Genomic DNA, 72,089 nt, shown 5'->3' with positions numbered 1-72,089 from the left:
GTTTAGCAAATCAACAACAAAGCTATGAAAGTGAAACCAATTTTCTCAACTAAGGCAAGTGGGGTTTTTATGGGACACGTGGCAGCTTGAAAAGAGATATGAGATCAATAGTATACTACAAATGAGGAACCATTTTTCCAATAATGCAATATATGGCAAATGAAGAGATTTTGAGGATCAATCCAACTGAGTTTTTTCCCTAAACCATGCAAATAAATTCAAATTTGATTCCTAGGGGACATGTGGTGGCTTCAAGGAGCTTGATAGACCAGTCAAAGTCATAAAAGATATGCATTATCCATGTAGGTCAAAATCATACCTATTCTTGAGGGGTCAAGCTAAGGATCAATGACACATGTCATCAATAAAGGCCGTCACGTTTCTTGCAGTTGAGCAAAAATAGGGGCTTCCCCAACACTATACAAATAACTCTAAGTGCAATATTCAAAGGGTTCCTGATCAAAAAACTCAACTAACAGTCTTTCAATACATTTATCTTAGCTTAATAGCAGTAACTTAACTTCTTAGCTCAATATAGATCAATTAGATTAGTCGATTGTACTTCATTTGTCAATCAATGAAAATTCAATTCTAGTTTAGCCTATCTTTAGCACCTAGCAAATTTAGTAAAAGTCCTATTTATTGGAGCAAGATCTGAACCAACGGTGATTCCTCTAAGCCACACACAATGATTTTTCAGTTAGAAGTCAGAAATAGTCAAACATTCCTACACCTTGAACTAAGTTTACAAGTTCTGGCATGCCCATGTAAACGCAAGCCTAAACGTTTGCCCCGTAGGAATTTTTGATTGGTAAGCTAGAGTTTTTGAGGTGATAATCAGAATGCAAATTTATAATTAATTTAAATTAGAAAAGATTATTACACTCATCGTTGAATGATGGAATAAAATTTCTCCATTGCAAATATAAAATGTAGAGGATCACAACCCATCTAAATCACAATGTTGTGTATTTAACTTGTGCTCATATCGTAGTATGTAAATAACACTAATTTTTACAACATAAAATTTAGGGGTGGGCAACGGTTTATCTGAACCGCTCAAACCGCCCAATCCGCCCAACCCGCATATAAATGGGCGGTTTCGCAAACATAATGCGGGCGGATGCGGTTTGAAATATGACAAATTTGCGGGTTGCGGGCGGGTCGCGGTTTAAACCCGCAAAAACCGCTCGCACTTTAATTATTATTATTATTATTATTACTTTTTATATACCAACTTTGTAACTTTTACAGGAGCACCATTATATTATCTATGACACTATAGGATCCTTATTTTTAAGTATTTTTCAACTTTCTTAATGCCGTAGAATTATCAAGTCTAAACTTGGTTTCTTATATGATTTTCATTGGTGATTCATCCACTTTTTCCTAATAAAATTTTCCTTCTAATGGTTGATGGAACTTATAGTTTGATTATTGATTACTGAACTGGCAATTCTAATTGAGTACAACCTTTAATGCATTGATATACATTTTTTTCATGGTAAAAATGCTAGTGTAGGGTCTCTTTGTTTTAGGTACTTTCATTTAATGCATTGATATTCAACTTTTATTTGTAAACTCATCAAAAAATTGTTATCACAAATATATAAAATGAATTTGATGCCTAAATTCGCTGGAAAAAAAAAACTCGAAAATTAATTTTTAAAGAAAAAAACTGTAAACCGCAAATCGCCCGTAACCGCCCGCACATTTGCAAACCCTATCCGCACAAACCGCAAACCGCACTGCGGGCGGTTGCGGGTTGACTTTTTCCCAAACCGCATAGATGCGGGCGAGTCAAAATCGAACCGCAAACTGCACAAAACCGATCCGCGAACACCCCTAATAAAATTGCAAAAGATATATTAACTTTTTTGGATGTTCCTAAACAACCCGTCAATACTGTTAGAATTTTCTCCAATACTAAAGCAATATTATGCATCATAGTATATTGTGATATGATTTTAACGTTTCGTGATGTGACAATCATATTATAATATTGTATCATAATCTCAAATCACAATATATCATTAGACATATCGTGTTAATTTTTAATTTTTAGAAAAAAAAATGTAATTCAGTGTATATTTAGAAAAAAGTTACACATAAATGATAAATTTTATAAATATTAATAACCAAAATGCTAATTTTTTTTAATGTTTTTGTAAATATTTTTTTAAAATCCAACTAAATTGTAATTCTCCTTAATTTTTCATAAGAAAATTACAATTTAAGTGAAATTTCAAAAATAATTACGTAAATATGAAAAAATTATAATTTTAATAATTAAAATTTATAAATTTTATCATGAATTTGCAAAAAATTTTCAACCATCCACTTATGATTATTTTCCCTTTTTTTTTATTCATGATGGCAATTAGCAGCAACACGCGGGTCACGAGGATCATCCACTTATGGTATTTTCCATTTTTTATTCATGATAGCAATTGGCAGCAACACGGGGGTCACGAGGAACTCCAATTATAAATATCACCTCTACAGTAAGAGACAGAGAATCAAAAGGCCCAAGTGGAAAACAGTAGAGACAAATATTTGTTGGGTATACTTTCAGGTGATTTTATTTGTATTTAAAAAATTATTTAGTATGTTTAAATTTTTGGATAAAATATCAATAGGTCATAATAGTTAGATTTAATTCTCATCAAATTCTATTGAAAATAATCTTGGTAAAATTGTCATTGAAAATATTTTTTTTGTAACAATTTTTTATATACGTCGCTAAAAATTGTCAATTAGTGACTTTTTTTGTCATGATTTTTATAAATTGTCACTAAAACTTATAATTAGTGACTTTTTTTATTATAAATTTTTTCCATAAGACCTATTAGACAATAAATCTACTTATTAAGACTTGCACGTAAGTAACTCTTAATTTTTTAATACTTTCTATTAAATTATTTAAGATTATAATTTATTCACAATACACTATATTTTTTCATAAATTACCCTCCAAGATAAATTTATAATTGGCGGTACATCTAACTCTATTGATTTGTAGCTCAAAAGGATTGAATTTGAAGGGGTTGTACCTTTTGGAGTTCAAGAAAAGCATCCAATATAAATAGGGGTGTAAATTTGGCCCAGCCCATCTGTGCTAGGGCCGGCCAATGTCGGGCGTCGCAGGCTCTTGGCAAAATTCGGGCTAGGCCCAGACCAGGCCCGGCTAGCCCACGGGCTAGAAAATTTGGCCTAGGCCCAGGGGTATTCGGGTCTTGAGCAGGCCGGGCCTGTGGGGGCCTGGGCTTAGGCAGGGCTTGAACATTTTTTAAAAAAAAATTTCTTTTTTTTTACCAAAATTTTATTTTTTCCATTAAAAATAACATTGGGTCTCGAGCGGGCCGAGCCTCGAGTCGAGTTTTGAGTGGGCCTTGAACGGGTCAGACACACAGGCCGAGCTAGGCTTCTAAATAATGACCCAAGCCAAGGGTCTTGGGTTGGGCTTGGGTTCGAGCCTAAGCAAGTCAGGTCCACTCTGGACCGCAGGTTATTTTTACACTCCTAAAGTTGAATTTAATCCTTTAAAAAATTGGAATTCCAATGACCAAACACATGTGCTTGGAAGGGTGTGAATTGCACATTGGATTATAATAATCCAACTTTGGTGCCTGTTGATTTTGAATTCGATGAACCTTTATGAGATTTGTGAGGGTGATTTTCTAACCACACTGCCAAACAAGTACCCAGCTGAAGAGCACCGGCAAAATAGATTAAGCCCGAACGACCTGCAACAGAAAGAAGAGTTTTCGGCGGTGGCTCGTCCACCCGGGGGCACTCTGACGATCAAGTCAGTATTCAATATCTTTCAAAGATAACCAATAGTGCTTAACTCACTAGACAGAATATCAAAAGCATACCTTAGACCTATGAGGGTGCCTCCCTTTTATAACCAACACAATCCTAGTCCCAATAGAAGCCTAGCTCTAATGGACTTAAGATTACTGCTAATCTTGGACTCCTAGCAGAATTAGGATAAACTCTCTAAGAGTCTCATCTTTACTCAAACTGAAGTCGTCTCCTATTCTAGGACTCTTGTCCCTTATCCACTTATCTCGGATTCCAGTATTCTCGCAGATAACCTCGGCCTAGCCGAGATTACCTCGGCGTCATGACTAGGACACGTGGCACCTCGGCTGGCACTTCGGTGACACCTCGGCCATGTGTTGTCATTCGAAAATTATGTCCCCACAACTGCCCCCTAGGTTCTATTACCTCGGCATCCTGAGGTGATGGAACCTATACATAAACTCCTCCGGCTGAGTTCATGGCTTGTCGGCGCCAAGAATTTAGGACTCATATGTCCACTCATCAAGAATTAAGAATCAAGAATCATCATGTTCTTTCTCATCCAGGTTCAACATCTCAACAGAGATCACACCATCATCAGAGATCATCATCAAATTTGGAACATACCAATCATGCCCCCATTGTGTCGCAACAGTTCTGCCCCCCACCGTCTAACGCCAACACGGGTACGTCAGGATTTTTAATTCCAACGAAACCATTTCATTTCTATCTGTGTCCCTAGACTCTCTTTCTTTTTATTCTCCCAAATCTGCCATGTTTCAAGCTCTCAAGCTCTGCAACCACTTCCATTCTTCTCCTCCGGTGAAGTTTTTGCTGATCCTTTCCGATTGTTGCCGTCATCTGACTCCGGCATACTAAACACCGGCTTTATTTTCTTCAGTGAGTTATTCCTTTTTTCCCTTCTTTAGTTTCATACCTTGTTGTCTCTGCTTGTTTGCCATGTTTGAACATATCCATCTGCTCCTGTCCCTAAGGATTCTCCTCTCAAGAATGCTAGCAACCTCGTCCTGTCATTCCCTTCATCTCTAAGCCAGTCTGAAGACGAAGCTGAGTCCGAGGATCAGACTGAGGTCGAGAAGAAATGAAGAAGCTGATGAGGCCAAGTCTTCAACTCTGAATGAGCAAGTCTTCGACTTGACTCAGGATGAAGGGGATGTGGTCTCAAAGACGCTATCCTTGAGAAGACCACATCTGGCGCATCTATCGCCAAGAAGAGCATCGACCAGACTCTACAAGAGATCGACGCTGAGCTCGAGGCTGAGAAGGTTACCGGGAAGTCTTTCCAGCTGTCTTCTGGTGGTGAGGCATAGTCCGTTGCCAATGCTGAGTAGTTTCGTTTATGATTTTTTTTTCTTTGTACTTAGTACTCTTTTCTTACTTTTGAAACAATGTAAGCTTTAATTTGGCCGACGTGCCACTTTTGTAATCTGTACAATCAATCTTCAATGTTTAGGCCGAAGTGCCTTCTTTCCTTCTCTGAATGCATTCTATACTTAAAATAATTTGTATGTCTTCAAGGTACACCTTCTCCGTGTAATCTCTTTAGGGTAAAATACCTCGGACACAACTTCTATTCTTGTTTTTCTCGGCCTTGGCTTAACACTTAAAAACATTGTAACAAATGTTTTCTCAAGTGTTTGCTCAAAACTCGCCACTTTTTTATTTTTTAAGACTTCTATCTTCCATTATCTTCCAAGTCTTGGACACATGGTAATCGTGCATAGATACTTCTTTCACTTGTAATCCTGGCTTAATCTCAACTTGTAACTTTTCTCAAAATTTCAACAAGTGTTTAAACCAGTCTTCTTATAACATGACCTCGGCTTTAACTTTAACTTGTAAATTTTCTCAAAATTTCAACAAGCGTTAAACCAGTCTTCTTATAACATGACCTCAGCTTTAACTTCAACTTGTAAATTTTCTCAAAATTTCAACAAGTGTTGAACGTGATCTCGGTTTAACTTCAACTTGTAAATTTTTCTCAAGTTTCAACAAGTGTTAAACGTGATCTCGGTTTAACTTCAACTTGTAAACTTTTCTCAAGTTTCAACAAGTGTTGAACATAATCTCGGTTTAACTTCAACTTGCAAACTTTTCTCAAGTTTCAACAAGTGTTAAACATAATCTCGGTTTAACTTCAACTTGTAAATTTTTCTCAAGTTTTAACAAATGTTAAACATGACCTTGGCTTGAAAATTCTAACTCCCAAGCATCATTGTTCAGCCCTCTACATGGCTTCCACCTACTCCTTTGTGGAAAAAAGTCTTTAACTCGGGCTGTGCTTTTCTCTTCTTGGATTTAATCATCTGGGCCGAGATCTTGCCTTCTGGAATCTGGGATCTGCTCATTTTAGACTGAGCTCTTCTTTTCTCGGACCTAATCATCTAGGCTGAGATCTTGCCTTCTGGGCTTCTCCATGGCTGACCTCCCGCGAAGGTCGGTGAGAATGTCCCTTGGTCTCGCCATGCTGAGGGACTACAGGAATCGTTTTCTGTCCCCTTTTCTGGGTGTCTTTCTTGGCCGCTAGAATCGGCATATCTTGTAGCGAGAACAGTGGCTGCATAACGTTGTTCTGCATCAGGAAATTGACGACCATTTGCAGGTCCGCCAATTTGTTCGCCATTCCCTTTATCTCGTCGTCCCTCCACAGACATCTATCCTTCCATACCTGGAGGTCGTCCTCGTTGTAATACCCGCTCCGGTCTGTTTTCTTTAGTTCGTCGCTCTCCTAGCCGACGTCCTTTCCTTCATGATTCTTATCACGAGTCTCTTCGTTGTAGTTGACTTCTTTGACGTCAGAGTCAATATGTTTCCCATTCTTAGTAGGGGTGTTGTCCCCAACCTTCTCTTTCTGTTCGTCGTTGGCCATCTATTCTCCTTTCTTTCCCACAGACGGCGCCAAATTGTGTGGGTGATTTTCTGACCACACTGCCAAACAGGTACCCAGCTGGAGAGCACCGGCAAAATAGATTAAGCTCGAACGACCTGCAACAGAAAGAAGAGTTTCCGGCGGTGGCTCGTCCACCCGGGAGTACTCCGACGATCAAGTCAGTACTCAATATCTCTCAAAGATAGCCAATAGTGCTTAACTCATTAGACAGAATATCAAAAGCATACCTTAGACCAATGGGGGTGCCTCCCTTTTATAGCCAACACAATCCTAGTCCCAATAGAAGCCTAGCTCTAATGGACTTAAGATTACTGCTATACTTGGACTCCCAGTAGAATTAGCATAAACTCTCTAAGAGTCTCATCTTTACCCAAACTGAAGTCTTCTCCCATTCTAGGACTCTTGTCCCTTATCCGCTTATCTCGGATTCCGGTATTCTCGCAGATAACCTCGGCCTAGCCGAGATTACCTCGGCGTCATGACTAGGACACGTGGCACCTTGGCTGGCACTTCGGTGACACCTCGACCACGTGTTGTCATTCAAAAATTATGTCCCCACAGGATTCTAAGCCCTAGTACAGTTTGGTCAATCTTAACAATCGTGATGTTTCTTACAATGGGTTCACAGGAAATATTCCTAAGGAGGTTGGAAATTGCTTGAGGTTAGAAACTCTTTATTTGAACAATAATCAGAATATGGAGATTTGCTTTTGTATTAGAACAACCGCATTGGTAAAATTCCTGTTAAGATTGGGAACACCAAGATCTTGAAGAAGCCATACTTGTACATGAACGAGTTGATGATAATGGTGAGTTTCGGTGGAGTGGATTGAAATTTTAGAGCGAAGAAGATGGAGAGAAAATAATAAAAACTTGGGAAAGAAGATGAAGAAACTTGAATATAAAAAATATGTAAAAGTGGTTAGGGTTTAAGGTGTACCATAATAATAATAATAATAATAATAATAATAATAATAATAATAATAATTCTGGCTGAGAAATCCACTCATCCTGATTTCAAGTTTCATTGGAGGTGTGAGAAAACTAAGATTGTCAATCTACGTTTTGTAGATGACTTGATGACTTGATGATCTTTTGTAAGGAGGATGTGTTTACTGTTAAAGGCCATTAAAAATGGGCTAGATGAATTTCAAAGCCGTCTGGCTCGTCTCTTATCCTTAACAAAAGTCATATTTTTTTCTCTGGATGTGAGAAAAAACTGAGAGATGATATCACCAAGGTTGTACAGTTTAAGGAGGGTTTCTTACCTGTGAGGTACTTGGGGGTCCCACTGACCTCGACTAAATTGAGATCTAGTGATTGTGACCAGCTTGTGAATAAGATTACCAAGAGAATTAAGAGTTGGGCCAACAAATGTCTAACCATTGAAGTACCAAATATAATAATTGCATCATCTTAAAGTATCAAAATGCAATCTTTATGTCCATAAAAGATAGCTTATAAACAAGCTAGATACAAAATTTAACCATGTACAAGTCATAATATCTAACTCTTTAAAATATACAAATTATTCACCTACAAAACTTCTAATCTTCGGGCTTAGTTCCCCGATAAGTTTGGTCAACTCCACTTCCAAAAGCCAATAACTGCAAAACGATAATTAAATCTCTTAGTAGGCAGAATTAGTTTACAAAAGAAAGGGTTGATATCATTAAACAATTCATAAACAAAGCGATTTAACTCTTAAAAGAACAGAGAAAGAAAAAAAAAGAAAATTATGTGACAAAATAAAATATTCATACCTAGCGCTGCATGCAATATGTTGCCTAATCATGACCCAACTAAGGTTTATAAAAGACTAAAACCTTTAAACCAATAATAGTTGATATAATACAGAGGTCCTTCAACAAAATTCTATTCTAAGGTTTATAAGGCTTACAAGTTTCTCACATTATATAATTCAATTTTTTACTGCTAGCCCTTATTAGCATATAAGAAGGTGAAAGCACATGTGTGTGATCACATCATAGGAATTACTATCAACTCCCAAATAAATACAAATATATATATATATATATATCATCAAAATCACACTCAAAACAAAATCATAATGGAAGATAATATTATGTGCACTCTTAAAAGGTGCATATGATGTGATTTCATAAGAATACCATAAAGATTTATAATTTAAATTATAAAATGACATAACTTTTCTCACCACAAAGAGAATAATATTCACTACAAAAAGTATTGCTTTTACTTTAGAGTGCACATCATAAATTCGTTAGTCATAACTTTGACCACAAATTAGCATAAAACACCACAAATATTCATATAACTTTCACAACAAAAAATTGTAAATCTTCTTACAATATACCCTTTTTAGGGGTGCACACACGTTGTAGATTTCTCCTAGTAATTATTATATCCAATAGAAGTTGCTCAGAACAAATAAATGAATTCCCAAATTTCCTAAGCATAGACTGAGTTCAAAATCAAAGGTCTCAAGACTAATGAAAAGAACAACCTAAATCTATATCAAATAAAAGTTCTTAGAACAAATAAATGAAGACCCAATTTTCCTAAAGCATAGATCAGAGGTCAATCAAGGATCTCAAGACAAATAAAAAAAAATGACCTGATTCTATATCAAATACGTATAATAAATAAATGAAGACATAGATTTATGAGGAGCAAAGAAACTTACCTTCGTCAATGTAATCTATGTGGTGTATACATATATATAAAGAAAGTAACTGGATGAAAAAAGAAGAAGAAATGGATTGAGATAGTATCCACAAAACACAAACATTAAAAAAGAAAATATAAAGCTGATAATTTTTTTTAACTCCACAAACAAAGCACAGTGATTCATATATAATATTTATAAAAAAAAAAAATCAAGAAAATAAATCACAGAAGGCACATTCGACTTCAATCTGATCACATTCAGATATAAAACATGAAGAACAGAGGTAGTAAGTTTCAATAATTTTGGATGATTTTCTCTTTTTGGGGGTGGAAATAATTTTTGAAAATTCAAAATTATATTTTTTTGTGTTTTTTTATTTTTTATTTTTTTATCAAGCTACTCTGTTAATATGCTAAGTCCCTTGTTTGGTTACGGGATAGATGCATTTGTCCCAAGATGCAGGTTGCTGAATTTGTTCATAGCAGTGATAGATTTTCTTGTTGGAAATAAGCGCTCTGGCAAATTTGCAGCAACTCTTTCTTGCTAGAAATAAGCTTCATAGAGATTATAACAGATTGAGGACATTTCCAGTGCTTTCATAATCAAATTAAACATTTTCATTATTTAATTTGTGCCCACTGCCAAAGACTCTTTCATTAGCCACAAATGCTCACTATTATATTTCCAAACCTGTAATGATTTGCCTTGCTTACAATATAATACATATTGATGGGTTTTTGTTTTTTTTATCTATTTTTTTATTCATTATACTGATTTTGTGCTGTTATATTTTTGGTTATCTTTACCTTTTGGCTGAGCTAATGCTTTTTGGTTATCTTACCCTCAATGTTACATAAGCAAAATAACATAACACTCTACCATGCGAAGCTAAAGCATATTAAACAGACTAGCTTGGAAGACATGTTGAAACGATGAACAAGCTAATGGTTTGGTGAGAATATCACCCAACTGATCATTTGAACGAACATAAAGAATCACAATATGTTTCTGCAAGAATAAATCCCAAATAAAGTTAAAATCAATTTTAAGATGCTGCATGATTTCTAAAGACAAATAATGTTCACACTCCACTTTCAGCCTCTCACAATATCCTTGTGATAGGCTAAAAGACAAAAAAAGGGAGTGTGGATATCATTTTACTACACAATATGAAACTTTTGTTGTGAACTGAATTGTCTAAATAATTTTTCTTGTCTTCTGCTTCTTTATGCAATTGACATGATAAGCTGATGACAAATCAATTATTGTACAATCTGTAGCATAACCAAGGACCCAGCATTCAGATTCTTCTGATGTACAGGTAATCCGTTAATTTGTTGTTGTTACTTTCTCTGTTTTAAAATTTTGGAACTCTACTTGCATGTTTATTTTTAAGCCTAAAGTGAGCTTTTATATCCTGAGCAATATGTTGTCAACTATGCTGGTTATTGATTGAGTTTTCTGCGTGTTGTATATGCTTTGATATCAAATCCACTATGCAGTGAGGAGCTGTCACATATGCTTTATGCTGCAACAGGCATGGTATTAGTTCCTTCAATATATGAGCCATGTGGACTTGCTCAGATGATTGGAATGCATTATGGAGCGGTATATACTATCTTGTAAACTCACTCCTCTTCTCTTGTCTAGGTAATTAGTGATGACTATTTGACTTCACTGCTCAGTTATCACTGCATTTTTGTGTGTATGTGTATGTGTATGTGTATGTGTGTGTGCGTGTGTGTGTGTGTGTGTTTTTATTCTTGTACAATTTTGAAGAAATAATTTTGACCTTCATGGTTCAAAAAGTTATAGAAAAAGAAAATTCGACATTCCAGAGCTGCAAGTATATGATTGGTTTATCCTGCCAAGTAATATCGTAAGTTTCCAGTTATGCATCCATGTAATACCTATTTGTCTACATTTTGCCAAAGCCATTATAGGTGCAGTGTTAATACTCCTGACATGGCATCTAAAAGGAAGGTTGGATTAAAGAATTCAATTTTCATCATATGCCCATTTATCAAAATCATATGGCAAAAGAATTGTTCATCTGTAACAATCAAAAAGACTAGCTACATCATTTGTTTATTTATTTATTTTTGTTTAGAGAATATTCATATGTCCAACAGACTCAAGACCATTGGTTAACAGAAACGCATTGAGACAAGGCATACTTCTAAATTTTGATTATTTCAGGTCCTAATAGTTAGGAAGACTGGTGGTCTTGTTGATACAGCGTTTGATATGGATGATGAGTTACATGTTGAGATGGCTAATGGGTAACTTGTTTTTCTTGTTATGAAATTTTTAGTTACTACTGAAACTAAACAAAACTAATCCGCATTACTTATGTTGGCTGCAACCATTTTATTTTGTCACACTCTAGAACTTATAATAACAAATAAATCATATTTGACCATGTTGTTTCTCATAGTTACTTCATTTTCTTTTACACCTTTCCCATGGCAACTTATTATGTGCGTATTAAATATTATTATATTATATACTTGGGAAAAAAAAAAAACAACAACGCCCAATTAGTACACATTAATGTGTGTTTGGGAGGGAAAAAATTAGGTACACACCTAACCTTTGGAAATTTTCTAAAAATTAAATTTGGCATTTAATAACATTTGTGCATATCTGTGCCTTTGTATGTATCTATACAAGAATATTATTGTAGCAAGTTGTCTACGTACACGCTCTCAAGTGCATGTGTATCTACTGGGGGCATGTGTTGAAGTGTTGAGTTCACGAGGTCCAAGGAATACTAGACGTGGCTAATATTCATATTTCTGCATGATCTTTTACTTTTAAGGTAGGGGGATTTTCTTATGTAACATGGAGCATTAAGAATGAAACACTTCACTCAATTTTGAAGCAACCATGTTGCAAAGGCAATTTAACAAGGGAGTTCCTTGACAGCTGCCTATCGAACTAGATATGTCATATGCATATCCTATGCCCATAGTCAGGTAAGTGTCCAAAATGGATATGCATTTAGAAGAGTCCATGCGACACAACAATTTGTATAGTAGGAGGCTTTCACAAAAATGAATGGCAGACACTTGGAGTTCTTGTCAATTTAAGGCAAGGTATAAGTGAATTTTCTTACTGTCATTTATCCTATTGTTTGTGGTGTATATCTTAATAAATGAGACATAACTCCGATATTGACACGAGTTCCCAAACTAACCAAACTAAACCAAAACATACCAAGTTGTCATTCCACCCTATCAAAGTTGTATGCTCAGTTAAATTAAATAAATGCATACATTTTTTTTATCACCACCTCCCATGTCATTTTAGGTCTTTCACTTTCTTTAAACTTTCTATTTACGATGATCATATCATTCTTCCTTACGATTGCATCTATAAGTCTTTGTTGGGCCAATTTAGTGAAGATATGTATGCTTGAGCATAAACAATAGATTAGACCCTCGATTGCGTTTGGAAAAGATTTTAACCTATCTTGGTCCTTATGTTCCTCTTGGAAATTATGCTACATTTATCCTACAATTTTACAAGTTTTCAAGGAACCTTGTTGCTATGCTTGTAAAATTTCTATATCCAAATGGTCCTACATTGGTTTTGCTGTTACCTCCGGTGCACTTGAACTTGAAAGTCCTTTCAAAAGTTTGAGTTGATTCCTAGTGCATCATGAAGCTTGGTGTAACACTTTAGGTCTTTGAACATGTTTACCTTTGGCCTAAGCACAACTTTAAGTAAAAAAAAAAAAAATAGGACAAATGCTACTTAATCATCAAGTATATGACTGAACCTTGAAGTACACATGTCAAGTCAACGTTTACAATTTTCATGAGGTTTCATTTAGCAGCATTGTTAGATTTGGTTCTACTTGGCTTACTAAAAAAACTTACATTTGCTTGCAATTTTGTACCTCTTACACAAAGTGAAGTACTAAACTTCTATAAATGACTTCTTGGCTTTCTAGTACTATAGTTAAAAAAGAAAAAAAGAAAATGAAGGAGGCTGTGGTACATGGACATTAAATGATGAGGATCAGTAGAGCATTTGAAAACCGAATGGTGTTAATAGATTGATTAAATTAAGAGCTTGAATTGTCCACATGGTTCAAAAAAAGTGATGTGATCTAGTTAGTGCCTGTTGAAATGTAAACACTAGTTTTAGATTGAGGAAAGTGCTACATCTAAATATTTGGCTTTGTAGGCTCAAGGTTTTAACTGATGCAATGTATATCTTCATTATTTCTTGAAGGTTTTCCTTTGAAGCTCTAGACCGTGCATTTTCTCGCTATCGAGAGAGTAAGTACATCAGAATTTTCATACCTTGCATTTCCCATCTTGTGTTTATTAAAATTTCAAGAAATTACATATTTTTGCTCCACTATCATTTACATCCTTGCCACTAAATTAAAACAGTTTGAGAGGTTTCTTTCTTCTCTAAATGGTCAAAGTCATTTCACATGGAAGCAAGCATGAGTACAAAATCACTGCGACCACTTTTTGTGTAATTCTCATTTATTGTTGTTTTTGATATGCAGAACCAAATGAATGGAATGATGTCTCAGGGAAGATTATGGAAATTGATAATTGCTGGAATAAGACAGCTGGAAAATACCTTGATGTGCACAACTTTATCAGAGTAAAAGGGTGATAACCTTAATCTTCATTGTCAATTGAAAGTAAATATGCATATTCTAATGAGATTCCCAGTGAAAGGATATTATGAGAGATTAAACGTTAGGAAGAAGAAGAAGAAACATAAAAAGAAAAAAAAGGTTGTATTGAATAGGCAGACCTAGTACAGTATACCATGTTGCATGCAGCGAACAAGTGAAGGTTGTGTGTTGATTTGTCGAGGGAAAATAAAATAAGATTTTTTTTTTTTTTTTGATTAACTAAGAGTTGAAACTACAATTTTCTTTATATTGTTATTTCAACTTTTTTTTTTTTTTTTTTGCCTCTTATTATTATTATTATTATTATTATTTTTGGGCTATATCAAAGAAAGTGACTTGAAGGTTGGAATTACTTAGGATGAAGAGTCAGTGTAATGAGAAAATATCCAACCTTATCTTTTGTAAGACTAGAACAATCTCTACAAATAGTTAATTTATTCATATGTTTCTAACGGTTTCTGAATTAATTTGTGTTTTCATATTTCAAGTCAAAAATTTCTTAGAGAGATGCAAAATATGGTCCAAGAATTCAAGAACTTAGTTTTTCAAGTTTTTTATTTTATTTTTTAATATATGTAAGCACAGTTAAAAACTTGGAAAATGTTTGGGACCCCTTTTAGGGATGACCCCCACACCCCCAAAGTGATCTTGATCCTCCATATATGTGTGGGGTCCACTGATGTATGTGTGGGGCCCACATCATGAGTGGTTCAGATTTGTGGGGTTCTTGTGGGGGGTGGGAGTATCAATCATTACTCTAAAAACTTTTTATTTAATTCCTTTGTATATACTTTTGAACATATTTAACTTTCATTTATGAAATATATGACGTTATTCCATTCAATATGTTGTGATTCAAAATATAGTATATAGTGTGCATTACATTCTTCAAATGTGCGTACAAAAATAATATTGATTATTCTTCAAATATGTCGAATCCTTTTTTTATCACATGCATTAACTGTGATGATAAATGCATATAACGTGTGATTTTATCTCATTATTAATCATAGTTTTATTAGATATTAATCACACTTAAAATCTGTGATCTAAATGTTTATTATCACTGGTTTTGTTAGTTATTAATCACACTTAAAAGATGTGATCTAAATGTTATAAATCACACTTAAAACGTTTGATTAAAAATGACTTTTTTTAATCACACTCCCAAAGATCATACTTTGACAAAGCTCAAAAAATGTGATTAAATAACATACATCACACAAAAAAAATTGTGATTTATTTATAATTTTGTAGTAGTGGCGGCTGGCTTATTAACCTTTTGTTGTTCATTTTGGGGACAATTCTTCACCAATTGACCCTTCTTCCCGCACTTAAAACAAGCCCATGTTGTTTGGTAATAGACCCCTAAATATTTCTTTCTACACCCTGGGCAAGTTGCTGAATCACGAGTAGAAACGGAAGTACTTGATATTCCCAAATTTGGCTTCTTGTTCAGTGAAGATGTTGATCCTTTATTTACATTGGAGCCCTGTCTTTTTCCCTTCTATTCTGAAAACTGGTTATGAGCAGCCATATTAGATTTAGACATTAAGGGCCTATCCAGCACGCTAACATAATTGGCAACATTAAAACATTGATCCTTTCTTAAATAGAATCCTTGAGTCCTCCTTGGAATTTCCTTGCTTTCTTATAATCTGTATCAACCATGTGTGCTACAAAACGTTCTGGTTTAGTAAATTGTGCTTCATACTCTGCCACGGTTTTATTTCCTTGCCTCAATCTTTCAAACAACACTTTTCTGTCTTGGATACATTGCGGGAATTTTTTTCATAAAATACCTCCAAAAATTGAGCCCAATTAATTCCCCTATGCTCATATCTAATAAGTATTCACCATCTACGCGCTTCATCTTCTAAAGTAAAGGCAGTAAGCAGTATTTTTTGTGCCTCGGTACACAGAAAGACTTCAAATAGCTTTTTAATGCTAAGCACCCATGCCTCGGCTTTTAACGAATCAACTCCCTCGTAAAACAATGGCAGTTTCATCTTTTTAAACTCTTTTGTAAGCGTAATTGTTTGATCATCCGCTTGATTGTCTTGCACTAATGGTGGTATAGGCATTGGTGGTGGTGGTGGCGGCGGTGGCGGTGGCGACGGTTGTGGTTTTTGTTGTTGCTGTTGCCTTAAGATTTCCGCCATATCTTGTTTCATCATTTCCATCATATTGAGTCGAGAGGAGGAAGACTCATCCAGTTCATCCACCCTTGTTCTCACCATGAACAGTTCATTTACAGATACATTTCATACTCGTATATGAATGTATCATAAATGAAAACTTAAGTCTTTTCTGGACTCTTTATTGCTCAAATGGACCTGTGTAGGAGTAATTAACTCGTGCTCTGATACCACTTTGTCATGATTACCTACGGTCTCAAACAAAATACAAAATATTTAATATAATGAGGCATAAAACAGAAGCAAACAGATTGTAATTAAAGTCCATTGAGTAGTGCATGAATGCTAAAGGTAAAACATTTCTGTTAGAATTTCCCATCTTTACCTTCACCTACTCCACTACACACTCCACTTCACCTACCTCCACTTCACCACACACTCCACTTCACCTAACCCACTATCACCTCCACTCCTCCACTACACACTCCACTTCACCTACCTCCACTTCACCACACACTCCACTTCACCTAACCCACTATCACCTCCACTCCTCCACTACACCTACTACCACATTTTCTTCTATATATAGATTGTATAGGAATTGTAATTAATCAATCTTGTAATACATCAATCAATAATATACTTCAATATTTTTACATGGTATCAGAGCCATAAGATTTAGGCATATATCCTTTCTTTCCGGCGGGCAGCCAGCCGGCAACCATGCCTTCGCTGCCCGCTGGAGTTTTTCAACCTCCCAGGCCTCACCAATGCTGAATCAAGAACATCTGGCCGATTCGTCGCAGCCAACACAATCACACCCGAATTCCCCGAAAACCCATCCATCTCTGTCAACAGCTGATTAATAGTCTGTTCTTTGCTCAGTTTGCTTGTTTCAAGCTTGGAAACCTTCACTTTGGGAATTTGTGCTGCTTCCCACCTTACGCGCCTAAGATATTCCAACCCATCTTGTGGAGGTCCAGAATTAAAATTGGGTTTTCCTGTAACCAAAATAAGGCAGGTCTTTGAATGCTACTGTTCATCACTGTCATCTTCCTCACTGCATTCTCCCTCTAAAATTGAGTAGTCTTCACCACAAGAAGGATCCAAGGGGATCATGTTCTCAGTTTCATTATTCATGACTTGAAAACAATCTTCACCAAGAACTGCAGGGGTCTTTTTCTTCCTTCCGAATTGGTTAATTACAATTCCTATACAATCTATATATAGAAGAAAATGTGGTAGTAGGTGTAGTGGAGGAGTGGAGGTGATAGTGGGTTAGGTGAAGTGGAGTGTGTGGTGAAGTGGAGGTAGGTGAAGTGGAGTGTGTAGTGGAGGAGTGGAGGTGATAGTGGGTTAGGTGAAGTGGAGTGTGTGGTGAAGTGGAGGTAGGTGAAGTGGAGTGTGTAGTGGAGTAGGTGAAGGTAAAGATGGGAAATTCTAACAGCCCCCCGCAAACTCAAGGAGGATAGAAACTAACCAACTTGAGTTTGAAGAGAGGAACAAAACAAGAAAATACATAAAAATAAAAAAGGATAGGAGACACTGTATGGTCGTGTCAGACCATTGGTGAAGACACTGAATGGTGGTGTCATAACGTTGTAGAGGACACTGTATGGTGGTGTCATAACGGTGTAGAGGACACTGTATGGTGGTGTCAGACCGTTGTAGAAGACAGTTTATGGGGTCATGTCGGACCGTTGTAGCAGACAATGTTGTGGCAGTTGTTGTGACAGTTTACGGAGTCTTGCTGGACCCTTGTAGAAACTAACCGGAATCAATATCGGGACAGTTTACAGAGTCTTGTCGGACCCTTGTAGAAACTAACCGGAATCTATGTCGGGACAGTTTACAGAGTCTTGTCGGACCCTTGTAGAAACTAACCGAAATCTATGTCGGGACAGTTTACAGAGTCTTGTCGGACCCATGAAGAAACTAACCGGAATCTATGTCGGGACAGTTTACAGAGTCTTGTCGGACCCATAAAGGAGCTAACCGGAATCAATGTCGGGACAGTTTACAGAGTCTTGTCGGACCCATAAAGGAGCTAACCGGAATCAATGTCGGGACAGTTTACAGAGTCTTGTCGGACCCCTAAAGGAGCTAACCGGAATCAATGTCGGGACAGTTTACAGAGTCTTGTCGGTCCCCTTAAAAAATCGCATCCTCAAAAGGTGCGCCCAATTTTCAAAAGGCGTGCCATCAAAAGGCGTGCCCAATCCATAAAAAGGCGTGCCATCAAAAGGCGTGCCCAATTCATCAAAAGGTGTGCCGGACATGATGGCGAGGCACGTGGGCGCCTTGGCTTCCGTGCCCGTTTGTCGGCTGGTGGCAAGAGGCGCGCGATGCGCGTGGCTGCCTTGGCTATTTAACCAAGGTTGATGCTGAGGCTGAGGCAGAGAAAAGCTGCGAAAAACCTCTGAAAAAAAAACTTCGTTGTGCTGAGAGAGAGAGTCTGAAAAACTCTTCGTTGAGAGAGAGAGAGTCTGTAACATACTGTTGCCCAGAAAATGGCCTCGTCCTCGTCTTCCCGTGGACTGCTCACCCTCTTTCCCGACCTCAACGAGTCAACGAGAGAGAGAACTGGTGCGGTGGCACTGGAACCTCAACCAAACACCGCTGGGTATACTCCGTTGAACTTTCCGATGCGGTCTGTGGAGCAAAGAATGGCAGTGCTGTCGGATGTGGAGGCCAATCAGTATACTTTGAAGGTATGTGTGGAAAGCATGACGGCAGTCACAAACCTGTCGAACCGGCTGCAGAGTAGGACAAATGAGGTGCAGCAGTTAAACTCCCAGCTGGCTCTGCTCCAACGCATGTATAAGGATGCGCGAGCAGAGATAAGCGTGCTAAAAGCAGAAAATAAGGAGCTGAAGCGGAAGGCCACGGTGATGTTCCGATTTGGAGGGCCGCCATATGCTGCAGTAGAGGAGCAGGGGGTAGTGATCGTGGGAAATCCGGAGGCAACACCGTCAAGGGCCGTCCAAGACGGAGGCAAGAAGAAGAGACCTGCAGCAGAGTAGAGAAAAAATCCCACTGTGGGTGTGGTGGTGTGATTTTTTTTTTTTTTGTGTAAAATGGTGAACGGGGTGAACCCCGACATGAATAAAAGGAAATGAGTTTGGTGTGCAGTTCGTCTTCTTCTTCTTCTTCTTCTTCTGTTTTTTTTTTTTTTTTTTTTTTTTTTTTTTGCAAAGAAATAAAGAAAAATAAATAAAAATAATGAATTGGGAATCAAAACGGAGGAGAGAGGGGACAAGGCACATGGGTGTCGTGGTGTAAAGGAAATAAAAGAAAAAAGAAAGAAATTGAGTGGGTGACCCAGTAGATAGGTTAGTGGAGAGGGGAAGGAATTAAAAAATTAAAAGAAATAGAGGCAGCCACGTGGGTGGGTATGGGAGTGTGTGTTGTTTGTCTGAGAGAGAGAAAAGCCTAGCAATCTAGAGAGAGAAGAGAGAGAGCCCCGACACTGGCCTAGGTTTCAATCGAAAAATCTCACAACTCTCTGAAATTCGACAAACAGTTCAACAACATCATTCGACCTCTTTCTCTCTTTCTCCAGATCAAATTGATTCTGCTGCGAGGGAGTATAAAATGGATACTGAGCGAAACACTCCCATTTTCGCTTCTGAATAACATCTTTGTGAAGATGGAGGGTGTTGAAGGAAATGGTGCTGTTGCCGAGTCTGGTTCTCACTCGGTGGGCGAAGAAGGGAAAGAATTGAACAACTGTGAAGCGGGTTTCTGACTGACATGGATAAAGCTCAAAATAGCTTGGAAAAGAAAGGTGATGGAACCAATTCGGAAGGAAGAAAAAGACCCCTGCAGTTCTTGGTGAAGATTGTTTTCAAGTCATGAATAATGAAACTGAGAACATGATCCCCTTGGATCCTTCTTGTGGTGAAGACTACTCAATTTTAGAGGGAGAATGCAGTGAGGAAGATGACAGTGATGAACAGTAATCAATCTTGTAATACATCAATCAATAATATACTTCAATATTTTTACAATTTCTTATTCATAACATTGAACCCATGCATAGAATATATACATTAGATAATCTTCATACATTAAGTTCAAACATCCAAAACTCAACTTACAAAAAACAAAAACTTAAAAAGAAAATACAAAAGCCTTAATTTGGAGGCATGACATCACAGGTTCACAAAAAGTAACTCCTTAAGCTGACTTTACAATTGATCTCCTTGTTGATCACCTACATACATATAAAGCAAGGGGGTGAGCGAAGCCCAATGAATAATAATAAAGTAAATGAGTTATTGAATGAGTCTGAATTTAGAAACAACTTATCATAGTTAACATATCTTTTAGAAATAAATCATCCAATAGCACTGATCATATATCAATTTGACAGAACAAACTCGGGTCCAATATAAAGCAAAACTACCTCAAGTCCAAGTTATAACAGAACGACCTCTGGTCCAATCATATGAGAACGACCTCAAGTTCAATCATATCAGAACAACCTCTGGTCCAATTTATACAGAACAACCTCTGGTGCAATCATATCATAGATAAACAGAACGACCACAGGTCCATTATGCCATTCATGAAGATTTCATTGAAAAGTCTCATAAAAATCCACAAATAGGAAACTCATTCAAATGGAGCAAAACATAATTTCAAGAAAAACATAACATTTCATGATGTTTCAAAATAAATATTTGAAACATATCTTTACAAAATTATTACTCACAACAAGTTTGATTCTATGAAGTTCCCTAGAGAAAACGACTTACATAACACATGAATTCGATAAAACTTACACATTCATTCACTTATACATTTCTTCACTTATTCAGATTAATTCAAATATGTTTCTAAGTGTCTTTTAATTTCCTGGTTGGGTCTAAACGAGTTTAAAACAGTGTTCAGAAGGTTAAATTGGTCGAAAGAAAGTCAAATCACACTCTCCTATTTTTTGCACATGCGGATGGCGCCGCACGTGCGGGCCACACGTGCAATTAAAGTAGTAGCCTCGTCTCTGTTTTGGCTTGACGACCACACATGCGGGACTCACAGCCACACATGTGATTCTGGGCAAACTTGAGTAGTCCGAAATTTTGCGAGTGTAAACCTTTGAAACTCATTTCTATGCTCAAATCTCATTCAATACACCATCAAAACATGAAATTATACATGAAATATGATCAATCTCCAATTCATTTGAATCAAAACTTCCTTTAATTTCAAAATCAAACTTTCAAATTCCATGAACTCATAATTTTCAAAACTTGTCTTCAAAGTCACTCATAAACTCAATTGCATAGATCAAATCTTCAATCTTGTTGCATGTAAGTTATAAGACTAAATTCATGTATATTTCCCAAAATTGAACTCTAACTTAACAAATTTAAAGAATTAGAACTCATATTCTTCACCCTAGCTAAATTAAAACATTCAAAACCCAATTTCTTTCAAATTATAAGATCAGTCTTCTAATTAGTTCTCGAATTCAAGCAATAAATGAGTTATTTACAAGATTTTGGTTTGAATTTCATACCTTAAGCTTGAATTCTTGAGTTTTCCTTCAAATTCTTCAATTCCTAAGTCTTTCATCTTCAAACCCTTGAGTCCTCTTCGTTGAGTTCTCTCTCTCTTCTATGTTCCTTTCTTCCTCGATCAATTTTTGACTTCTCTCCCTAACTCTAGAATTGTCTTCTATATACATCTTTTACCACTTAAGTGACTTAATTTAGGTTAATTACTAATTAGACTTAAATTAATCATGATTAGAATCTAATCTAATTATTTAACTTAATCTCAATTTAAACTTAATCAATTATTTTTAATTTATATTAATCTAAATCAAATTTTTAATTAAACCCTCATATGGCTCTAAATATTCAATTAAGTCGATTAAGCTCATCACTAAAAGATTTCTAACTCATATAAACATTCAATTTCTGATTTGAAACATGACACGTAACGAATAATTCACACACATACAAATCACAACAGATATTAACATCAAAATCAAAATTTCCTACAATTAAATTGATGCAATATGATATGCATGGTTGGGTTATCATACTCTATGCCTCTTGAAATGTCGTTAGCTCTGTTATTCTATCTTCTTTAGCATTTATTTTTTGTTATATTAAACTCCAAAAAATACAAAAAATATTTTTCAAATGTTTTCCGTCCAAAAATATAGAGCATTAGATATAAATGCAATTAATATTTCTAGATTTTAGTATGACTTTTTTTTGGAGTGAGGATTTTGGTATGACATTTTTACACTAGTTACCAGCTAAATTTCTGAAGGTGACATAATTTCATAGTTAATTTATGCTAAATACATTTCAGTTGGTGAATAACTGCAACTAATCACTAGAAAGTCATAAAATCCAAAATATCATCATCACATAATAGAGTTCCAAAAATCAATGAAGGTACATTATTTTGCTGTCAATGGCCCTATCTTATCTAAACATAGGAATTAAACAAAGTATAGGACTAAAAATGAGTCGAAATGGGCGGTAATTCATGTACAAAACTCTATGAAGCCTCACCTAAAACACATTTCTCCAAGTTTGGCAACCCAGTTTCAGGACCTTTCTTTATGGAGACACCCAACTTCATTCCAACAGAAACCAAGGTCTCTAGTGATCTAGCACTATTCGCGACGAGGTCCTCATCTATCTCTATTGTATCCTGCAGCATTTCACAGAAATCGGGCCATTAAAATCACAAACTATTTAACTAAACAAAAAAGGATATTGATGCAAGACGCTAGGTTAAAATTCCATCTAAAGTCAACTTTTTTCTTTAACAAATAATGCTTGAGAAAATATGAACTATTTAATGGTCAATGAAATGTTTTGACATGACTGATAGAATACTTCAGAAAATGTAAAAACCTTCGGCATTTTTTTTTTAATCTCTCAAAATAAATTGAATGTATCCATACGCACATTGTGAGAAGACATTCAAAAATAATAATTATTAATTAAAACATTAATAAAAATATAAGCAAAGCTTAAAACATCACATATAATTAAATACAAAAAGATGACACATTTATAAGCAATGAAATGAGAAAGAATACATATCATAGTTAAACACGACAACATGACAACTAGCAAGTGTGCCCACTGATATAAAGAAGAACTCATCTGCCCTTCTGGTATAGATCGAGCATTCCGACTTAGCTTAGACACCAACACAACATGACATAGATAACCTAACATGGAAAATTCTAAAAAGGTCTATTGAACACTGCTCCTATTAAAAGATTCACCACATAGGTCATTTTGGGAGCGTCCGACTAGTGTCCTAAGCCTGTCAAAATAACCAACTGTATAAAAAGGTATCAATTTTTTCTTATTAATTTTTAATTTCAAAAGAAGGCAACCAAAAATTGTCACAAAATGGCCATGACACTTGGTTTATCAGAAGACTTTTTAATTGGTTACAAACGAAAGTACCAAAGGGACATTAAAATGCCAATTACAATAAAATCCATATCTCATCGTTCCATGAAAGGTGAAAACCCATCCATTCACTACCTTCTCCTTTAAAAGAAAAAAGAAACGCAATATAATGAGGAAGAATTAAATATAGTCTGACTGCTTATTCCTCGATTCAAGATAAGTACTTAGGTACAAACCTTTTCAAAGACGCAGATGACAGTACTTCCACCAAATGAGAAATATCCAAACTAAAAATTGAGTGAATGAAGGTAGAAAGCCAGTTAGAAATTGAATAATAGCAATGATCAGAAAAGAAGTATAAAAGCATCGTCATAAAATGCGAACCTCATCTCCTTTTTGGATATAATCACCCTTCTTCTTTGTAAAAGTGATGCTGCCAACCATGGTAGCACCAACTGCAACAAATGCTACCTGCATCCAAATTGTAAAAGGTCACCCATTAACATGGAAAGACTGGGTTTTTTTATTTTTTTATTTTTTTATTTTCCATCTGTAGATGAAGCAGAAGAGTCGTTAATTAAGTTAGGATTGAAGCTAACATGGTGTAAGTCATGTACTTATGAAGCATGGCTGAACTTTCAATATGTAACTGTTGGTTGCCACAATTGTAAAAGCTTTGGCCATTAAGTGTGAGAATGTAGGTTAGAAGCCACTTCATACGAATAAAAGATGATAGTTAGACCTGACATAAAAAACCCCCTGGAACCCCAGATTGATGGAATGAACGTGGGGTAATGGTAGTCTTGGTTTACATTGTGATGAATGTAACTAGAATAGGTGGCATTTATTTAAACAAAGGGAACCGAAGGTTTCCTTGGTACTTCAGCTATACAACAGAATACCTTGACTTCAGTTTTGAGTAACACTTAAGTAGCTAAGTTTCCAACGATGAACAGATCTCTCTCCTTTATAGTTGTAAAGGGCTTCTGAGAAAAGAAAGGGGGCCATTCAAAAGGCCAACCACTATATCATAGGCATTTTGAGGAATGCCAATTACAGGACTAAAACTACAGAGGCATTCTAGTGGGAAGGCTGACAACTACACTCTATACACGGTGGCTTATTTTATTTTGGTATTGCGTGATTATGGCATAACACAAGAAAGTCATAATTGAAATACTAAAAGCAAAATATAAGATTTCTTGCTCATTGATAAGGAAACATCCAGAGTCATTTTCTATAAAAGGAAGGCAATATGAATTGATGGATGGAGGATGAGGTCCATGCACTATCAAATTGATATTATCAAATTGATACAATGTCATCTAGGATGGACTAGAGCATCATAATTCGGCCATCTGGCTCCTCACATTCTGTTTGATCCTTTATTGGGACAAGCTGCAAGGGCAAAGAACTAGATGCTACAGAATTCACAAGGAAAGAACTTAGAAAATATGAGGAAGAAGAACTCCGAAAATATGAGGAAGAAGGAATATATTTCTGTTATATTCAAAACTTCTTATCTTACAAGACCAAATGACACTCCTTATATAGGAGATATTATAAACATCATTATAACCCATTATATGCCACTTACATATTATATATTACCACTATCTACCACTATCATATTATATACATGCCACTATCTACCACCAACACCACTATCATATTCTATACATGCCACTATCCTTCACCAACACCACTATCATATTATATACATTAACACAAATTTCCAGCACTCCCCCTCAAGCTGGTTTGAAGATATCTTCCATAGCCAGCTTGCTAGTCAGCTTATCAAATTGCTTCTTGTGTAGTCCCTTCGTTAGCACATCAGCTAATTGTTCACCTGTTGGAAGGTAGGTCATACAGATTATGTCAGCATTGATTTTCTCCTTGATGAAATGTTTATCCACTTCTATATGTTTTGTGCGATCATGTAGAACTGGATTATGAGCTATAGATATAGCTGCTTTGTTGTCACAATAGACTTTCATAGGTGTCGGGTGAGAAAGCTTTAATTCTTCAAGAATTCTTTTAATCCACATTACTTCACAGATTCCATGGGCAACAGCTCTGAACTCTGCTTCTGCACTACTTCTAGCTACCACATTATGTTTTTTACTCCGCCATGTAACTAGGTTCCCACCTACAAAGGAGCAGTATCCGGATGTTGATCTCATGTCTGTAACACTTCCTGCCCAGTCTGCATCTGTGTATACTTCAACTTGAAGATGCCCATGTTTCTTGAACAGTAAGCCTCTCCCTGGAGTTCCTTTCAAATATCTTAAGATCTTATAAACGGCCTCAAAGTGCTCTGCCCCTGGTGAGTGCATGAACTGACTTACCATGCTGACTGCAAAGGCAATATCAGGCCGCGTATGAGACAAGTAAATCAATTTCCCTACAAGTCGCTGATATTGTTCCCTCTCTTTGACTTCTTCAACCTTAGCAGCTTGTAACTTCAAGTTAGGCTCGATCGGAGTCTCCACCATCTTACAACCAAGCATACCTGTTTCTCCAAGGAGATCAAGAACATATTTTCTCTGATTAACGAATATACCTTCCTTGGATCTTGCAAATTCCATTCCGAGGAAATACTTGAGGGCTCCCAGATCCTTAATGTGAAATTCTTTTGCGAGTTTCTCTTTGAGGGCTGCTAACTCTGCTTCATCATTACCAGTTAAAATGATGTCATCAACATAAACAATCAAAATTGCAATTTTACTGTTTTTTGAATGTTTATAAAATATTGTGTGATCTGCTTGACTCTGCGAGAAGCCACAACTGATAACTGCCTTCCCAAAGCGTTCAAACCACGCTCTTGGTGATTGTTTGAGTCCGTATAATGACTTGTTCAATCTGCATACTCTGTCGCTTCCAAGTCTCTGCTCAAATCCCGGCGGTAGGCTCATGAACACCTCCTCTTCAAGATCACCATTGAGAAATGCATTTTTAATGTCAAGTTGATGTAGAGGCCAATCTGAATTTACTGCAAGAGATAACAGTACTCTGATGGAATTTATTTTAGCAACAGGAGCAAACGTCTCCTGATAGTCGATCCCATAAGTTTGAGTGAAGCCTTTAGCCACCAGTCTCGTCTTGTATCTCTCAACGCTTCCATCTGCGTTACATTTTATCGTAAACACCCATTTACACCCAACTGTTTTCTTGTCTTTGGGTAGATCAACTATCTCCCAAGTACCACTTCTCCTTAAAGCATTCATCTCCTCCATGACTGCTAATTTCCAATTCGGATCATCCAATGCTTCCTGTATATTCCTTGGAACAAACAAGTGTGAAATCCTAGATGTGAAAGTTCTATGGTTTTTAGACAGTCTTTGATAGGAGAGGTAATTTGCAATAGGATGTTTAATGCAATTTCGAACACCTTTCCTAATTGCTATAGGAACATCAAGGTCGGAAATAGAAGGAATAGGATTACCTAAAATTTCGATGCCAGAACTCGGGTGGACATTCGGGTCATTAGGATGGACATTCGGGTCATTATTCCTCAGATGAAATCGCTTCCTAGTATAAACCTGAAGCTCAGGATTTAGATCATTTTGTAGTACTTCTCCCCCTAAACAAGAATCTTCTTGACTAGGCACCATAGAACTTGGTTCTCCTAAGTGATCATTATCAGACAGATGTGATTTTTGTGTAGGATAAATGACATTGGGGAGCGGGATAGAAATATCCCAAAAACGGTCTTCTACTCCACTTGTCTCCCCCTGAAGAGAAGTGTTGGGGAAATAGGATTTTGTTTCCACAAATGACACATCCATACTCACATGAAATTTCTTGGTTTGAGGATCGAAACACTTATACCCCTTTTTGTTTGAGGAATAACCCAAAAAAACACATTTTATAGCACGGGGGTCAAGTTTTGAACGAAATTGACTGGGAACATGAACATAGGCAGTACATCCAAAAACTTTGGCGGGTAAATCAGAAAACAACCTCGTGTCAGGAAAAAAAGTTTTGAGACAATCAAAAGGTGTTTTGTATGTTAACACCTTTGTAGGCATCCTGTTTATCAAATAAGAGGCTGTTAAAATTGCTTCACCCCATAAATATTTAGGAACATGCATGTAAAACATTATAGCACGTGCTACTTCAAGTAGATGTTTATTTTTTCGTTCTGCAATGCCATTTTGTTGAGGGGTATCCCGACATGTAGATTGATGAAAAATCCCATTTTTTTCCAAAAACTCACCCAACTGCTCATTGAAATATTCTGTTCCATTATCAGAATGTAAAATACCAATTTTGGTTTGAAATTGGTTTTCAATCATATTGTAAAAATTTGTGAATAAATTTTTCACGTCAGATTTTTTATTCATCAAATAAATCCAACATAAGCGGGTATGGTCATCAATAAATGTAACAAACCATTTTTTACCAGAAAGAGTAGTGATTTTAGAAGGGCCCCAAACATCACTATGAATCAAATAAAAAGGTTTGGAAGCCTGGTAAGGTTTTGGCAAATAAGTAGAGCGATGAAATTTTGCAAAAATGCAACTTTCACAATGAAAAGAAGAACAATCAATCCCTTTAAATAATTCTGGAAATAAATGTTTCAGATAAAGAAAACTAGGATGTCCTAGCCTATAGTGCCATAGCATTATTTTTTCTTGAACAGAGATTGAACTAGTACTATTAAAGCTCTGAGCTTTTTTATTACTAACAGGTACTTCATCAAAGTAGTAAAGACCTTCAAGCATCCTAGCACGCCCAATCATCATCCCCGAGTTCTGGTCCTGAAATTCACAATGGGATTCAAACAATGTAACACGACAATTAGAATCCTTAGATAGTTTACTGACAGACAAAAGGTTACAGGCTAAGTTGGGGACGTGAAGAACAGCATTGAGATTAATTTTCTCAGTTAGTTTAATAAATCATTTTCCTGCAATAGGTGAAAAACTACCATCGGCTATTCTGATTTTGTCATGACCAGAACAAGGGAAATAGGTACTAAATAAATGGGAAAAACTAGTCATGTGATCGGAGGCACCGGAATCTATGATCCACGGAGAGAAGTTTAGGCAAGAGAAGGCTTTAGGATTTCTACCTGTTTGTGCCAACAAAACACTAGGAGTACCGGATGAGGAGTTGGATTTTATCAGCTTTAAGAGTTGATCAATCTGCTCTTTGTTGAAGGGACCTGAATCGGCTTCATAGCGGTAGGAAAGCCACGATTTTTCTCTCCTTGTTTGCTGCTTTTCCAGCTGACAGGTTTGCCATGGATCTTCCAACACGTTTCGCGTGTATGGCGAGGCTTGTTGCAAAAATCACACCAGACCCGTGGCTTATCATCAAACCTGCGCTGGTAATTTGCAGCCTTGTTGGCCGCAGCATCGCTAATTAAAGCAGAAATTTCAATGGATTCATCAGTACCTTTTTTCTTAAGCATGACGCTTCTTCAGCTCTCTTCCCTTCTGACTTCGGCAAATACTTCGCCAATGGATGGGAGAGGAGGTCTGCCAATAATTCTTCCTCGCACTTCATCGAACTCAATGTTGAGGCCGGCAAGAAACATGTAAATACGGCTGTCTTCCACAGTTTTCTTGTGGTGGTTGCAGTCGTCAACCGATTTCCATTCGTATGTGTTGAAGATGTCAAGATCCTGCCACAACCTTTTCAACGAATTGAAATATTTGGTGACGGAATCATCTCCTTGACGAATCTCTCCCAACTTCAAAGTTAATTCGAAAACTTGAGATTGATTTCCTAGGTCAGAATACATCTGACTAACATTATCCCACAATTCTTGTGCAGTAGTATAGCACATGTAATTAGAGCTTATATCCTCCTCCATGGAATTGACCAACCATGTCATAACCATGGAGTTTTCAGCGTCCCAACTGTCGAACAGCGGATCATTAACAGCAGGAGCCTTCTTGTTACCAGTGATGTAACCGATCTTTCCTTGCCCACGGATATACATCCGGACAGATTGTGACCAGCGGAGAAAATTATCACCATTTAGGCGGATGGTGGTGATTTGGACAGAGTGAGAGTTGGACGTTTTCACCGGAATGGCAGCGGCAGGGGTTGAAGTGGTTTCAGACGTGACTTCCGACATGGCTATGACGGTTTTAGGGCTGCTGTGTTTTTTGTTGCTCTGATACCAACTTAGAAAATATGAGGAAGAAGAACTCCGAAAATATGAGGAAGAAGGAATATATTTCTATTATATTCAAAACTTCTTATCTTACAAGACCAAATGACACTCCTTATATAGGAGATATTGCAAACATCATTATAACCCATTATATGCCACTTACATATTATATATTACCACTATCTACCACTATCATATTATATACATGCCACTATCTACCACCAACACCACTATCATATTCTATACATGCCACTATCCTTCACCAACACCACTATCATATTATATACATTAACACAAATTTCCAGCAAAAGATATTGTTTTAAAAGTTAAGGCTGCCAAGTTCAAATTGTGCAGATTTAAAAGACAGCCTCATAGTTCATCTTCCGTGTGTGTGTGAGCGTGTCTCAGAGAGAGAGAGAGAGAGAGAGAGAGAGAGATGAATCATAAATATTGTGTAAAATGACTAAAACGACAAACCTTTCCGAAGTCTTTAGTTGAAAGAACAGACACCACCCGCTTATTCTCAGTGAACACATTGCAGTACTTGCTATTCACGGCAATAGGGTTAACCTTGATGATAAGAAATACAGCATCAATAAAGGGGAAATAGAAGATAAACAAGAAGACACATGACAAACTAACCACAACAAGAATATTAAATTTGCACATACTGTATATAAGCATCCGGGTATATCGACAAAGTGTTCAATGGTTCCAGATACTGGAAAATGGAATCGATGATAATCCTGCAACAAATTGGAAATATTAAACTTTGAAGATAGCAACCGAAAAATATAGAGTTTAAGAACCTTCGTTGTACTGAATATTAAATAAAATAAAAATTGCACCAAATACCTGTGGTGCCAATCGGAATATCACCAAGGATCCGTCCATGAAAGCAGTAGAGCATATTTCTTTCCCCAGAAGACCTTGAATAGAAAACTTTCGACCCTAAGAGTAATAAGTAAGATCCCATTAAGAAACACAAAGAACATTAGGGCTTTTCTCAAATTTAAATAAATCTCTGAATTAGGTATCAGTTATTTTTAATGCAGTGATTCTTGTTTTCTGCTCTCATCCATCCATCTACAGATGGAGATTGAAGCCATTTCCAGACAACTAGTATTAGTTTTCATTTAGAAAAAACCACCCCACTGCCATGTCCCAAAGCCCTTGATCTGGTGTTCAGAGTTCCTAGTCTTGTACATGCATTAAGTTGGTTCTTTGCAACTTTTTGGAACTTCAGGCATCTAGCAGGTTGAATTATCTCACTATTTTTAGCTTCTATTAATAACGAATACACAACTAAATGAACAGCCTAGCTAGTTAGATCAGGTGACATGAGTGTGAAAACATCCACATGAGCATCAAAAGAGGTTAACCAAAAAAAAAAAAGTGGTCATGTTGAAAATGGTTTGCAATGAAGGATAGAATTATAATGGGTAAAGTAACTGTTGCTCCTCCCAACATCTATTGTCATACCTATTTTCATTTTTCAAATTAGAGAAAGCATAAAAGTAACCAAACACCCTCTCACACACTTAAAGAATTTAGACTGTACCTTAATCCAAAATCTTGTACTATCTTCAACATTTCTAAATGCTATTAGACGGCTGTCGGCAGCACATACAGCAACATCATCACGTTCCAAGCAAGCAATTGGTCTTGCACCAGGTTTTAACTCTCTTATAAAAAATTCATTAAATGTCTGCATGCATAGAAACTACGGATTCAATTTAAAGAGGATAACAGCAAGTGTCACGTTGCAACAAACTTGATAAAGAAGCAGAAAGGATAATGATATAGCATAATGATATAGCACCACAATCAAATAATGGCAGAATTATAACAATAGTATATTGCAGCTAACTGCCTAATGGATTCAATTTAAAGAGGATAACAGTAAGTGTCACATTGCAACAAACTTGATAAAGAAACAGCAAGGATAATGATATAGCATCCCAATCAAATAATGGCAAAATTATAACAATAATTTATTGCAGCTAACTTCCTAATTCTCTGTCAATGGCATCCAAGACTGCAACTACAGGAAACATAGATTTGACTTTTTATATCGTTAAAGTTCTATTCTATGTAGTAGAGAAGGATATGGCATAATTTAGAGCATTATGTGGATGGAGATCACAGAAAAGAACTAGTCCAATAATGAGATATGGCCGAACATTATGACATAAACATTACAGTCCATATTCATAAATTCAAGTGGCAATGGGTCAAAACTAAAATGTTCATTCTTAATAAATATCCAAGAAGAAAATCCTATTTCCATGCATCATTTAAATAAACTTTACAATTTTTGCCAGTCTTAACCTACCTTGAAATGTTCCAATGGGTACTTGATCTCAGTCAAATTGATTTGATCCTACAGTACAATATCGGAAAACAATTAGGCGAAAGAATGGTATACACATAATTTTAGCATACAAGAACTTCACCAATGTAGCTAAAATGTGAACATATAATGAAAGGCTACCAAGAACAATTAACAACATTCATGAACCAAAAAAGACATACATGCATAGACAGAATACATGAAAGCATACCATGTGCCTCTAGCATTGTTTCTACTTAATGAATATTATTCATGAACCACAAAACGAAGGAGAGCAAATTCCTTGTATGTGCTAAAAAAATGTTAAGATTGCTTAATTCAACAGAATATTCTGAGTCCACCCATAGATCATCACTTTGTATAAACATCACTTTGAAGACAAAAGACACGACTCATGAATTACTTTAATGTTTCAAAAACTAAAGCATGAGTGAGCATCCAACTTGAAAATATGTATAAACAGACACAACCATGTATACCACTTTAACATTTACATTAGATGTCTACCGAGCAACCACACAAGCACAACACATACGAAAACCAATTTGAAATAGCTTTAAATACCATTCACTTGGTGGCAGCTATGTTAATTCTCTAATAACATAAACTTCACAAGTCATTTTTTTTTTTTTTTTTACAAGTCATGTTGAATGAAGAGATTTTACTGAAGTTTCTGCAAATCATCTACAAATCACAATTCTTCCTCTCTTGGCATGGCATTTACTGATTGAGCATCAAACAAAGAAAATAGAAAATAATTATTCTATTTTCTTTCTCCATTTAAAAGGTAAGAAGAATACTTTGATCAAAGACATCAGTCAACTGTTCTTCCCACTTCAAAACCATACCATAACATGAAATATAACACTTATATACCTCAATTGTTATATTAGTGCTCGTTTGGGAAACCTTTAGCTTAGGTATATTTTTCAGAATTAATTATGGTACAAGTGATTATGCCCATAATCAGTTCAGTATTTGCCTTTTGTGTTTCGAAAGTGCTAGTTTGATTGTTTGATTGCGATACATATATTGTGTATTCATGAATAAATATGTATGTGATATTGCATGTAATGGCAAAAGATAAAAGTGAATAAAAAGAATATAATTTTATCTTTTTTAAATAAGTACATTCGTACATATTAATATAAACTAATTGATGCATTGCAAACTTAAGTCTAGCTGTAGTGGTTGTTGACTCGTATTCTACATTAATGACTACGTTTCAATCCTTAGCGGCCTTCATCTTTATTCCTCTCCCTAATTAAGGGACACAATTTTGAACATTAACCCCCACCAAATCCCTTATAAACATGAATCCTAATATGAATATGCAAGTTAGGGGCATAATAGGAAAAAATAATAACAATAAAATGTGAGGATCATGTTTGCTGAAAGCTGATCCGGTCACGGGTTTCCACCTTTCGTAATGCAGAATTATATTGCCAAATGCCCACAAAAGATAACACAACACTTCTTTTTTTAATAGAAAATTACTCCAACTGGAAAGAAACATCAATCTGGACATATTATTGATTTGATCATCAGCCGTAAAAAGGGTAATTTAAACATCAACATGTGAAACAATTAGGAAGTACCCACCACCCACCTCCTGTGCATTCAAAAGTAATGTATGTAACCATGATACAAGTCATACAAGAAGACTTCAGAAAAGAACAGATTCATGAATTCATATCAAAGCAGACTTAACTTTCACCCAAAAAGCGTAAGAAAATTATCTTTGAATACCATTGTGCTCAAAACGCAATCACCAAGGAAGCAAAAACATTTCATCATACCTAAAAACATGATAACAAAATCACTGTTACATTTATTATTCAAAATTATCATACCTTAAAAAATTCAATGAACTCTGGTATATCTTTAGCTGATTCAATTGAATTCATTTTCTTTCCCTGCATTTCCGAGATGCTCTGCAAAAGTTCTTTCACCCCTGCACCCAATTGTAGCACCAAACTAGTCCAAAAGTTACGAACTACACAAACTATGAACAAACGATATGGAAAAGAAGTGAAGTCAATTTGTAATTTGCAACAGAAGATCATTAAGAGCAGTGATGAGCAAATAAAGACTGAAATGGAGGCAAAGTGAGGAATGGACTGAGAATTTGAACTAGTAAGGCAAAACATGATTGTCTCCGATTTGTCGAAAAATATGTCCTACATTAAGCCAAATGATAGAAGTGTCAGAAGTATACAGTTGAGTTCAAAAGTTTTTACGCTGAATATTTTGGCTCACATAATGGAATAAGAATGTGGTTGGGAACTCAATAACAAGGGTAGGTTTATATAGCTGAAATATTAGAAATATGATAGTGTAGTTCTAAATCACCAAAGCAATAGTAATTTTTTTTTTTTTCATGATAGGTGAGGGCCGCTATCCCTCACCTTTTTCCATTTCCTTTATATATTTTTCTTCTAATATTTCCTCATGTAAAAGATAAATTTCAGAATCACTAAATTTAGTTATAAATGGAAGTGCACCATAAATTGAGGCCCCGTTTGTTTTCAGAGGTAGAATGGAGGGGATTCATAGTGAGAGGATTAAGTAAAATTGTGTTTGTTTTGATAATAGTTGTTAGTGTACGAATTGTTAAATTATTTTTATATAAAATAATAGAACAAATAAAAAAATATAAAAAATTAAACATTAATGTTTAAAAAAAAAATTCCCAATATGTAAAAAATAAAAAAAAAATTCTAATCCCCTCACTATTTTTCTAATACTACCTCTGTCTCCTCCATCCCAATCCCCCTTCCAACCTCCATCTTAATCCCCTCCTCCATCCTAATCTCTTCCCCAACTCTAAAAACAAACACAACACTAAATAACCCCACCTCCATCCTAATCCCCTCCCATCCATTACACTCCAAAACAAACGGGGCCTGAGTGCTTTCCACACACAAATTGGTAGGATAAAAAGTAACAATAATTTTGTAACATTGATTTAACTTTCCACTTAGCTGAAGGACCAAGGATTCCAACGATTATAGGGAGCATTTATTCATACAGAAAGCCCGCGTTTGTGTGTGTGTGTGTCAGAGAGAGAGAGAGAGAGAAAGAGAGAGAGATAGAGAGAGAAATAGAACTGCAGATATTTAATGCACATAACCTTAAACTATTTTCAAAAAGTCATTGCTAAGGATCAACAAAGATAAATGCTACACCTGTGTCCATAAGGCCAAGCCCTATTTTAGATTGATAAATGGCTCTCATTGATAAAACAATCTTTGCATCAATTAATTCCTCCACTAGCCTCTTTGTCCTCCGATCAAAAACCTAAAGCATCAAAACAATAATTAAAACATAAAAAAGCCACAAAGGCTTTGCATTGAAATTAATGATATGTGATTTGATGAAACAACAACCTGTGTAGGGTGTTGCACACAAATAAATGAATGGGACCCCTAATATTATGATGTCAATAAACAACAGTCAATTTATCTGTACAAAGACTAATAATTTCAAATTTATTAGCTTATATGTGACTTATTTTGGATGGAAGTACACTAAAGAAAAAAGGAAAAAATAACACACAGAAGATAATTGAATTTGGGGGATGAATATAAAAAGAAAGAACTTTAAAGGATAATTAATTTCTGATTTCCAATAGCAAAAATGAATATGTTGTTAAGAAGGATACAGTGTATACGACATTATCTAAGAAGCTTTGGACGGAAAAAACAGATCTAACTAGTTAGAATCTAATCCAATACATCTTTATCAAAAGATCAAGTCATATACTGAATCATACATACACCATAGCTATGAAACTCCTTTTTTATTCGGTTAATCTTCTGACCCCGCCCCACAATTACATATTCATCACCAACAATATCTTGTATACATAGAAAATTATTAAATCGATACCAAATGCCTATACTCCTCAATTCAACCAACATGGGAGACCATTTTTGCCAGAGCAAACCTTTATGGAACAAAAAAAAAAAAAAATACACATACATATTTTTTGATAAATATATGGAACTGAAAAAAATTAAAATAAATGTCACATCACCTCAAATAGACACTTTATTAAATCCTGGTTGTGATACGGTATCAGAAATTAATAGAACAAAAAATGACTAAGACGCAACTTCTGAAGTGTAACAATTTGTGGACTTTCTAGAAAACATTATCACTTGAAACACATGTTCAGAGAGAGATTACCACAATATGCGAAGATCTTGACCCAGATTTCAAACCGATGTCATAAGAGGAAAAATTGGCCCATTCACTTAGCTTAAACATCCACCTAAAGACATAATAATTGGTCTTATAATTTAAATCATGGAATAGAAAATTATTCATAAAATTGGAAGGAATAGTTGTATTATATCATACATGATCTAAAAGTTCAACATTCACAAAATACGCACCCATATGAAGCTTGTTTATCAGTCAAGAATCCCCCAGTCATAACCTGGTTTCCAGTCCCTTCATCAAAACACAGGGTCAAATGAACCATATTGTTCAACTTATCTGAAACTTCAAGAATTTCACCACATACAGGGCAGCAATTGATAAGTGGTTCCCTGCAATAAAGAAATACATTACAAAAGATAACAATTCTGAGAACTTCTCACATAAATAAATATGAACCCTATCAGCCTGAGAGTACTAGCAGGAATAAGCATAACCAATAACGAACTAAAACAAAAGTTGTAAGCTCAAACAAACTGCACATTTTAGATCTCGCCTAAAGGATGAGATGCTTCCAGAAAGTAACCATCTAATATCCTAAAGCTACAAAATATGGTGAAAGAAATCTTGCCACATGATATTTAGACATAATCTTCTAATACTCTCCATCAACTCCAATAGCTGAATTCCAACTTACATGAATTTACAAGATTGAGCAAAATTGGGTATGTGTAGACATCCCATTTTAACTGACCCTAAAACCTAGGCGTTCGAATGCTTCCCGATGATGAAAGTGTTAAAACTTTGACTTTAGTATGTTTGGGTCACTGTGGTTCGCTGTATCATTTTTTTATTCCCAAAAAATTGTTTTTATCCAAAATTGTCCTTTTTATACCCAAAAACATTTTTCTACTAAAACCTGTTTTTTTAGCCTCTTTCACAGTAAAGATGAGAGAAGAAGGCCCAATTAAATCTGAGTTGATGAATTTTTCAAAAATGTTAGCATCATTTTCAATCAAAACCTCAATTGGGAGTTAATTGGGCTTTCTTAGGCAATAAGTTAGCCCAGGAGTAGAATGGTGGACTTGGGACCTCGTGGGCCTGTGGGTTGACTAACACATGGCCGGACTTGGGAAGTCAACCCACACCAGCCACCATTCAGCCGCAGATCACATTGGCCCCGTTTGGTGTAGCTGTTAAAACAGCTTATAGATTATAACTTAACAGATTACAGATTATGACTTTAATCAGAAGTTGTTAATCTGTTTGGTGTAACTATTGGATTATAGATTTAAGTTGCTGAGTAGCGTTTGTTAAATAAGCTGTGAAATAACTTTTTCAATTAATTTTTATTTTTTGTTTGTCTACATTTCTCATAAAAAATAATAATAATAATCTATAGTCCATTTGAGTCTTTTTCTATTTTAAAAAAAATAAAAAATAAAAAATAAAAAAATTTAAGAGTATAACCATAAATTAACATATCCACAGCAGAAGCTGATAATCAGAAGTAAGGGGTGAGCAGCTTTTCAGAAACAGCTTTTTTTAGTTAAAATAAGCTGTTAGAATCAGAAGCTGTTTGAAATAAGTTTAACCAAACAGTCCAAAATAACTTTTTCAAAGCTAAAAGCCATAAGTTGGCTCTGAAAAGCTGAAACAAACACCCCCATTCCCAGCTACACCATAGTCCAGGTGCGGCTGCACCTTGGTCCGGTTGAGGCAAAATTCTATTTTGGTTGGGACTTCTTGCCTAATTTAGTGGGAGGAACTGCAGGAGGAAGTCTATACACATTAGGTTTAGCCTTAACATGCATAAATTCGTCCCCAAGTCACCTTATGCCTTTATATACCCATCCCCTAAGTGTTTTTGGGAGAGAGAACTCCTAATACTCAAGTTTTGCCTCTTTTAAACTCTAGCCACCTTCAAATCCGAACATACACATACATACATACATACAGCAAATATGCATCTAAAGTGGATGCAAGTTGAATCAAACATAATACAAAGCTTGAGGGAAGTATTCAAGCAATTCTTTTTCTCTTGTCTACAGTTTGTTTGTCAAACCAAAGGTATTGTTCTTATTCTTTTGATTTTTAAACTATTTAATCATGTTTTATTCATTTGATAATGATTCATTTAGTTTCATGCATGTTTTATCATGTTAACTAGATATTTTACTTATTTTGATTAAGCTTAATCCATGATTCTATTGTATAATAGTTTTAGGTTATTTAAATCATATATTCATGCATATAGGCCCAAATTAGTTCATCATCCATATGATTTGTTCACTGCGTTTTATTTTGATTATTTAGTTTAGTTGATTAAATCCAAGTTATTTATATATGACTCATATTTATTGTCCTCTGGGCCTTTAGGGTTTCATAATATGCATGTTTGCATTAGCTTTTCTAATATCTAGGATCATGCATTTAGATTAATGTTCACATTCTTCGTCCATGTTCTTGAGCTTTCATGCATGTTCTTCATCATTCGAATATTATCATGATTTACTTGCCATATTTTGCATATTCAATATGATTGCACGTTTGGAAGATTAACTTGCTATATGTGATTATTTGATATAAATTGCATTTTTGGAGGTCTTATATTTTTAATTAGGATATTTGCCAGATTTGTTTTCAAAATCTTTTATCTTGGAAAATTCTCTCCTTTTTATGAAGATATTCTTTTAAAATCAAATCCTTATAAACATGCAAATATTCAAGTTAAAAGTGATCTGATCTATATTGTATGCATCACGTAGATGGTAGGTTTAGTTTAAGAGATTACGTTAATAATCGAGTTCATGAAATTAAATAAGAAAATAAATATCATAAAAGAAAATTAGTAGAGGCCAATCAATTGATTGGGCAAAATGGCCTTCCCCTTTTGTACCTAAACTCCCGAACCAAGATTTTTGGTTGTGTCAGATTAGTGGCCTAAATTACAATGGGGTTAGGTTTCTTAGTTTTCCCTAAAAATTAGGAGACGGCTCCAAACTTTTGTGAATCGATCGGGGATAAATCGATTTGTGGAAATATTATGATATATTGCCAATTTACACCTAAAAATCAAAGCCTTGATGTATTTTTCTTTAGCCTCACCTTGATTTGTGGAAATATTATGATATATTGCCAATTTAGACCTCGATGATTCACATACTTTTAAAAGAGTCAAATCCGATGTGTGGGTGCGTTGAAAGGCGTGGTATCCACAGTATGCCTGCTAGTGCAAAAGTTTTAAAAGGTGTCATTGAGGCTCACATCAAGGTGAGGCTAAAGAAAAATACATCAAGGCTTTGATTTTTAGGTGACACTTCCCAAAGGTTTGCACATCAAAATCTAAGGCAAACGCCATGTACACCTTTTGCGCATAAGCATATGACACGATTACACATGAAAAGTTTGCCTTAACTTGTCAAACTTCATCTAATATGTGGTTTAAATATAAAAAAGAACCTCTTTTGTAACCATGTTCCATGTGTAAAATCAAGTAATGACTAACTAAGAAAAGAAACAAAGCTAAGGCTCAAATGAGAAGCTTGATAATTGAAGGTTATGGTGTCGATTGATGTATTCATTACTATCATCTTGATGTTGTTTCGGTAATAAAATTGACTTTTCTTTATCAAAACAAAAAAAAGAGGTATGATGTCAATTTTCACCTTTGACGAGGGCATACCTTATTTTTTAGAAAGAGATGTCCAACACTTCGAGCAGAAAAGTGTTTACATTTATATTTATTTTTTAATAGTTTTTTACCATTTTAAAATATTTACTTATTTACTAAAAATAGAGATCGAAATGCTTACAACTTGAGGCCTTGATGCTTATGCCTTCTCTCACAAAGAGAAAAAGGCCCCTCATTGTGCAATCACCATCAAAAAAAATTGAGTGCAATTAGTGTAATATCAATTCGGATGGGGTCATAACTTCCTATGTAGGAGTTGCTATTTCAAGGTTTGATAATACATCAATTCACTTGAATTCGGTATTAACCAACATTATATTCATGTGTTTTAAATCCATAAAATACACAAAACTATGTCTGCTAGTGCAAATAATGCAACATCAATTTGGTTGGGGTCATAATTTCCTGAGTTGGAGTTGCTATTTCAAGGCTTGATAATTCATTGGTTCAGTTGAATTTGGTATTAACCAACATTATATTCATTTGTTCAAAATCCATAAAATATTGTGGATAATCACAAAGTATCATGATATATATATCAACTGTATGAAATTCACATTATTATATCCATAAAAATTTGCAATACATTGCACGACATAGAGATATATTTCGAACCCATGTGTTATCATCATATTATGAGAGATTCTTTCTGAACACTTAACTTTAAATCTATGTAGGTTATTGACATATTTTTTTGATGACCAGGTGTCTAGGCCAGCTTACGCGCACCTCGACTAATCCGAAGACCCAAGCCACGCAAAGCACCCCCACCGTGTGGATTGGGCAAATCTCTAGCAAAGCCCATGGGCATGGCCCCAAGGAGTTGATGTAGGTTATTGATATATATCGACACTGGGAAGCAAATGTCCATATTCCATTACCAGGAGAAAAAAAATAGTACACATTTAATTTGGGCAATGAAAGTGCCCATCAAAATAATATATGCAACTAGCTACTATCAGTTTCCATTACTAGGGCCGATAGAAGTAGTCCCTGTAACTACCCGAAAATTTAAGTTGTCCTTTAAATTTTATACTAGTATTATGGTTGTATGTGATGATATATTATTAAAAATAAAAATAAATACCAATAATAATAATAATAATAATAATAGTGGGTGTGGTAGTAAAATAAATAATTAATTTTATGTTGGTATACGATAAAGTATAATTTAATTAGGGATTAATTCGTTTATATAGTTATATTAGAAAACTGGGCCAAAAGGTAATTATCACACATATTCATTAAGATAAGTATAAATCCTGGTGAGTTATGAGCAAATCCAGGGAGGATTCGAGCTGGCCACGTGTTAGCCCGATGATGCTTTAGGTCCCTATAAATAGGGAGGAGTGGATCAAAATCTATGGGGAGAAAACGAAAGGAAAAAAGAGAGAGGGAGAGGCACGTAAGATACTGGAAGTAGAAACTTATAGTAAAAAGGTTGTGATAGTGGAAAGTAAGGCTAAGGGTCAATATTAAGGTGAGTTATATTATATCTTGAGTCACCATAATATATTTTACGTATGTTTTGACTTACCATAAATTATTACATAAAAGTTTATGTTTTATAAATTATATTAATATTCTAATTACGTGGATTATTTTTTGAACCCTATTTGCTTAAAATGAAACCCATAGATATGTTTGTTTAACTTTTAATGATTATTTGACAATGACCTCATATACAATTATGTTTTGTAAGTACTACCACGGGAGTCCCATACGGGGACTTAAATAACCATTGGCCTTTGTTTGGCCACCTTGTAGTCCTTAATTGTCATGGATCTATTGACCTCTGTTCTGTGCAGAGCAAAGTGCTGTGCGGAGATAAATGCTACAATATTGTGGGAGCCACCTCTATAATCCGTACAAGTCACCTATTGAATCCGTACCTCAATTCTGACCGTCACTCGTGTGCCCTCTATTCTGTTTTGTTTGGTACCGTGGTTATGGTTATTTATTTACATAATCTCAATTTTGCTACTTAAATGATTATTTGTTCAGACTAAGTTATCTTAAATATTTTAGTTACATAACTATCCATGGTTATTTTGTGTCCCTTATATTCTTGGCATAATATTTCTCACTCTGTCATGTGCTTATAGCTATTTACCAATTTTCGGGAAACAATGCAATTCAGAAATAGCTTTTGGAAAGTCTTAGACGTAGGGATGCAAAATAGACACATACAGCACTTTTATGATATTTTTATATGTAAATATCGACCTTTTTGGTCAATAAATTTTGTAATAAAAATAGAAACTCCGATAATTATTTTGATACCCTCACTTAAATATTATTTCCGCTCGCATTTATTAATTTATTCAAGAATTGGCCGAAGGTAACTTCAGTTACTGGCCATCACGATACTTAACCCTTGGGTATGGGGAGCGGGTCGTAACAGTCCCCATGTCAATTTCCATCAATACTGATCATCAAAATCAGAGACAATTTTGGAACAAAACATTACAACCCAACAAAAAGAGGGTTAATTGCATTTTTGGTCCCTAAAGTGTTTTGTGTCATTTAGCTCCCAACATTTTAGTTGTGTCAAATTGTACTGGGCTTTTTTTCTTTGGCTAAGGGGTAATTTTTTTGTTCCAAAGCTAATTCAGATGATATGAAATGAATACTAACATCGTCAAGCATGGGGGCCACTTTAACACAAATTCAATGTTTGGGGACAAAATCAATATAACTAAAATGTTGGAAGCGAAAATGTCACAAAGCAATACTTTAGGGACCAAATGTACAATTAGCCCTGTTATTAATTTTATATCCTAAAAAACCAATGCAAACAATAAAACAGTTTTCAAATTCTCGTCTAAGGTTGATTCTCCTTGTTCTTTCTCCAAAAATTGCAATAAGCTGCATGTATCCTTTTTTTTTATCATTTTTTTTATAGGAATAAAATGTATGTATCAAATATCAATTAAATAATAAGATGCGCATCACGTGGTAAATCATTTGAAGCAACTTACCAATAAGATCTGAATGCCTCTAGCTGTTGGTGAAAAAACTAATGTCTTATACTTATGTTTGATATGATCCTAGTTCACATTTAATTTGGGAAGAATATAAATTGATGCGGAGTGTAAGAAGCTCAAGGAATATATATCAAAAAAAAAAAAAGAAGTCAAAGGAAGGCTAAATTTAAAGAAGCGATAGTATTTAGACATTGGCATGATTTCATAGAAAAACTAACAGAAATCTTTTATAATTATGTTTCTAGTATTATTAAAATCTTATTTTATAATTATATTTATGTTTTCTAAGATTTTAAGCTTAGGGATAATTTGGTAATTTGCAGAATTTCCAAATTATGGGTTGTGTGGGTCACCCATAGGTCATCTTGTGGGTCAAATTTAGTTAGTCTTTGTTTTTTGTTTCTTATTTAGTCTTACATTAGTTTTGGAAATTAAAGATATAATAGTTTACTTTTTTTTTTGTTGTAGTTGGTTTATGAGGGACTCCTATCAACCCATGTAATACTTATAATTTAATAGAGTTGATATTTTATAGAATTTGAAAAGCTTTGAAGCTTTCTTATGGATTGTGTGATGCAACCCCAACCGTAGGTGTGATGCCTAAGGGATTCTAGGAGTGATTCCTAAACCTATCTTCTTTTTCTCCTTTTCCTCATTTTCCTCTTTTATTTGCTGCACTTTTAAGAGAAACATTGTGCACAGGTACTGTTCACAGTTCCTAAAACAGCCCCTAAACAATGCCAAAATCTCATCTTTCATGGTTAAACTCTTGCCAGTTTATTATCCTAAAAAACCCTACTTGTACCCTATACTCTTATTGCAATTTCAGCCATAAAATCCAATTAAAATCAGCCCCAAAAGTCCAGATTTGCTGCTGCCCTAATAGTTCTACATCAGTTTGGTATCAAAGCTTAAAGTTCCACCGTGATGCTTTTACATTGGGGGAGATCCTATAGAAGTGGATTGAAATGGGAAGAGAGTAAAATGCTTCTTAGAGAAAAAATTCATCTAGGGGATCTTCAAGATGACTTTCTTGATCAATTGCATGCTCTTGAGCAAGGTGATATGCGTGTGATTGATTATGCAAGAAAATACAATGAATTATTGATCAAATCTGGAGTGGTAGAAAGTGAACGGATGACTATTGCTTGTTTCAAAAGTGGGTTGAGATTTGGAATTAAAGAAGAAATATCTCATACATATTTGGAAGATCTCAAAGATGCTATTAAAACTGCTATGCAATTTGAGTTTTTCATAAAATTTAAGGAGAAATCTATAGTCTTGAAGCCTACTTCAAAGGGAGGATTGCTACAACAACTACAAAATTGTGTGAGACATGCATCACAGGATTATTGTCAAAGATGCGCAAACTGAGGTCAAAAGCAAAAGAAAACAATCAGATTTTGCCCAAAATCAAAGAAGACCAGATTATTAAGGATAAAAAGGCTCCCATTCATGAGATAAAAGCGCTACAAGTGAATTCTCAAATTGTTCAAGAAGAGGCTTGCGATCAAATTGAAGATTTGGATACCATACAAGCTGTAGAGGATGAAAAATTAAAGCAAGGAAAGGCTAATTTAGAGCAGAATATGACTTTTGCTAGAATATATATTAGGATCATTCTATTATTTGTTTCCTTATTTAGATTATATTTTGATTCCTTAATTAGTGTCTTAAGACTTTCTTATTCTATTAGTTGTTATTTTCTTATTCTATTATTTCCCTATTTGTGCCTCCAAGATTTCCATTGTAAGCTACCTATTCTCAATATAAAAGGGGGTGATTGTCTGATCATTCTCTAAGTTAGTTTTCTCTCAAATAAACATGGTATCAGAGCCAAAACCCCAAACCCATCACCCACACAGCCACCAGCCACCATCAATACACCACCCAACCACCACCAGTCACTATCCAACCTGTTCCAGACCCTGTTGGCTCCAACAAAAGACCTCCAGCTGCTGTTCAGGGCCTGTTAAGCTTTTCTGACTCTTCTCTGAGTGGTTTCAAACTAGCCGACACCCATCCTAGGGTTTTTCAGCTCAAACCAACACCCATCTGGGTATCTTCAGGCTTCTTCCATAGCCTGGTAGGTGCTTTGGACTTCCCTCTAGCCTTCTCTTGTGTTTCAAACTCTCTGTGATAACATCTAAGTGTTTCTCCATATCATATGTCCAGATAACACTCCTTGGTTCATCCTCTTTATTACTATTATTTTTTATTTTTTTTCATTGTGGTTGAACCCAAGACTAATATTTTGATTGAAGTTTCACCTTTTTTTCTTTTTTTTTTTATCATTTTATTATTCTTTGGGGGTGGTAAATGGCCCCATTAATCTAAGTGTTATGCCCTCATAGTGCTTTGTGTTTGAGATTGCTTGCCCATTCCATTCCCTCTTTCCATTATTGTGATTAGTGCTGTGTTTTTTGGTTAAGATAGTAACACAAACATGGCCGACCCATCTAGTGAATCCACTACTTCTCACCCATCTAAAGGGAAGAGTGTTAGTCCAGTTATGACTACTACTTCTGAGAACCTAAACCCTAGCTTCAAAATCACCACCTCTGTTAATGGTCAGAATTACCTTGCATGATCTCAGTGTCTGACACTTTTTGTGAAGTGTAGGGGAAAGATGGGATATGTTGATGGGAGAGCTCAAGCACTAGATATTTTTTATCCTGGTTATGATCAATGGGAGATTCCTAACTTTGTTGTCATGGGGTGGCTCATTCATTCCATGGTCCCTGAGATTGGTGAAGGTTATTTATCCATGGAGACTACTCAGGATCTTTGAGAGGTAGCAACTGCTACATATTCATGGAAGGGAAAGTTTTCTTAGTCATTTGAGTTGTGCCGGTCTATTGAGCGCTCAGTACAGGGAGAGCAGACAGTTCTTTAATATTACGCATTTTTGACTAGTGGTAAGAAACGCCTAGATCATCTTCTGGATTACAAGCCTGTTTGCACAGTTAACTCAGTTGGTTACCAAAAGTTTCTTGCCCAGGAGAGTCTTCAAGTTTCTGGAAGGCCTCAATGTGGAGTTTGATCCGGTTCGGAGTCGTGTCCTTGGCATGGATGTTCTTCCATCTCTTCAGGAGGCCTTTGCTTATATCCAGAATGAAGAGAGCCATCGTTCTGCTATGTTACCAACGACTTCTACAGACCACTCAGCATTACTTTCTGCACCTTCTCGAGATGGAGCTAGTTTGTCACTTCCTTCTTCTCATCCTTCCCGGAAGGATAATTTGTTCTGTGATTACTGTCGTTGGCTGAGGCATACCCATGAGACTTGTTAGAAGCTTCATGGGACTCCATCAGGGGGTCGAGGAGATCGCTCTGGTCATAGAGGCAGGCGTTCTAGTCAATCAAGAGGACATGGGTCTCACTCTTATGCTCATTAGTCTAGTGCTGTAGAGACGCATGATTCAGCTCCGGTTATACAGACTTCGAATCTGGTCTCTAGTATGTTGGTATGTCATCTTCTGAGTTTGAAGATGCTCTACGGAATCTGCTTGATCGCTGGTCTCCTGTTCCTCTAGGTACATCTTCTGCTTCTTCTTCATTTGCCCATTCAAGTAATTTGGCCTCATCTTCTAGTATTTTCTTATCCTATAAGACCTTGCCATGGATAATTGATTCTAGTGCCTCAGATCATATGTTTAGGTCTTCTGATCTCTTCTTAGACTATACACCAACCTCTAGTCAGGATAAAGTTAAGATTGTTGATGGTACTATTTCTTTTATCTCCGAAACAGGTTTAATCAATGCCACCCCTTCTCTACCTTTGTCTTCTGTTTTACATGTTCCTAATTTTTCTGTTAACCTATTGTCATTTAGTCGTTTTACTAGAGATTTGAATTGTAGTGTAACTTTTTTCCCTGATTCTTGTCTTTTTCAGGACCTTATCACGAAGAAGACAATTGGCAGTGGTAGAACAGAAAATGGTCTCTATATCCTCAATCAGTCTGACCAGCAGGCTTATCATTCCATCCCGTCTCCATCCACCAAGGAAGATTTATGGTTGTGGCATCAACGTCTAGGACATTTATCCTTTTTATTACTTAGACAATTATTTCCTTCTATTTTTATCAAAAATAAAGTCTCCGAGTTTCATTGTGAGTCCTACCAACTTGGCAAACAACATCGAGCCTCTTTTTCTCCTACTAATAATAAAAATTCAATTCTTTTTTCTTTAATTCATTTGGACGTTTGGGGTCCCTCTCATGTGATGTCAATCAAAGGTCATCAATGGTTTGTTACTTTTATAGATGACTGCTCTCAAACTACTTGGGTGTACTTCATAAAAGAAAAAAGTAAGGTATTTTCTGTGTTTCAAAACTTTCATAAGATGGTTAGTATCCAATTTGGGACAGTTGTCAAAATAGTGTGTTCTGACAATGGGGGTGAGTACATTGATTTTGGATTAGCAAAATATTTTTCTACTCGTGGCATTATCTTGCACTGACAGCCCTCAACAAAATAGGGTTGCCGAGTGCAAGAATCATCATCTCCTTGATATAGCTCACTGTATGTGTTTTTCTATTGGCGTACCTCGGGCCTATTGGGCCGAGGCTTTTCTCACTGCTGCATATCTCATTAACCGTCTTCCTACACAAGTCTTACAAAAAGGGGCACATTTGCAAGTTCTCTTCGGTTCTGAGTTTCTGTTTTCCATTCCTCCAAAAACCTTTAGCTGTGTGTGTTTTGTTCACAATCATTCTCCTTCTCAGGGTAAGTTAGATCCCCATTCCCTCAAGTGAGTGTTCATAGGTTACTCTCATACTCAAAAGGGGTATAAATGTTATCATCTTCTCACTCGTAAATGGTTTATGTCCATGGATGTCACCTTCTTTGAGTCTCAATCCTACTTTTTGTCCCGTCTAATGTCCCAGTCATCTCTTCAGGGGAGTCTTGGAGTGAAGAAAGTCATGTTGTTTCTATTATTCCTGACCCAAGACCACCACCAATAGTATCTATTATTGCTCCTATTGTTCCTGGCCCAGTACCACCTCCAGTGATATCTATTACTAGCAATACAGAATTCGATGTTGCCAAGAACAGAGAAGGGAAAGTCTATGTCAGGGATAAAGAAAGATAGAAAGTCAGTTGAACACAAGAGACCATTTTTGATCAATCACTGTCGTCTCCTTCTCATGATGGATGAAGGTCCAGGTAACCTTAAAACTCCTAATATTACTATCTCTGAATCTAAGCCTACTGATCTTGATATCCCCATTGCCAAGAGAAAAGGCGTGAGATCTTGTACTCATCATCCTATTTCTAACTTTGTGTCTTATTCTAATTTGTTCTCTTCATATAAAGCCTTTGCGTTAAAAATTTCCTCTGTTAGCATACCTAATCATGCTCAAGATGCTCTTACTATTCCTGAGTGGAAACTGACCATGGTGGAGGAAATGAAAGCACTTCATAAGAATGACACTTAGGATTTGACTGAGTTACCTAAGGGCAAACGAACTGTGGGATGCAAATGGGTGTATATCAAGCACAAGACAGATGGTTCAATTGAGCGGTATAAGGCTCGACTTGTGGCAAAGGGTTTTACTCAGACCTATGGGGTAGCCTACCAAAAGACATTTGCTCATGTTGCAAAGATGAATTCAGTCAGAGTACTTCTTTCTCTGGCAGCTAATCTGGACTAGCCACTTCATCAGTTTGATGTGAAAAATGCTTTCCTGCATGGTGACCTAGAAGAGGAGATGTATATGGACATTCCTCCTGCTTTGAAACTCTTCAAACTAAGGGTAAGATGTGTTGATTTTGGAAGTCATTATATGACCTCAAACAGTCCCCTAAGGCTTGGTTTGAGAGATACACTCAGGCGATGTTAAAATATGGTTGTTAAACATTCCTCTCATGATAAAACTATAGCTCTCATTGTATATGTGGATGACATAGTGCTTATAGGAGATGATGTTGAGTAAATCCCTTTGTTGAAGAAGTATTTGGCCAGTAAGTTTGAAATCAAAGACTTGGGGAACCTGAAGTACTTTCTGGGGATTGAAGTGACTAGATCCAAAGATGGGATTTTCATCTGTCAAAGAAAATATGTCCTTGACTGCTGAAGGAAACAGGAATACTTGAAAGTAAAACTTGTGACACACCACTAGAACCTAATCAGAAACTTTGTGATGCTAGTGGGGGAACAGCCGTTGATAGGAGGAGTTATCAGAGACTAGTGGATAAACTTATTTACTTAGCCCATTCTCGTCCTGATATTGCTATTGTTGTTAGTGTGGTTAGCTAGTTTATGCATGCTCCTCATGAAATACATTTGGTGGCAGTTATAAGAATTTTAAAATACTTGAAATCTTCTCCTAGAAAAGGTCTTTATTTTTCCAAACATGATCATCTTAGTGTAGAAACTTATACAGATGCTGATTGGGCAGGATCAGTAACTGATAGGAGGTCCACTTCAGGACATTGTACTTTTGTTGGAAGCAATTTGGTTACTTGGAGAAATAAGAAACAGAATATGATTGCCAGGTCTAGTGCAGGAGCTGAGTTTAAAGCTATGGTACAAGGTGTGTGTGAGCTCTTGTGGATCAAGTTGTTATTGCATGATCTAGGAATTGACCAGAAAGACTCTATGCAGCTATATTGTGATAATAAGGTTACCATCAACATAGCTCACAATCCTGTTCAACATGACGGAACAAAGCATGTTGAGATTGATTGTCACTTCATCAAAGAAAAACTCACTAGTGGCGCAATAAGTACTCCATTTGTGAAGTCTGGTGAACAACTTGCAGATATTCAGTAAACCATTTCATGATATTCTTGTCAAGCTGGGCATGAGAGATATCCTTGCACCAGCTTGAGAAAAAGTGTTAGAATATATGTTAGGATCATTTCATTATTTGTTTCTTTATTTAGATTATATTTGGTTTCCTTAATTAGTGCCTTAGGACTTTCTTATTCTATTATTTGTGAATCCAAGGTTTCCATTGTAAGCTACCTATTATTAATATAAAAGCGGGTGATTTTCTGATCATTCTCTAAGTTTTCTCTCAAATGAACACCTTTAAAGGTCACTAATGTAGAAAATAAACTCCTTTAAAGGTCACTAATGTGTTACCTGAATTGTCTGATGTGGTGCCAACAAACTCATAATGAGCCTCTACCCCATGATTAATGTGTAGCACATACAAAAGTCACAAGAGGTTTGCAAAATTGAATTGCATGAAGACATTTTGGTTGAGGTAAAGGTTGAGAATATTGAATCACTGGTTGTTGATGCAAGCAATAGCATTCAAATTGCTTGTATGCAACATATTGCAAACCCAAAAGAGAATGGCATGAATGATGGGACAATTCAACACTTAAATCAATTCTTTGTACTTCAATTGATTTTGTTATTCTAGAAAAATTTAGCTTTAGAACTGAAAATATCATATTACTTCCATTGTTATGTCCAATGAGGAAGAAACGATGCTGCCAACTTGAAAATTTTAATGTGAAGCCATCGATGCAATTTCAAAGCTTGTGGATTCTTACACTCCAACACTTCAAAACTCGAGGTCGAGTTTTTTCCAACCAAGGGAGAATAATGTAGAGTATAAGAAGCACAAAGAAGGCTAAATTTAAAGAAGCGATGATATTTGGAAATTTGCATGATTTCATAGAGAAACTGATAGAAATCTTTTATAATTGTGTTTCTAGTATTATTAGAGTCTTATTTTATAATTATATTTATGTTTTCTAAGATTTTAAACTTGGGGGTATTTTGGTAATTTGCAGAATTTCCAAATATGGGTTGTGGGTTGGGTCAATTATTTAATTAGTCTTTGCTTTTGTTTCTTATTTAGTCTTAGATAAATTTTGGAAATTAAAGAAGATATAATAGTTTTCTTTTTTGGTTATAGTTGGTTTATAAAGTCTCCTATGTAATGCTTATAATTTAATAGAGTTAATATTTCATAGAATTTGAAAAGCTTTGAAGCTTTCTTATGGATTGTGCAATGCAACCCTAACCCTAAGTGTGATGTCTTAGGGATTCTAGGAGTAATTCCTAAACCTATCTTCTTCTTCTCTAGCTTTTCCTCTTTTATTTTCTGCACTTTTAACAGCTCAAAACACTGCATGGGTCCTGTTCACAGTCCCTAAACAGTGCCAAAATCTCATCTTTCATGGTTAAACTCTTACCCGTTTATTACCCTAAACAAACCCTACTTGTGTGCTATACTCTTATTGGAATTTCAGCCATAAAATCTAATTAAAATCAGCCCCAAAAGTCCAGATTTGCTGCTGCCCTAATTGTCCTGCATCATAAATGAGATACTTCTAATACCGAAGAACATCATGCTGTCAAAAATGACAAAGTTTTTCACACAGAAAACACGCCTATTATTCGAACTGAGGACCACCAATAATGGATGCAGACTACTTAATCAAGTGAAAAAAAAAAAGCAATCAAATTAACTTCACAAGGCTTTTGTTTTTTGATAACGGGGAACTCCCTGATCCCACCTTTGGTGAGATCCAGGGTAAATTCCTAGAATGTATAGACATCCATGTTGGTGACAAAATATATAAAAGTAGAAACAAAATGATTCAGATCAAACCCAAACTTTTTAATTTTACATGGTCTTACTTTTCTTGTTGAATAGCAAGAAGGATAGCCAACTCATCCATGCTAACAACACCATCCCCATTCTGATCAGCTGCTTTAAAAAGCTCTTCTTTCTGGTAAAAAAGTAAAAATGAACTGCTAAGACAATATAAGTTAGGAAAACAAATTCTACACTGCATATTTTCGATATGCAGATTTAGATGTGCTTTTTTTTTTAATTATTTAAATCCAGTGTTCCAAAATCTATTCAAAATGATTTGCTTAATAAAACAATCAACTGACAAGTTTTAAACCCCATAGCTGTGAATAAGGCTATTTTGGATACTCATGTCACCTATGATGTGAAGATATGCCTCTTAGATCCAAATTCAGGTATCCCAATGCACTCAAGACAATCCAAAGAAATAGTTGCCCATTAGTATTAACAGTGAAGTTCCAAAAGAGGTGCTAAGAACCAAAAAAAAAAGTATAAATTCAAACCTTATCAGCTGCCAGTTGATTGCCAAATGCATCAATTAAGTCTGAGAACTCGGAGATTGAGAGCTTCCCATCTTCATTGTAGTCCTGTACAAACCATAGGGGTTCAATTCCATGAAATCTACTATGGGCACAGTTTCCAAATTGTGTATATTATCCAGAATTAATTTTGTATTCTTCTATCAGGTATTGTTTCTAATGCTGCTTCATAAGATATGTTTCAAAGCTTCAATAGATTGAGAAAGTGGAAACATGTATGGAAAAAAGATCACGGCAATGGGATATACACAAGCAATTTTAATTACTTGACAATTTATTTGTTCATCCAACATCATAATATAATCATATGGTTGAGATTTAAGTATGGGATATATATTTTAACACATTTCATGGATCAATCAATGAACAAAAATTCATTTCGTTTCCATCAAAACAGCCCAAAAATTTGGTTTTGTTTTCATTGAAATGGCCAAAACATTTTCATCACCTAGGAAACCGAAACAAAATATTAGTGGAATAACTTACAACTATGCTAAGGATAATAAGAAAATCCATATTACATCTGAGACAAGCACAAATCAATGCAGGGGTTTCCAGAAATCAAAAGATCATTATCTACATGGAATAATGGATAGACAACCGTAAGTATGGCTATATGATCCCAACAATACAACCAAGCTAGGTATCTAACAACTCAACACATGGGATTTAGAATGCTAGCTATGAACTATCACTGTGCATCCAGATGTAGTTCACTAGAGAAACCTTGTCAAACTAGGGATGTTAAAATATAGAAGGAACTCCTCGCTTAGAAAAACCAAAACACAAATCATGGCAACAATAATAGCAAGCAAGTACCCTTTTTGGAACACTTCACGGACATGAGTGTCCTGTACATGCCTCGAGTGACCTTTGTCAGTTTCTCTTTTACAATTTAGAAGGACTATTTCGTGTCAAAATAAAAATATAAGAAAACAAAGGGGGAAAGTAAAAAAAATAAAAATACACTCACATATACATTGATGCTTCTTATATCTCTGTGTCCTAAATTTATGTTCATTTATATTGAAAATAATAATAAAAATATCTGTATCCCCGCCATATCCATATCCTATTTTTCTCAAATTCGCCATCATGTGTTCATGTCGGTGTCCATGCTTCTTAAAAGCACACTCTCTGCAAAGGATCTATTTCCTATAAATAGTGTTAATAGAAACAAAAATATATGATTGAGCATGCATTTTGATTCATTTACTTGCCTAAACCAAGAATCAGAGTAATTGACAATCCAACGGAACCACATGCCAAAACAAAAATAAAGTACCGAATTCAAGTATAATTGTGGGGTCATATACAGAGATTTTCAAGTATCTAGAGCATTTGAATGTTGTGTTGCCATAAAAAACTCTTCTGTCTATATAACAAGACTCAAAATAAGATACCACAAGGAACTTGCATAAATGTGGAAAAACCCAAAAACAGAAAAAGAAAAAGGAATTTAATTAACAAAATTAGCATCTAAAGTACCTTCACAATTATGAAGGTGATGGTCTGCATATTTTCTCTTATTTTTTCTTTTCAAATTTCCCATGGAATAGAAAAGACGTAAATACTCAATGGAATACGACACTTCCAACGTAGGATGCAAAATGCCAGTGCCTGACCAGACTGTAGTTATCTTTTGACATCACCCAAGAGGGCCAAGACATTCCAAACCTTTGATGGAGCATCACTTTTCAATAAGAAAGAAGCAAAAAAATTACAAGTCGATAATCAACATCCTTAATCTCAATCTTGCCGAACAATAACCATTTGGTAACTGATTATTGATGCTTATAAAAAATAAAAATAAAAATATCATCTTATATTCAGACAGATCCTAAAATTAATCCAAAAACTTGCAGAAAATATGTATGTTAGATCACGAACAGATATACTGAGATTCATATAGCAAGTTAAATCCTAAAATGGTCTTTCCGGAACTATCCAATAATTCAGCATGACACAGATAGTTGAGTATAATGTGGGAGACTAAGGAGGAAAATTATACACAAAATAGATAAATTTAGTGAATATCATACAGGAAGAAGGAAAATGAGTCAAAGCATACCACTATAGCCAAGATGCGTCTTACAAAACTTTTTTCTGTTTCAATTGGATCCTGTCAATGGTTCAAACTAGCTTTTACACCACAGAAAAGAAATAATTGTCATAGTCTCAACCAACCAATAGATAAAAAGGAAGATTCATACTGCACAACCTCAACAGAACAGGAAAGGGAAATTTTGCCAACGATTATGTCAGGTGAAGATGGATCTAACAAATCAAACATCTCTGAGTCAGAATCTGAATCCTGCAAAAGAGTTTCATCTAAGCCCCAAAAAACAAAAAACAAAAAACAAAAAAAAGAAGAAGAAGAAGAAGAAGAAGAAGAAGATGATGATGACGTACAAGCTCAATCACTTGGTTCAGAATGACTCCATATATAATAATGAAATGAACAATGTTTAAATTTAAGGATGCTAGGAAAATTAAAAACTATATGAACCCAACATTTAAAACTATTTAGTACATTTAGGCAAGTAACAAAACATAATATCAACAATCAATGCTGGTGTTGGTAGTAATGAAGTCCATGGCAAGAGGCTCTTATAGGCCATCTAATGCCTCCTCTCAACCAAAAAACTACTTTTTCACAGTTTTATGTAAGTAAACCAGCTTTCAATGTTTATGGTATTAATAAAAAATAAAGAAATTGCTCTATTTCTCTTTCCATTGTGCCACGAGTAAAAACAGGGGTACAAGCGGCATTCTGAATGCTCTAACCACTGTTCCAAGTGTTCATTCAAAATTCCAACTCTATCAATGCAACCTCCCAAAATAGCATGTGGTTTATGAAAACAAAAGAACACAAGTCTTTGCTTGTTAGAATTTACCTACACCTACCACCACCTACTACCACACCTACTACACCTACCACCAATTTACCCTCACCTACTCCTCACCTACTACCCAAACCCTCTCCTATATAATGAGCTACTCTAATTTGTAATAGATCAATCAACAACACATCAATCAATAATATACATCAGTTTATTTTTTACATGGTATCAGAGCAGGTTTAGAACCTAGCATTTTTCGCTTCACCGGCGGGCGGTAACCTCACCTTAGCCGTCCGCCGGACCTCAATCTATTCCGCTTATTTTCTACACACACCTTCCCATAGCACAGCACAGCACATAGCAAAGGGTTACCAAAAAAAAAAAAAAAAAAAAAAGCTTCACCGACAACAATGGCTACCTCTTCCAAGCTCTTGACACTATGCTTCATCACCACTCTGATCTTCTTCTCATCATACGGCGTCGTTGCAAGTGTGGATCACGAGCACCAGTTGGTGGTCGGGTGGGGGGTTCTACCCACCACTAGCTCCGGATACAGGGGGACCATCGCCGAGTTGATAATTGACGACGCGGAGTTCGGGCTCAACTCTAAGGTCAGCAGGCGCATCCTAGCCTCAACACGCTACATCAGCTACAGTGCGCTTCAGAGGCACACTGTACCCTGCTCCAGACGTGGCACCTCCTCTTACCATTGCCGATCTGGTGCTCAAGGATGTCAACGCTGCTGTGGCTGTTCCATCGCCATGGGAAGTCCATGGCTGTACCTGTTCCAAACAGATTCATCTCATCCCTCTCTCTCTCCTTTGATGGCGAAGATCATAGAGAAGCAAGTATTGACGGTGGCCAAAGTGGTCGAAGAACAGATCAATGACGAGATCCACACCCTAGATCGCCTCGCTCTCGACGATATCAATGTCCTCAGAGAGTGCTGCCCCCAACAGATAAAGAAAATGACGGAGAAGCGGAGCCGTTGGATCGCCCTCAGCCATGGCGAGAACTCCGAGATCCCCGCCGAAAAGAACATTGTCTCCGTAGTCAAAGCCAGCGACCACGTCGTCTGTATTTTCTATCGTTAGCATTGGTTGTCTTTTCTTTTCTCTCTCTCCCTTTACACCCTCTCTTTTCCTTTCTTTTTCTTTTACTTTTACCTCCACTAGCCGACAAGCCCGTGCATAAAGAGCCCCCTTTTCTTTTCTTTTTTTTATTCTTCCAACAACACCACGTTCCCACGCACATAGTTTATTTTTTCTTTTATTTTTTTCTCTTTTCTTTTTATTCATCCATTTCATACCACCACACACTACCAGCGCACATAGTTTCCATTACTATATTATTTTTATTATTATTATTATTATTAAAACAAAAAAAAAAAAAAAAAAAAAAAAAAAAAAACAAAACAAAACAAAACAAACAAAAAAAAAAAAAAAAACAAAAACAGAAAACCAACACCAAACAGAAAACCAACACCACACTCATTTTATTCATGTCGGGGCTCACCCCGATCACCATTTTACACCAAAAAAAAAAAAAAAAAAAAAAAAAACAAACAAACAAAAAAAGGGACCAAACCCACACAAATCGGAACAGTGGGATTTTTCTTCTCTACTCTGCCGCCGGTCTCTTCTTCTTGCCTCCGTCCTGGACGGCCCTTGACAGTGCTGCATCCGTGTTTCCCACTCCACTGGGCACGATCACTCCCCCATGCTCCTCCACTGCAGCATATGGAGGACCTCCAAATCGGAACATCACGGTGGCCTTCCGCTTCAACTCCTTGTTTTCTGCCCTTAGCACGCTTATCTCTGCTCGCGCATCCTTATACATGCGTTGGAGCAGAGCCAGCTGGGAGTTTAAATGCTGCACCTCATTTGTCCTACTCTGCAGCCGGTTCGACAAGTTTGTGACCGCCGTCATGCTTTCCACACATGCCTTCAGAGTATACTGATTGGCCTCCACATCCGACTGCACTGCCATTCTTTGCTCCACCGACCGCATAGGAAAGTTCAACGGAGCAAACCCTGGGGCGCTTGGTTGAGGTTCACTGGCCCCCGCACCAGTTATCTCTCTTGTTGACTCGTTAAGGTCTGGAAAGAGAGTGAGCAGACCACGGAAAGATGAAGCCATTTTCTGGACAACAGAGTGTTACAGAGTGTCTCTCTCAGGAATCTCTCTCAGAAAACAGATATTACAGAGTTTCTCTCTCAGAACACGAATCTCTCAGAACACGAAAAGTTTTTCAGAGAAGGGTTGGTTTCAGAGGTTTCAGAATGGTATGCCTCAGCCTCAGCCTTCGTCTTGATTAAATAACCAAGGCAGCCACGCGTATCGCGCGCCACGCCAGACGACAAACGGGCGCGCCAACCAAGACACTCACGTGCCTCGCCATCATGTCCGGCACACTTTTTGATGAATTGGGCACGCCTTTTGATGGCACGCCTTTCGACAAAATTGGGCACACCTTTTGAGGGTGCGACTTTTTAAGGGTCCGACAAGACTCTGTAAACTGTCCCGACATTGATTCCGGTTAGCTCCTTTATGGGTCCGACAAGACTCTGTAAACTGTCCCGACATAGATTCCGGTTAGTTTCTACAAGGGTCCGACAAGACTCTGTAAACTGTCCCGACATTGATTCCGGTTAGTTTCTACAAGGGTCCAGCAATACTCCGTAAACTGTCACAATATTGTCTTCTACAACGGTCCGACATGACCCCATAAACTGTCTTCTACAACGGTCCGACATGACCCCATAAACTGTCTTCTACAACGGTCCGACATGACCCCATAAACTGTCTTCTACATCGGTCTGACACCACCATACAGTGTCCTCTACAACGTTATGACACCCCATACAGTGTCTTCACCAACGGTCTGACACGACCATACAGTGTCTCCTATCCTCTTTTATTTTTTATGTATTTTCTTGTTTTGTTCCTCTCTCCAAACTCAAGTTGGTTAGTTTCTATCCTCCTTGAGTTTGCGGGGGGCTGTTAGAATTTACCTACACCTACCACCACCTACTACCACACCTACTACACCTACCACCAATTTACCCTCACCTACTCCTCACCTACTACCCAAACCCTCTCCTATATAATGAGCTACTCTGATTTGTAATAGATCAATCAACAACACATCAATCAATAATATACATCAGTTTATTTTTTACATTACTCAACAACAATTTGAATATTGGCTTTCCCTACCTTCAAGCACCTCAAAATAATAAAATTGCCCCATATGTAAGTATTTCTAAATGATTTATATATTCAACTTGTATATCTTTACAAGGAGGGCATCTGTTTATATAACCCTAAACCTATGAGTGAAAAAGGAAAATACGAAAAAAGAAATACAGCGAAATAGTTACACCACAATCTTTCCTAAGTCTATACACAATACAATCTTTCATAATTCTATACACAATATATTTCACACACCCCCGTTCAAACTTAAGGTGTTTCAGCAAAAAACACTGAGAATTTGCTAAGAAGAAACTGAAACCGAGCGGTAGTGTGAGTCTTGGTGAAGAAGTCCGCAAATTGCAAAGCCGAAGAGACAAAAAAGCGAGATAGAGCCAGACTGCAGATGCTGGCAGACAAAGTGACAATCAATCTCAATATGTTTTGTCTATTCATGGAAGGCAATATTGTGGGCAATCTGAATAGCACTACGGTTGTCACAATAGAGGGAGGTCGGAGAAGACTGAGGGACACCCAAATTAGTAGCATGGGCCATAGCACGGTACTCAGCTTCGGCAGTAGAGCGAGCAATAACAGTTTGTTTCTTGCTTTTCCAAGAGATCAAGGAATCACTAAGAAACATACAGAAACTAGACGTGGACTTACGTCAGTAACATCACCAGCCCAATCAGAATCAGCATAGGCCACCATATCCAGAGAAGAAGTAGAGGACAATAGTAAATCCTGAAAGAGAGTACCTCGAAGAATCCGAACCAATGCAGCCCAATGTGGAGAGCGAGGAGCATAAACAAACTGACTAATCACATGCATAACATAAGCAAGATCAAGACGAGTAACCGTCAGATAAACTAAGCAACCCACAAGCTCGCGATATAAAGTGAGATCTTCCAGTGGGACATCATCAGTAAAGTTGAGCTTCACATTAAGCTCAGTAGGTGTATCAGAAACCTTAGTATCAGTAAGACCAGCACGGTGAATGACCTCATTAGCATACTTAGCCTGAGACAGAAAATAGCCTTTTGGAAAAAAAAACAACTTCAATACCAAGAAAATACCGCAAAGGACCAAGATCCTTTATCTCAAAGGTGCGGAAGAGATACTGCTTGACCTCAGAGATAGCAGAAAAGTCAGAGCCAGTGATGATCATATCATCCACATACAGTAATAAGGCAACAAATCCGATTGAGGTGTGGAGAAGAAATAAAGCAAAGTCCTGGGCACAAGGATGAAACCTAATCTCAGTAACAGCAATCTGAAAGTGATTATACCAAGCACGAGGAGACTGCTTCGGACCATACAGAGCACGCCGAAGGCGACAAACCTGTCTAGAGGAATGGTGAAGGCCAAGGAGAGGACGCATGTAAACCTCATCAGTGAGATGGCCATTAAGAAAAGCATTCTTAATATCCATCTGATAAAGAGGCCAAAAACGAACAGCAGCGACAAAGATCAAAATACGTACAGTAGTCATCTTGACAATAGGAGCGAAGGTCTCATCATAATCAATACCATACTCCTGTGAAAAACCTTTGGCAACCAGACGAGCTTTATAGCGCTCAAGAAACCATCAGAATGAGTCTTTACTTTGTAGACCCATTTGCAACCAACCAAATTCTTACCAGCAAGCAAAGGAACTAACTCCCAAGTACTAGTTTTCTGTAAAGCAGACAACTCATCCTCCATAACTTGAACCTAATGAGGATCCTGATAGGCCTCTTTGTTAGACCGAAGTTTCGAAAAAGAGTGAATACCAGACAAAAAAGTACGATAGGAAGCAGAAAAACATGTATTAGACCAACCCAACCTGTTTGGAGAACGACGCTCACGAGGAGGATAGCAGTGTGCAGCAGGATCAAAGTCGTCAGAAGCAGAAGGAGCAGCAATAGAAGGAGAGACAACTGGTGGTGGGAGAGCCTTACGACCAGAATAGACCAACAACGGAGGGGAAGAAGCAGCCGAAGGCGAAGAAGGAGCCATAGGTGACGCAAACGGAGAAATAGGAATGGCCTCAGGAGGAACAATGGCGATATACTCATCTTATGGGACCTCGGAAGGAAATGGGTCAATGTAAAACAGGGGGAAGCTGAAAATAAGACAGACGTTCGAGAAAGGTAACATGACGGGAGACATAGAGGCGACAAGAGACAAGGTCGTAACAACGGTAGCCTTTCTGAGTAAAACTGTAGCCCAAAAAGACACACAAGACAGACCGGGCACTGAGTTTGGTCCGATCTTTACAGGAAATGAGGACAAAACAAGCAGATTCAAAGACACGCAGGAGGGAATAATTGGGAGGTTGGGAATACAAAGCCTGATAAGGGGATTGACCGAAGGATAGAGGAGTTGGCATGCGATTAAGGAGGAAAGTAACAGTAAGAACTGCCTCGCCCCAGAATGGTGTCGAAACAGAGGCAGAGAGAAGGAGAGATCAAGCTGTCTCAAGGAGATGATGGTGTTTACGCTTAGCACGACCATTTTGGGCAGGGGTATCAATACAAGAGATTTGGTGAATGGTGCCCAATTTGGCCAAAGACTCACAGAATTCAGTTTTAAAGTATTCCCCACCCAAGTCAGACCAAAGTATTTTAATTGTGGCCCTAAACTACGTAGTGATCATAGACTGAAAAGTACGATATATCTGGTAGAAGTCAGATTTATGAGCCATAAGATAAACCCAGGTATAGTGGGTACAATCATCTACGCAGAACCCCCTTTACTGAGAAGAGGAGAAGGTCCCCAGACATCAGTATGGACAAGAGAAAAAGGGGAAGCAGAAATAGAAGTACTATTATTAAAAGGTAAAGCTATTGTTTTAGCAAGTTTACATCCTCAACAATCATTAATTTGACTAGGAGAAACTTTACCTAACAATCCTGACTGAGCTAAAGACCGTAAGCAGTCAACAGACAAATGACCTAAGCAAGAATGCCATAAATAAAACTGACTCGACTGAGAATCTAACTGAAAAGATGAAAGTGCAACGTGGGAGGTGGACAGAGGAAGATGCAGACTTTCCACCACATGGAGATCTCTAACTCTACGGCCGGTCCCAATCTGCTTCTTGGACACCCGATCCTGCACACAACAGACAGAAGAAGCAAAGATAACATCAAAACCAGAAGCATGAAGCTGACTGATAGAAAGTAAGCTAACAGAGAGTTGAGGAACATAAAGAACAGAGGGAATAGTAACAACGGACATGGCAGAGGGTAAAACAAACCCAACAGATAGGACAGACATACTAAACCCATTAACAGTATTAATAGTAATAGGAAAGGGAAGGGGGATACAGTTTTGGAGTAAGGAAAGGTGAGGAGTCATATGATGAGAGGCACCGGAATCAAAAAGCTAGACAGAGGAAGAGATACCTGAAGACGACCCAAGCAAACCTGAATGAAGAGAGGTGAGAGCGGAGGCGGATGAAGATGACTGAGAGGTAGACAAGATCTGCTGAAGCTGAGCGAGCTGAGAACTCAAGGAAGCCAAATCAGGACCTGGAGCCGGAGTGGATGCAGTATAAGCAGCGGGAGGCCGAAAAGTACTCTGAGTTGGTGCTCAGGACTGAGACTGCTGAGAAGACGGACGTCCCTTCTTGGGACAATTGTACTTCCAATGACCCTTCTAATGACAGAAAGCACACTCATCTGATGGTAGGGGGCCCTTCTTGGTCTTTGCAGTGGCCTGAAGCTGATGAGGTGGGGGGTTCAATAGCAGAGGAGGCTGAGTAGGAGCCAAGAAGATAGATGGAGATAGAGGCTGACTGGCCATCTTAAGATGAGTTTCTTCGGAGAGAAGCTCACGAACAATAGCATCCACAAAAAGGGAGAGGAGATCGATGAAGGATGCCACCACTAATAGCCTCATACTGAGGGAAGAGAGCCATTAAGAACTACACGAAACGACTTCACTCCCGAAACTCAACATAAGGGTCTAGTGCCTTGAGGCTAGATGGTTCCATGAGAGCCAACTGATCCCAGAGGCCTATCATCTTTATGTAGAAGTCCTAAATAGATTGGTCCCGTTGACGACACTCTAAATAGTTGTTTCCAACTCATACCGCTTGGCAAAGTTGGACTGTTGATACACACCCAATAAATAGTCCCACACCTCCTTGGCAGTACTGTATTTGGAAAACATCATTCCAATACGATCATCCACAGAATTATGAAACCAGGTCAGAACTTGAGCATTATCACAATCCCAGGTGTCACAGAAAGTCAGATATCCTTATTGTTTCGGGTCCAATGGACAGAACAAAACCAGAAACATAGCCCTATTTTTTTTTGCCCAAGAAAAAAAAATTTCATAACATTAGCCCACTAAGCATAATTGGCACCAGTGAGTTTATATCTGATGGTTTGGATTTTGATATCCATCATTGTAATAAACCAAAGATAAACTAGGTCAAAGTATAATAATAACTAACAAGTGGGCCAAATAGGAAAATCAGATTTTTTTTTTTTTTTTTTTTAAATATTAACCAAATAAGGGTACTGATAACAAGTGGGTAAAGTTTCAAAGCTGACGAGAGAAAGAGAAAGAGAAAGAACCAGGGCATAGATGAACCAGACAAAGCCAACGAGAGTCGCAATGAACAGAGATGAACGAAGAGAGTCACGATGACTAGAGGTAGTCGACGAGTCGCGATGAAGCCGACAAGAACCGAGAGAGAGACGCAGCAGATGGGTTGCAATTGAACAGAGACCAAGAGGCAGAGGGTTTTGAATACAAAGATGAACCAGAAGAAGCAAACCCACTACGGCTAGGGTTTTAAATTAGAAAGCTAGGGTTTCAAACCAAGCTCTCATACCATATAAGTATTTCTGAATAATTTGTATATTCAACTTGTATATCTTTACAATGAGGGCACCTATTTATATAACCCTAAACCTATGAGTGAAAAAGGAAAATACGAAAAAGTAAATACAGCTAAATAGTTACACCACAATCTTTCCTAAGTCTATACACAATACAATCTTCCCTAATTCTATACACAATATATTTCTCACAATTAGACTTCTAAACTTTCCACCTAAGAAACATGGACACGGATATGGATACAGATGCGGACATGGTGCATGGCGATTTCAAAAAAATGGGGATATGGACACAGCGGAGACACAGCAATAAAATATGTTTTCATATATTTTTATTTACTATCTATATTAATATTACATCCACAAACAATCAATATTAACAAAACTAACTCTAATTCTATTTGTTTTTTTTTTTAAGCACTTTTAAATTAACACAGTTTATATCTTTTTTTTTTTTTTTTGGATGATCTATTAAATATTTAAATATAAGAAAAAAATAATAAACATTCAGCATTCATCAAAAATACTAAATAAAATTGAAAAAAAGACAATTTAGCATGTCCCTAGTGTGTCCCCGAAGTGTCCCCTAAAAATAAATTAATTAAATAAGGAGACATGCCATGTGGTGTGTCCCATACTTGTCCCCGAAATGTCTGCGTGTCCCCGAAGTGTTTGTGTGTTTGACATGGATACTGCATTTGTTTTGAAGCGTCGGTGCTTCATAGCTTTCCAGACTATTGTACTAGGTACATGTAATGATGTAACAAAGGGTGGGACTATCTTTGGATAGGTCAGGTTGAATTGGGTTGCATAATGCCATACCCAAACTTAAACAAAGCTACATCAGCTGTCATAAGCTAACCCAAGACCAACTGATGAGTGGAAGGCACCAATGGGTTCAGATTGGTTCTCCATTTGTGAATCGTGATGCATGGTAAACTTACTTCAAGACATAAATATGCAGTATTATCATGAAAAGAAGCATGTTGACAGGCATAAAAACTTATTCAATGAAAAATATAACTTACCCGAGTGAGAAATTCATATAGATCAATTTCACAATATCCAACGAGGTTGTTCTTGGACAATATATTGGTCTGCATCACATGGAAAGTCAATGCATATGCAACAAAAAATGGATTTTTTTTTATTAAATAACACTATGATCTTTTTTTAATTTTCTTAACATACAACAAAATTAAGATAATTAAAATGATGACAACACTTTTGTACTCAAATAGTAAGAGAAAGCAAATTTAAGAAATATAGAAAATTCTGCCAATAATAATTCTATTGCAAATGGATTTCAAGACTTGTGCTTTGCAACTTTCACTCAAAGCCAAGTAAAGTTATATTTGCAACCGTAAATATGATAAGCATCAAATGAAGCCACTGCAAAGTATAAACAACTTGCAGGGGAAAACAAAAACTCTTAATGGAATGATTGACTGCATCTATCTATCTATCTAACAATTGCAGTCCTCTCATATATGTATTTACATCGTATTTGGTAAAACTAAGAAAGATAGAATTAGAAATAAACATACCCATGAAATGGGAAATGTAGCACCAACTGAAAATAAGTTGAGCGAGAACAAGCTAAGATGATTCAGTCATGCACAACAAAGACCGACAAATACAACGGTAAGAAAGAGTGATATGATCACCATAAATGAAAGGGCAGAGGAAGACCTAAACTGATATGGATTGAGGCAGTTAAAAAAGAAAGATTTATTTAATTTAACCAGGTATTTAGCCCTTGACAGAGCAGACTAATGAAAATTATTCATGTAGTCAATCCCACAAGTGGAACACGTGGCTTAGTTTGGTTTGGTTTGCTTTGGTTTCAATAATTGGAGATCCCAATGGCAGAAAGATTGTCAATTATTCTTGAACTTTGCCACTGTGCTTGTGTTTCTTGTTCTGTATGACATCAAAGTTGTGTGTTTTCATACATCATTTGATTAATTATATGAAATTAAATATCAAATCCTTCATCAGAAAGGCAATGAATAGCACAGAAATATACGGGTAGTTGGTACAATCAAATTTAGCGCCATACCTCAAATACAGATATCCTTGCAACACGAGGCCCATTTCTTTCCAAAAGAAGTTTCTTCTCCTGTAGAAGAACTATGAACTCAATGTAGGTAGGATAATAAACTGCCAAATTTTCCAAAAGTAAATTGCAACCTTGTAGAAGATGATGCTGATTGAACAAAGAGTGTAGAAGGAGAGAAAATGACAACAGAAAGTATAAGGTAGCGTTTGGTAGAGTTTTCTAAATATGATTTGAGAATAGAGTTGTATGTTGAGTTCGTGAGTTTTGAAATTATGATTTGAGTGTAGAAAATTTGTTTGGTTTTGAGTTTTGAAAAAGAGTTTTGGGGGGAGTTTTGAGTTTTTGAAATTAGAAAAGTTATTTGATTCAAAAACTTACAACTCATAACCAAACACATAACCTAAAGTTCTATTCAAAATGGAGGCTAAACATCTGTTGGTATATGTAGTGAAGTAGATGGAGGTGTAGGGCCATAATAATGGATGGGGCTTTTATGCTCTGGGCAAAAACATGATGGACTGTTGGGACAAACAGATGTGCTAGGCTCTAGCATCAATTGAGTGTGAGCAGGTGGAGGGACACCACTGGACGATGGTAGACTGTTGGGACAAACAGATGTGCTAGGCATCAGTGGTGTGTCAGCAGGTGGAGGGACACGATTAGACGATGGGTGGCATTCAGCCATGAGAATGATATCAATGCCATGGAGATGCTCCATCTGCTCCTGACAGACATGGAATGTCTTCATCTACAAAATTTTTATACATTTTTTAAGTTGCCTGTAATTAAATGAGAGTTAGAAACAATTTCAATGGAATTTTTAAGGAGTCAGAAATTTTTACAAACAATTTCAATAGAATTTTTAAGGAGTTAGAAATTTGGCTTGTTTGAAAATAGGGGATTCAACATGAACTGGATGTTGAAACTATAAGTGTTACGGAATATGGGAAGTTGCACTACTCTCCAACCCCAATCGCAGCTTAACACGTTCCGTAGTCAAAAAGGCCAGTCTAGTCAGCCCAACAACATCGACATCCAATTAAAAGAGAAAAAAAGAAAAGAAAAGAAATTGGATATTGATGTTGTTGGGCTGACTAGACTGGCCTTTTGGACTACAAAACGTGTTAAGCTATGATTAAGGTTGGAGAGTAATGCAGCTTCCCATATTCTGTCACAATTACAGTTGCAACATCTGGTTTGTGTTGAATCCCCTATTTTTGAACAAGCCAAATTTCTAACTCTTTAAAAATTCTATTAAAATTGTTTCTAAAAATTTCTAACTACTTAAAAATTCTATTGAAATTGTTTCTAACTCTCATTTAATTATAGGCAACTCAAAAAATGTATAAAGCTTTTGTAGACGAAGACATTCCATGTCTTTGTCGGGGAGCAGATGGAGCATCTCCGTGGCATTGATACCATTCTCATGGTTGAGTGCCACCCATCATCCCATGGTGTCCCTCCACATGCTCACACGCCACCGATGCCAGAGCCTAGCACATATATTTGTCCCAATAGTCCATCACCATTGTCCAGTGGTGTCCCTCTACCCACTCACACTCCATTGATGCCAGAGCCTAGCACATCTGTTCGTCCCAACAGTCCATCACCTTTTTGCCTAGAGCATACAAGGCCCATCCATTATTTTACCCCTACACCTCCATCAACTTCACTACATATACCAACAGATGTTCAGCCTCCTCACACCAAGGTTGCTTCACATGTTTGCATTTTCCCTTTTTTTTTTTTTTTTTTTTTTTTATAATTTGTTTTATTTGTTTAATACTATTGCATATGTAGCAAATTCCCTACTGGATATCTTAGGTGGTGAAAATGATTTTCATATTCGATACAGAGTAATATACGTTCAGGATAATGCCTCCCAAGTGTAAAGCGTGATATGTTACTAACCATTTATTATATGGAATTTTTTATTTCACAAACAACACACCAATTGCTATAATCATTGAAGGTCACAAAAAAGATATTTCAAGCAAGTGCCAAGTAAACATAATATTCGGTGATACTTACAGAGTTCCAAATTGGCTTGTCCGTGCTGCACCACCAACAAGACAATCAACCATTATAAAATGTTAAAAACAAATTGAAAACTATTCTAAACTTCAAAATTCCATTATTACCATACAGAAATTAATATGTTGAGCTTATTACACGCCAAAATTCAGATACAGTAGAACTTATTCAATGTACTACAAACTACAATATCTATGTGGAAATAGGTCATACATATAATAATTCATGAAAACTTTCCATCCAATAGGCTAAAAAATGTGTGCGTATCCCACATGTCGTGCCTGTCTTTCTTAGAGTAGCACTGTTGATGCTATACTTTAACAACTACCATTATTTAAGTTGTTAATGTACGGCCCAATTAGAGTACTTTAACGGCAAGGATTTAAAGTCTTTGAAGTTTCAACAAAAAAAAAATATTAAAAAAAATGGTTTTGAAAGTGTTGTAATCAATTTTTCCAGATTTTGGAAAATTAGGCAAAGAAAAGGCTCTTTCTCTTTTCCTCACCTTTTAAACCAAAAGAACAGCCCTTTGAGTTTTACTTTTTGATACTTGTTTGTTCTCATTTTTGTTTTTCAAATATTCTAACATCTATTACATCAACCAGAGCAGTCCCCTTAATTTGGAGTTGTTCTGCAACAATTTTTATACAGAAAGCTCCATGAAATGATGATATTTTTTATTCTATAACCAAAAAAGAAAGATATACAACGAAGCTTAACACATAATCCCAAAAGGAGGACACACACGCCAGCCCAAAAAGGGCCCATGGAAAGTATAGGAACACCAGAAAAATGCTTTTCAATCTATGAATTTGATCCTCAACTCGTTTGAATGAACACTTACTTATCTTCCCCTACGTGCCCCAGATAAGCAACATATTCTGCCCTCTATTCCAATTTCCAGCCAGACGACAAAGCTTATTTATCTAACATCTATCTAGACACCTCCTTTTATAATGAAAGGTTTTAAATTTTCTTTGTGATCAAGGTTACATTCACAGTTATTTTAAATGATTAGAAAGCAAAGGAAGGGTGTTGTTGCACTTAGACACATCGAACAAGTAGAAGCTATTGTAAATTGAACGATCTATAGACCTAAGCTAAGCCCCACCCACCCCAACCCCGAGAAAGAATCCCGAAAGAAAAGTAGGAAAGCACAAAGAACATAATTTGTCTCATCACTCAGAACTCTCCTTTTGTCCCTTTTTCTTCACAAATTCCTCACCCTTTTTATTAAATAAATAAAAAAACAAATAAAATGTATTCCTCTTTTACTTCTTGCTTGCAAAAGCTCCTTTAAGATGCAGGGTGTTTTTGATCCTACAAAATGAATAGGCAATCTTGCTCTTTTCACCGTTGTAAATGATTTTAAACACCACTACTGATCAAAATCAAATAAAGTGAAACAGGTTCCAACCCCAAAAAACAAATAAAAATAAAAAAATCATTTGATGATCAGATTGATTCCGATTACAGAATGTTGAGCATGTATTGGGACGTTCTAATTCATGTAACATATTATATAGACACACAAACAACATGGAACTAAATGTCCAAGAATTTGACAATAGAAGAAGTAGGAGATGCTTAACTGATCAGATATGGCAGTACGAAAAGTCTGTTCTCCGAAAGAAACACAAGCAAGCCACTTGTCCTTGAACTTCATCTCAGCCTTCAACAACAAGAAGTACATAATCACATTATATCATGTATATATATGTATGTAAATGTGATTTTAAAATCATACACCGATGAGTTTGACGAGAGCGATGCCAGCGAAATCCTCGGCGGCGTGCAATTTCGAATGCGAGCCACTGTGACTGCCGGAGCCGCCGCGGCGGAGATGGAGGAGGCGGTGGTGACGATGAATGTGGAGTCGGGAGAAGAGCGAGGAGGAGCGATTCGAACCCTCAGTAGTGGAGTCATCAGAGGAGTCTGTAACGCTTGGTTTCGAGCTTCCATGCCCCATTTTCTCTCTGTATCTCTGAAACTAATGATAAAATGCAGCATATTTGGAGGATACCAGAAAGAGGGATTCATAAAGACTGTTGAATGGTGTGGTAATGAGTGGAAATTTGGCATGTTGAGTGGAGGATGATGATGATGATGATGATGATGATAGAAGAGGACCGGTCGAGCGTCCGAGGCCACAAGGTCTCTCTTCTCTTAGTTGTGGGAGTGGGGGTCTGCATCATCAATGTAGACTTTCTTGGAAGGTAGTTATTGGGGGGGGGGGGGGGGTTTTGAAGGTACTCCACCTCCTCCTCTGCCTCTCCCTCACTGATTCTACTTTTGTTATCCAAACGTGATGAGATAGGGAGGGAGGGTAGGGCAATGTGTTCCACTGTTTGGACGTGATGATGTACGCCACCGTCCATTCAAAGTGCTTAACTTCATCGAGGATTTTCCCAATATAAGCCTTTTTTTCTATTGTATTTCTAAAATTAGGTTAATTTCTGACGGAATTTCAAAACTAAATTAAAATGTCATTACTATTCGCGCTTTTACTGTTAGGAGGCCAAAAGTTGATGAATAGTGAAATCGCTATTTGAAATCACGATTTTAATTAAGAAAACGCTGTTCCAAATCGCGCTTTTAACATAAAAAAAATTTCTGAAGAAAACGCTATTTAAAATAGCGCTTTTACTGTGCATATAATAATTTTTTTTTTTTTTTTTTTTTTAAAAACGCCATTTGAAATGGCGTTTCTACTACCAACCAAAGCCAACCCACACAATGACACACACACCCCAATGGCCACACCCACAACACTTAAGCATTGAAATAATATAATTTTTATATATAATAATAATTTATAATAATTAATTATATAATTTTTATAATTTTTGTAAATATAAATCATTTTTAGGTTATGAATGGTTTGATTTATAATACGTATGTATGTAAGGATAAAAATTTTTATAATCAAAAATAATTTTTATAATTTTTATAATCAAAAACAATTTATAATACGTATGTATTATAAAAAATTTTATAATAATTTATAATACGTATGTATTATTTGAATCTTTACATTTTTTATTTAAAATTTTTCACAGTAAACCCATCTTCACATTTTATAATACGTATGTATTATTCAAAAATAATTTATAAAAATTTATAATTAATACGTATGTAAATAATTTAATACGTATCTTCACATTTACATTTACAGTAAACCCATCTTCACATTTACATATGTATGGTTTAAGGGTAAATTTTTTGATAAATGATAAATCAAACCATCCATAACCTAAATTTTTTTACCCTTACATACGTATGGTTTAAATAATTTATAAAAATTATTGTCATACGTATGTAAAAATCGATTATAAAAATTACAAAAATTATTCAAAAATTATTACAGTAAATCCATCTTCACATTTAGATTATTTATAATTTTAAAAATTGCAAAATATAATTTTCGTAAATATAAATCATTTTTTTACCATTTATTTATAAAATAAAGGGTAAAAAAATTGTAAAAATTTAAAAAATTTTAAAAATTATAAAAATTATATAATTGATTATTATAAATTATTATTATATATAAAAAAATTTATAATCAATTTTTGCAATTTTTATAATCGATTTTTACATACGTATGGCAATAATTTTTATAAATTATTTAAACCATACGTATGGCAATAATTTTTATAAATTATTTAAACCATACGTATGTAAGGGTAAAAAAATTTAGGTTATGGATGGTTTGATTTATCATTTAAGTCATTTATCAAAAATTTTACCCTTAAACCATACATATGTAAATGTGAAGATGGGTTTACTGTAAATGTAAATGTGAAGATACGTATTAAATTATTTACATACGTATTAATTATAAATTTTTATAAATTATTTTTGAATAATACATACGTATTATAAAATGTGAAGATGGGTTTACTGTGAAAAATTTTAAATAAAAAATGTAAAGATTCAAATAATACATACGTATTATAAATTATTATAAAATTTTTTATAATACATACGTATTATAAATTGTTTTTGATTATAAAAATTATAAAAATTATTTTTGATTATAAAATTTTTTATCCTTACATACATACGTATTATAAATCAAATCATTCATAACCTAAAAATGATTTATATTTACGAAAATTATAAAAATTATATAATTAATTATTATAAATTATTATTATATATAAAAATTATATTATTTCAATGCTTAAGTGTTGTGGGTGTGGCCATTGGTGTGTGTGTGTCATTGTGTGGGTTGGCTTTGGTTGGTAGTAGAAACGCCATTTCAAATGGCGTTTTTAAAAAAAAAAAAAAAAAATTTATTATATGCACAGTAAAAGCGCTATTTTAAATAGCGTTTTCTTCAGAAATTTTTTTTATGTTAAAAGCGCGATTTGAAACAGCGTTTTTTTAATTAAAATCGCGATTTCAAATAGCGATTTCACTATTCATCAACTTTTGGCCTCCTAACAGTAAAAGCGCGAATAGTAATGGCGTTTTAACTTAGTTTTGAAATTTCGTCAGAAATTGACTTAATTTTGAAAATATAATGAAAAAAAGGCTTATATTGGGAAAAGCCTCTAACTTCATCAGCCAGTCGTCTTGTCATGACACAGGGCACTCTGCTGTTACCGTCCATTCGAAGCGCTAAACAATCCATTCGAAGCGCCAAACAATCAAAAATGGATGGTTTGCTCTCCAGAAAATATATTCAGAAACGTTTTTGAAAAAATAAAAATAAATATCAAAATAATATTTTGGATAAAATTCCCTCAATGGCTGGACTACTTTACCACTTGTGGTTCAAAAACAATAAGCAATCCTCATATAATTTTAGTTTTCGCTTGGACGTGCATTAGTTTTTTAACTTTTTAAAAAATTATTTTAGTTTAGGATTAAAAAATTTTATTTAGGATGGAATTTTTTTGTCCTTTCTAATTTTTGTGAAAGAAAAAATAAAATAATTATAATTTAAATGTGACATTTTATCTTATTAACTTTTTAATTTATTTTATCTTAAAAAAAATATGCCAAACACAACCTCAGATTAAAGTACAATTTTAACTCTATTAATGGAATAGATGCAATGACCTTAGAAAAATTCTGTAAACCTCAAATGAATTATCAAATTTTTT

The 72,089-nt window shown here is 36.0% G+C and overlaps 1 protein-coding gene and 1 long non-coding RNA gene across 16 annotated transcripts; one reads left to right on the top strand and one right to left on the bottom strand.

The window, feature by feature from the left end:
• Positions 1 to 9,591: 9,591 nt before the first annotated feature.
• Positions 9,592 to 14,281, top strand: LOC114309858 (uncharacterized). The gene is made up of 5 exons (XR_014358611.1): positions 9,592 to 10,692; positions 10,874 to 11,021; positions 11,571 to 11,653; positions 13,614 to 13,660; positions 13,900 to 14,281. It is a non-coding gene; the product is annotated as an uncharacterized LOC114309858 (long non-coding RNA).
• A 5,904-nt stretch (positions 14,282 to 20,185) lies between these two features.
• On the bottom strand, positions 20,186 to 69,144 carry LOC114309859 (phosphatidylserine decarboxylase proenzyme 3). 15 transcript variants are annotated; one of them, XM_082912445.1, is made up of 23 exons: positions 68,723 to 69,144; positions 68,568 to 68,647; positions 66,973 to 66,997; positions 64,942 to 65,001; positions 63,908 to 63,976; positions 54,225 to 54,317; positions 54,075 to 54,125; positions 51,968 to 52,051; positions 51,509 to 51,600; positions 36,456 to 36,611; positions 36,247 to 36,331; positions 35,445 to 35,483; positions 35,244 to 35,355; positions 33,909 to 34,009; positions 32,038 to 32,085; positions 31,264 to 31,425; positions 30,558 to 30,653; positions 30,374 to 30,448; positions 30,180 to 30,272; positions 23,957 to 24,043; positions 23,809 to 23,859; positions 22,712 to 22,853; positions 20,186 to 20,391 (listed from the first exon to the last, which is right to left on the bottom strand). In XM_082912445.1, exons 1-23 carry the CDS (start codon positions 68,942 to 68,944, stop codon positions 20,366 to 20,368), a joined length of 2,049 nt encoding a protein of 682 aa, XP_082768571.1. In that variant the 5' UTR covers positions 68,945 to 69,144; the 3' UTR covers positions 20,186 to 20,365. The 15 variants fall into 15 exon arrangements, with proteins under 15 accessions (XP_082768571.1, XP_082768573.1, XP_082768575.1 ...); XM_082912447.1 differs by having other exon boundaries at positions 31,264 to 31,410; XM_082912444.1 differs by lacking the exon at positions 20,186 to 20,391 and adding an exon at positions 20,589 to 20,690.
• Positions 69,145 to 72,089: the final 2,945 nt, after the last annotated feature.

The sequence above is a fragment of the Camellia sinensis genome, unplaced genomic scaffold (genome assembly GCF_055761805.1).
Source record: "Camellia sinensis isolate YWXY unplaced genomic scaffold, ASM5576180v1 Unanchor3, whole genome shotgun sequence".
Classification (NCBI taxonomy): Eukaryota; Viridiplantae; Streptophyta; class Magnoliopsida; order Ericales; family Theaceae; genus Camellia; species Camellia sinensis.
This window is presented reverse-complemented; position numbering and strand designations above follow the sequence as displayed.

Bases quoted from the DNA above. Each gene is read 5' to 3' on its own strand.
- LOC114309859 (XM_082912444.1), bottom strand. From the start codon at position 68,944: ATGGGGCATGGAAGCTCGAAACCAAGCGTTACAGACTCCTCTGATGAC. The intron at 34,010-35,243 runs GTGTAGCATTTA...AATTGGGTGCAG, and splicing joins GCTTGGCCTTATGGACACAG to GGGTGAAAGAACTTTTGCAG. The intron at 32,086-33,908 runs GTATGATAATTT...ATTGTACTGTAG, and splicing joins AGTTCATTGAATTTTTTAAG to GATCAAATCAATTTGACTGA.